Source organism: Ursus maritimus, unplaced genomic scaffold, assembly GCF_017311325.1.
Source record: "Ursus maritimus isolate PB19 unplaced genomic scaffold, ASM1731132v1 scaffold_8, whole genome shotgun sequence".
Classification (NCBI taxonomy): Eukaryota; Metazoa; Chordata; class Mammalia; order Carnivora; family Ursidae; genus Ursus; species Ursus maritimus.
This window is the reverse complement of record NW_024426996.1, coordinates 82,277,064-82,337,044: the sequence shown is the minus strand read 5'-3', so window position 1 is coordinate 82,337,044 and position 59,981 is coordinate 82,277,064. Positions and strand designations below refer to the sequence as shown.

The window sequence follows — 59,981 nt, the reverse complement described above, 5'->3', positions numbered from 1 at the left end:
ATGTGTCGAAAAGATCACTCTGGTTACTGGAGGAGAATGGGCTCTGTGCGGAAGAGGACAGGGAGACCCCTAACCCTAACCCTAACCCAACCATAACCCTAACAACCCGTAACACCAATCCTAACCACTAATACCAACCCCAATGAAATCATCACAAAATCAGCAAATACATTCCTACACCTGTCTTAAAATAGATGTAAGAAGCCTGATCAGAAAAATTGCAAAACCAAGAGCTCTTAAATATATTGTACATCATAAGTGTCTCTTCACAAACATCTCAAAGTTTGTTCAATATACTGAAAACAAGCAATGTTATACTCCGCAATAAATTTTTAAATAAAAACATGTGGTCATATTAATTGAAAAGGTTCTAACCAAAATCCAATGTCTGTTGCTGATATAAACACTCATGAAAACAGGAATAAGGGGTAATCTTTTTCAATAAATCTATAGCAAACACCATGCTCAAGTCTGAAGATTGACAGCTCTACTCCGAAATCGGGAACAAGGACAGGATGCTGGCTTTCACAGAAGGGTAGATACTGTGTGATTCCACCTGTATGAGGTGTCTAGAGACAGAAAGTTGAACGTGGCTGCAGGGCTGAGAGGAAAGGGGAATGGGGAGTTGGTGTTTCATGCATGCAGTCTCCCTCGGGGAGAAAGAAAAAGTTCTAGAGAATGATGTACCACCGTGTGAACTCAGCTAAGGCCAGACAACTGTGAACCTGAAAAGTTTTAAGTGGTAAATGTTACTATGTTTAGTCACAGTGAAAAAATGAAGGACCGATACGTGTCACCACGTGGATGGACACTGAAAACAGCCCCAGTGACATAAGCCACCCAGAAAAGGCCACCCAGATTGGAGCCATCTGTGCTCCTTAAATCCATCAGGGTTGTGCAAATATGGGAAAGTCTCAGGAGCAGTTCCGGAAGAAGAAAACTGGATCCGAATGGAGCAGGACATTTCAGACAGTGGGGCAGGTGGCGACAGTTCAAGTGGACCTGTGGTCTGGATTATAATATGGAAACCGCGGTGATTTCCTCGTTCAGGGCTACGTGGTGGTTCCGTGGGAGCGTGTCCCTGTTCGGGGTAAAACGCATTGAAGTATCCCGTGTGGTAAAGAAACAACAGCTGGGGAGTCTGAGTGTGGAGATAAAGCGTATTTGTGCTCTGGTGGAGATAAAGCGTATTTGTGCTCTGTGACAGGTTCACTGCACCTTGAAATCAACCCAGAGTCAAGTACTCTTACAAACAACCAGGTCAGCACCAGGTCACAGGAGCAGAGCCCACATCAAGCTTCCTGATGGAGGCCACGTCCTCCCAGACCCAGTTCACCCACCGCAGAGAGGCCACTCGCCAGTGTAGGAGGCCACAGGTTAGCAAGAGACTTGTGGGAGGATGACATCGGTGGCCCCTGTGTCTTGGGTGCAGGAGAAGCAGAGGGATCTGGAATTCGAATTTTCCACAATGCTCCACCAAAAAATGGTTAGAACTGTGAAAATGCATGAAAGGAAACCTCAGTACAGTGGACTGGGGACTCCAGAAGGGGCGCTGGGCGGGGGAGCCGACCACTCAGTGTCAGTTACAGGCCCCACAGCAGAGACTCATCAGTCACAGGCCCCAAAGGGGAAGACGTGGGTTTCACCTCCTCCCAGAAATCACCACCCCTGCAGCTCAGCCAGGGAGAAGCCTCCATCACCCCAAACCCATGCTTTTCTCCAGTGGACTTTCCTTCAGAACAACCCTCCCAACTCCCTCCTCCTCCTCCGTGAAATACTGAACAGGGAACAGCCCTGTCCTCGGACACCCCTGAGACACCGACGACAGACGTCGAGGGAGACGGACAGCCCTGCTCTCCGACACCTGGGAGACACCGCCGACAGACGTGGAGGGAGACGGACAGCCCTGCTCTTGGACACCTGGGAGACACCGACGACAGACATCAAGGGAGACTGACGGCCCTGTCCTCGGACACCCGTGAGACACCGACGACAGACATCGAGGGAGATGGACAGCCCTGCTCTCAGACACCCGGGAGACACCGACGACAGACGTCGAGGCAGATGGACAGCCCTGTCCTCGGACACCTGGGACACACCGACGACAGACGGACACCCGTGAGACACCGACGACAGACGTCGAAGGAGACGGACAGCCCTGCTCTCAGACACCCGGGACACACCGACGACAGACGGACACCCAGAGACACCGACGACAGACGGACACCCATGAGACACCGCCGACAGACGTCAAGGGAGACGGACAGCCCTGCTCTCAGACACCCGGGAGACACCGACGACAGACATCGAGGGAGACTGACGGCCCTGTCCTCAGACACCCGTGAGACACCAACGACAGACAGACACCCGTGAGACACCGACACCAGGTTTCTCACTGTTGGAGTGGGAAGTTACAAATCAGCAAAGGGAGAAGATCACAATAGTCATGTGGTGGTGGACCAGGTTGGAGGCATCAGTATAAACTCATTTTCAGCTTAATATGGATGCAGACAATTTCACAAAATGAGGTTATCATATGATTTCTCTTATCTATGGAACATGAGAACTAGGAAGATCGGCAGGGGAAGAAAGGGATAAAGAAAGGGGGGGTAGGGGCGCCTGGGTGGCACAGCGGTTAAGCGTCTGCCTTCGGCTCAGGGCGTGATCCCGGTGTTGTGGGATCGAGCCCCACATCAGGCTCCTCCGCTATGAGCCTGCTTCTTCCTCTCCCACTCCCCCTGCTTGTGTTCCCTCTCTCGCTGGCTGTCTGTATCTCTGTCGAATAAATAAATAAAATCTTAAAAAAAAAAGAAAGGGGGGGTAATCAGAAGGGGGAATGAAGCATGAGAGACTATGGACTATGAGAAACAAACTGAGGGCTTCAGAGGGGAGGGGGGGTGGGGGAATGGGATAGGCTGGTGATGGGTAGTAAGGAGGGCACGTATTGCATGGTGCACTGGGTGTTATACGCAACTAATGAATCATCCAACTTTACATCAAAAACCAAGGACGTACGGTATGGTGACTAACATAATATAATAAAAAAACATTTAAAAAAATAACACATCAATATTTGTTCATGAATTGTGACAATTCTGTGGAAGACTAGAAAGAAATTAAAGTCAAATAAAAGAAACTTATTGCACCAGACAGGAAACCTAGAGGAAATGGGTGATTTCTTAGTAAAAATACACCTTAACAAAAGGGACCCTAAAATAAGGAAAAAACAAGCAGACCAATTAGCCATCCAAGGCCCCTTCCTCCTGCTGGTTCTCTGCTCACTGTTCAAGGTTTTCCTCTCCCAGGACAGGGAAGGAACAGGGACAGAGGTGTTCTGGAGCTCCCCTGAGACCTGACCCCACTCAGTCTTCCTCTCCCCAGCCGTGCCCTGCCCAGTGAGGACACTGTGCACAGGGAGTCTCAGGGATTGTAGATTCTGATATGCCAGCTGGGACTTTTTGGCTTGAAAGGAACTGGACACACTGACTGAAGTAAAATAAATTAATATTTTTAAACGGTCAGGAAAAAATTATTACTCGTAAGAGGTTTGGACCTGGCAGGCCCAAGGGCTCACATTTTCACAGTGTGACCTGGACCCTCTCTAACCCTCCATCCTGCTAAGTGCTCTGGGGTGGCCCCATTCCCAGGCACACTCTCTCTCACTGCATCTGGGGCCTCCCCACAACTCCAGGCTGACACCCACTCACCATCCATTCTACTGGGAAGGATTTCTCTTTCCCTTGGGTTCCATGAAAAGTCATGGCTTTCAGTGTCTTTGGCCCAGCTTGGGTCACACTCTCATCGTTGAAGCCATTAGAGCACCCAGAGAACAGAGCATGGGGTTGGGTAGACTTGGATCACACGCCCATCTCTGAGGTGGGTGGAGAGTGGGGTCTGCCCTCTGGAACTGTTTGGATGGGAGGCAGGCGAGATGTGGTTCCCAAAGGCAAGCTGAGATGCTGGACTTGGACGTGAGAATGGATGCCAGGCTGGGAAAGCAGCAGATTCCACATCACTGGTGGCTGACTGCACGGCTGTGGGGTCTGAAGCCCAGGGAAGGAAGGGGTCACTTAGGGTCAGGGCTGCAGCTGCCCATCCAGTGCTCCTGCTGTTCTCCCACGATGACAACACACTCTTCCACTTGCTGAAAAAGCAACTTTGCTGTTGGTGGGAAACAAGACTCCTGCCCTGGGCACTGGGTCCTCATGTCTCAGAGACTGGAAGGCACACAGATCTCACTCATGTCCCTGGGAGGAGGGAGCCCTGGAGTGACACCTGCCCCCACATTAATCACCCATCTCCAAAGAACAAACTGGCTCATTTTCTAGTCTCTTCTCTCTCCTTTACAAAGAGAGAGACCAGATGTGTGGGTGGTGAGGAAATTAGTGCTCAGTGAAGCAGTGGGAGGCTCAAGGATTATCCCACAGCACAGAATCCATACTTGGCAGGCTGTTCAAAGGCCACAGACCCTGGGTCATGCATGCAGTCTCAGTGAGATACTGCCTGCTGGGACACACAGTTGTTCCTATATCCTTGATTCCTAACAAGTATGCATGTCAAATATTTGCATTATAACTGGAGGCCAAAAGACTGCAGGGCCAGTCTGCTGTATGGGTGCTGGGACCAGAGATACATTCTAGGTTTGGAAGGTTATTACCTCTCTTGGCAGGCAGACAGGCAGGCTATGAGGGAGAAGGTGCTTATCTCAACCACACAGATAGTGGCAATGGAAACATCCCAAGGGGCTGTCTACACTGTCCATGGACCTGTTAAATTGTCAGGAGCACAGTCAGCTTAATAATTGGCCATGGGGGTTGTCAAGACCCAGGCTGGCCTGAGCTGGAAGACCACAGATGCTTACCTGGATGATCAAAGGCCAAGGACTGTTCTGTCTGAGACCTGACTGTCTACTGCTGATCATTCAGATGGGATGAAGGATCCAGCTGGCGCCAGGAGAATGCCTCCAGCCCCCAAAAGGCTGCACATGGGGGCGGGTAGGCCACAGAAACCAAATCCGTATAAATCCACATATGTCTACTGAGTGCCCTTCTGGGTCAGGGCTGTACTAGAATCTGGAGCTTCCCAGGCAGAGTGGGGATAGCAGCACCCTTCCCAGATAGGAGAGTGGAAGGGCTCTGCATGATCTCTGAGACCTTCCAAAATCCTTGACTGGAGTTGAGTTGAAATAGTCAGATATTTCACTCCTCTTTTAGAGCTCAACACTGAGAGGCAAAAAAGCAATGTCCTAGCTCAACCTCTAATCCAAGTGTGACCACAGGTGAGTCCTGTCCATCCTAGAGGTTCACAGACATAGAGGAGACACAAAGTATCTGTGAGTTCAAGACCTGTTGGGCTCCATGCTGGTGGAGTCTACTTTAAAAAATCAATAGATAAAAATAAAAGAGCCTCTTCTATGGTTTTGCTATACTTTGCTGGTCTTGCATTACAATTCTCTGCCATTTCCTAATAAACCTACTTGGCTGGTAAAATAACTGACAGTTTTATTTTTAAAGTTAATACCTTATTTTGACTTATGTCTTTAAAAGCCTTCTCTTCAGGGGCGCCTGGGTGGCTCAGTCATTAAGTGTCTGCCTTTGGCTCAGGGCGTGATCCCGGCGTTCTGGGATCGAGCCCCACGTCAGGATCCTCTGCTGGGAGCCTGCTTCTTCCTCTCCCACTCCCCCTGCTTGTGTTCCCTCTCTCGCTGGCTGTCTCTATCTCTGTCAAATGTATAAATAAAATCTTTAAAAAATAAAAATAAATAAATAAATAAAAGCCCTCTCTTCAAATACAAATAAAAAGAAGTTGTGGTCCATATATACAATGGAATATTACTCAGCTATCAAAAAGAACAATTTCTCAACATTTGCTGCAACATGGACGGCACTGGAGGAGATAACGCTAAGTGAAATAAGTCAAGCAGAGAAAGAATTATCATATGATTTCTCTCATCTATGGAACATGAGAACTAGGAAGATCAGTAGGGGAAGAAAGGGATAAAGAAAGGGGGGGTAATCAGAAGGGGGAATGAAGCATGAGAGACTATGGACTATGAGAAACAAACTGAGGGCTTCAGAGGGGAGGGGGTGGGGGAATGGGATAGGCTGGTGATGGGTAGTAAGGAGGGCACGTATTGCATGGTGCACTGGGTGTTATACGCAACTAATGAATCATCGAACTTTACATCAGAAACCAGGGATGTACCGTATAGTGACTAACATAATAAAAAAAATTTTTTTTAATGATGGAAAAAAAAAGAACGTGAGGGTAAAAACTTATAATCGAATGGTGTGGAGATCGATAATAAAGCCTGATTTGTGTGCAAAATAAATAAATAAAAATATAAACAAACAAACAAATAAATAAATAAATAAAAGCCCTCTCTTCAAATACAATCACATTCTGAAGTACTGAGAGTTAGGATGTCAACATATGACTTTTCGGGAGGACAAAACTCAGCCCCTAACAAGGACCCTTGTAAGGGAGGACGTGCTCTTTGTTTTTCTTACAAGTCAACGAAGTGTGGAGATTCAGAGCACACGCCCTCAGACTGCTAGCTGCAAATCTTTGAGGCTTTTTAGCTGTGTCACTTTAGACACATTACTTCAACATTTCTTGGTCTGCAATAAAGAATAATGACTACTTTAAAGGATTCTTGAGACGATCAAATAAAATAACTTCAAGGGCGTGACCTAGTGCCTGGCAGGTGGTAACTAGATAAACCCCAGCTGTTGTGTAGCGGTTATTATTAAAACACTTATGGTGAGTGAGCACTGGGGAGAAGGTGGTAGAAACCTGCCCTCATCAGAGCTTGAGGTCGCTCAGGGGCACATTTAAGGCCTGTAGACACACCTTCAAGTCGGCCTCGGCCGTGGGAATGGGGCTTGGGTCTGTGCGACTTACGGAGCGAAGGCTCCGGCAAGGAGGGCGTGATCGCAGCTGGAGAGTCCCACAGCTTGATACCAGTGGAGCTGCGAGCAGGCGCCAGAGTCAACCCCCTCTACTTTCTACTGCAAGCTGTCAGCCCAGGGCTGGGGGGGGGGCGGCGGCGGGGGGGCGACCTCCACAGCTCAGCCCTTCCCACCAGCCACGCTTGAACTGCCGGTCCCCAGCACACACAGAGCCGGGGGAAGAGGCACCGGCCAGCAAAGGAGTCTGCACGGGGCCTCAGCAATGACCTGGGGTCCAATCTGCACGGGACGCCCTGATCCAGGAAGTCGGCCCGACCTCCTCCAGGTCACTTAGCGACGGAACAGCGGCGCAGGTTGAAGGCGCGCTCGGCACACACCTGCCCATGAGAGGTGAGGGCTCCGGGGGCGACGGCACCTGACTCAGCAGGCCGATATGAGGGGAAAGCTCCTAGCAGGGGGCATGGCACACGGTACGTTTCGCTACCTACGAAACACACCCAACAGGCCCGGCTGGAACGCGGGGGCGGGGCCTCGCAGGCCTGAGGGAATTCGCCAGAGCACGCGCCGGAAGTACTCGCAAGGGGTCCGGGGAGTGTGGACTCCCAGCACCCGCTTGCGCCCTCCCTTTTGCGTATTTCCGGCGCGACGGCGGGCGTGATGACACCCTGAGCCGGCGCCTGTTATGCGGGCCAGTTCACGCTTGTTCAGGGGCAGCTCCCGGAAGCAGCTCATGCCGGGCGAGGCTCCTGCTGGGGTCAGGGAACCGGGATCCTGGCCCAGCGGGTGGGCACGATGCGACTGGGCTCCGGGACCTTTGCCGCCTGCTGCGTGGTGATCGAGGTGCTCGGGGTCGCGCTCTTCCTTCGGGGATTCTTCCCGGCTCCGGTTCGTTCCTCTTCCAGGACGGAGCACCAAGCAGAGCCCCCAGCGCCCGAACCCTCGGCTGGTACGGACCCCTCCCCGGCCGTCTCTGCTCCCCGGGCCCCACTTTCGCCAGAGGACCCTCCTTACGAGCCTCGCCTCTCGGACTTCTCGAGGATCCCGAGTGCTCTCCTCTTCTCTTCAGGTCCCCACACCCAGGAAGCCTCTTTCTGTATCGCACAGCTTTGTGGCCCCCACCACTGCCAGCCACACTTCGCTCTCCTCCCTCGTGGCGGCAAAGAAAGCTCTCCGCACCCAGGCGCCCGCCTCTCCCGACGTCTGCTCATCCAGTCACACCCCCCGCCCCCTTCCCTGAACCGGCCAGCGCGTCACTCCCTTTTCTAGGCACCCTTTTCGCTCAGTAAGACACTACAGATAAGATTCCTGCTGACCGACCCCCGCGTTTTCTTCTATGACATTTTTCCAAGACCCCTTCCCCCCACCCCGCCCAGTAGCCCTCGCCTACCCAGCAGTACACACTAGGTAAAGGCTCTCCCGTTTTTGACCAGGTCCACACGATACCAGCCACTGACTGCGTAGACACAATTTGTAGACGCTTGCCCATCCCCTACCTGCTGCACTGTGTTTTGAATCAAGCTCCCTAAGTGTCAAATATCCAGGAATCTCACGAAGGGACTCGCCTTTCCCAGTACTCACCGTGCAAAGGGCAATTCATGGTTCATACTGGGGCTCCTTCTGCTTCCTTGTCATCCCCACACTACTGATATCAGGTCCTTTTCTTTGGGTTGAGATAGGTAGATATGACAGCATATATGCTGGAGAAGTAGGCCAGAAGTAGATTATAAGGTGCTTGGGTGCTAAATACAGTTTAAAATTCAATTTCCTTTTTCCTTTCAAACATTTTTAGGAGCCAGTTCCAACTGGACCAAGCTCCCACCACCTCTATTCAGAAAAGTTGTTATTATGCTGATAGATGGCTTGAGAGACGATTTTGTGTTTGGGTCAAAGGGTGTGAAATACATGCCCTACACAACTTACCTTGTGGAGAAAGGAGCATCCCACAGTTTTGTGGCTGAAGCAAAGCTGCCTACAGTTACTATGCCTCGAATCAAGGTAAACAGTTTGACTTGATGTGTCGTAAGTCGTGGTTTCGCTCTTCGGGAGGGTCCAAGGGGCTCCGTGCTCTTTCACTTGGAGTCCCAATTTTAACTTGGTGGAAATTAGTTTAGTGCTGTCCACCTGGCTGGGGCAATAAAATGCCGACAAAGCCTGACAAGATAGGATAGAACTGAGACCCATGATTTGTGTCTCTTGTCAAGTAGCCCAAAGTTCACACTTCGTGGAAAGCATAAAGTATTTAGAGCCAGATCATTCAGGTCAGCCTAATCCAAAAGATAGTGCCCTCCTTGCTAACCTGGTCTCTTTTCTAATCATCAGTGGGTCACTTACATTCCAGAAAGGAGCCTTTAGGCTTAATCTAGTTCAGTCTCTTGACTTTGTAGATAAGAAAGCAAACTCAGGGGGCGCCTGGGTGGCACAGTCGTTAAGCGTCTGCCTTCGGCTCAGGGCGTGATCCCGGCGTTACGGGATCGAGCCCCACGTCAGGCTCCTCCACTATGAGCCTGCTTCTTCCTCTCCCACTCCCCCTGCTTGTGTTCCCTCTCTTGCTGGCTGTCTCTATCTCTGTCAAATAAATAAAAATAAAATCTTAAAAAAAAAAAAAAAAAGAAAGCAAACTCAGATAAGTTAGATGACTTGTCCTCCACAGCTGTGGTATAAATAATGACCAAACCTGCATGATCTGGCCTCAACAGTTACCACTGTTTCTACTGTATAACTCACTTTGAGGTGTTCAGCCTAGTGAGTGTGGCTTTGGAGTGGATAGTGCTTTACCCGTAAACTATGTTAAAAAAAAAAAAAAAAAAAAGAAGAAGAAGAAGAGGAGGAGGAGTACAGCTATTATTGCTTGGCTTAAGAACTGTTTATTAAGCAACTACTATGTGTCAATACTGTAATGGGTATGCAGTTGGGGTAAAATAGTATCTGCCTTCATGGAGCTTTTAGTCACCTATGAGAAACATAACCATTCAACAAATGAGCAGACGAATTAATTTGCAGTTTTAAAATGTGATTAATGCATGATGAGAAAGAGCAGGATGTGATGCTCATTACCGGGCGGGGTGGGAAGGGGCTCAATTTAGACTGAGGGTCAGAAAAGCCTGCCTGAGGAAGTTACACTCAAGGTTAAACTGGAAGGATGAGTAAAGGGGAGGAGGCAGAAAGGGACAGAGGAGCTTAAAACTTTGTGAATATGTTGCTGGTATGGTAAAATAGTCTATGGCCGATCATGTGACATCTTATTATTTGGTGAGAAGGAGCCACTTTTGATTCAAAGTTTGAGGGCAGTATTTAGTAGGTGCTCAGTAATTGTTTACTGGATGAATAAAACAGTCTGGGATTGAAAGGGTTAATGCCGCACCTTTCATTGACTGACTTTCTGGAGTTTCCCACGCTCTGCAACTTTTGGATGTAGTATGTCCTTCACTCAGCAGCATCTTCTGTGTATCACACACTGTTTTAGATAAGAGGGATTCAGTGAAGACCAAGACAGCAAGTGTCCTATCTTTACGGAGCTTAATTTCTAATTGAGGGGACAGAAAATGTGTAAGTATATATATTAATAATCAAGGTAATTTCAGAAAGTGATAAGTGCTGTGGAAGGAATCAGGAAGGAGAATATGACGGTGATGAGCAGGGGGGAGTGGGGTACCTTTAGTCAAGAAGCTCAGGGATGGCCTCTCAAGAGTGCTCTTTCTGCTGAGACCAGTCATGTGAAAGCTAGAAGAGAGGCATCCAGGCTCCTCACCACCAGGAGCACTGATTTCTTTAGCTGCTCTATCAAGGGTGTGGAAGGAACCCATTCCTCCTTCATTCTGGTGAGGAATCTAAGTAGGATTATGAGAAAGCATGTAAGTGGGTGTGCAGGCTCCAGGCTGTGTCTAGACCTGCATGTCGACTACTGTGGTTCTTAGGGCCTCCCATTTCCAGTCCATTTGTGTCATTTCATGAAACCAGTGTTGTGCTTCATTTTGTTTATTTTGTTTTCAGGCCTTTGCAGGTTCTTGCTCCTCATTCGCCAGCAGGGAGGAGCTAGAACAGGAAGTAGATACTGGAGTTAGGGTTACACCGCTTTAGAATTTGGTAGGATTGGGTGGTGTTGGCTAAGGAGTGTATCCCCTACCTTGCCTCCTGTTAGGGAAGGGACGTAATTAATCTTGAGGTGTTGATGCAGTTGTCACGAAACACTGATGTTAGCGACTCAAGACTAATGCCCCTCATAGCACTTTCTCGTGTTAAGTAATTTGTGAATGATTTTCCTTTCTTCCGGAGTTTATAGTCACAGTAAGGAGCAGGTACTGACCAACTGACTGCAGTGAGCACCAGAGCACAGGCATTATGTCATGTGCTGTCACAACAGCCCCATAGCCTAGGCTCCATGAGGCAGGCACTGCCGTCTTCTCCACTTGCCAGATGAGGAAACAAGCTTGACCTGGTAAAACCACACAGCTGGCATCAGAAACCGAACCTAAGCCTATGTGTGTCTGGATCGAGAGCTCTGTTGGTCACTGATGAGTAGGGTGACCAGGCCACATCTTCTTCCAGTAGTCTCTGCAGAGCCCTCCTTCATTGTCAGAAGGCAAGAAACTACTGTTCCTAAGGCCACAACCACCACAGGATGACCTCCAAGGTGATGGCAGGCTTGGGCTCTCACTTAGACTTCCTAGGGCTCCCAGCTGCCTGCATGCTTCCTGGGGTGAAGGGACCAAGTGTTCCCTCGAAATGTCAGTGGGAACACAGCCTAGTGGGAGAAGGAGGCAAGTACCTTATAAAAGCCGCTGGGAAAAAGATGGACAGATTAGACCACATGGAAGCCAAAAACCATTATGTGGTGGAAGACACTATAAATCAAGTCGGCTGACAAATGTTAAACTGGAAAACTTACTTACAGTTGACATCACAAACAAGATGTTAAGCCCATGATGTGTAAAGAGCATCTGACCAAGGACAACAATCCAGTGGCAAAGGATATAAAGAAATCCACAAAGGAAGACATTGAAATGGCGAGTAAACACAGGAAAAGATTCTGTTCTAGTAATCAGGGCAAGGTGAACTAAAGCAATCTGTAAGCCCAGTTTCTGTCTATCACATTGTAGAAATATAAAGAGTGATGATGACCTCTTCTTCGTATGAAATGAGGTTAGACAGGTACTCTCAACACTGAGCCAGCCCCTGCACTGCTGCCACCCTAGTCCAGTCTGCTGTGGTCTCCAGCCAGGACTGTAAAAGTCTCCCAGCACCTCCTCGTGCCCAAGTCCTGTCCAAACAAACCAGGTCGTGGTGCTCCTCTTCAAACCCTGCCTCGAGGCTGCATGTTACTGTCCCTGTTTACCTCTTCACCCTCATCTGAGCTGCTTTCCCTCTTCCTGTGTCACTCATCCACATAGATCACACATACCCCAAGTGTGCTGCCCTCTTTTAGCCTTGGGGCTTTCACAGTTTGCTGTGTTCCCCCTGGAAAGCCCCACTGTACCTTCCTTCCCCTCCCCTAGACAACATGTCAGCCTTCAGGTCTCAGGTCAAATGGCACTTGCATTGCAAGCTTGTTAAAATACGTGTCCATTAAAATGGTCTCGGTCCAAATACTGGAGTACTTTGTAGCTGCTAAAAAAAAGAAGTGAAGTAGCTGTGTGTTTTCTGGGGAAAGAAGTTCAGGGTGTTATTAATGGAAAAATAAAAGCAAGTTGCAGAATTGTTTATATAGTTCATTACCATTGTATATTTGTGATTGTACACATACAGGAAAAAGTATGAGAGGGTACTTACCCAAAGTAACTGGTTACCTATAAGTAGTAAAATTTGGGGTGAAAGAGAGGCTCACGTTTTAAAAAAATAATTCATTGAGATAGAATTTTCACAGAGTGCAGGGCAGACATTTTTATGTGTACAGTGTGGTGAGATTTAACAAATGTGGTATACCCATGCAACCCCCAACTCAACTCTGATTCTGATCCCCCACCCAGGAGGGGTAGTCGTCGCTATCACTTTGTCGGTTTGTCAGTGAGTTACTTGCCTAAACTCATTCTGCAGAGTCTGTCTCCCCTGGAGTGAACAGTAACTGGTATTTGCTTATTTTCGTTTTAAATTGTTTTTATTTTTGAGCTGGTCTTCTGAAAGGTCAGCCCTGGGTCAACATAGTTCGTGGTTAGCCCGTGACTGGTCAGAGGTTGTGCCTGAACACGGTAGGCCTTCCACCCTCTCCAGGGGTCTGTGTGTGGTTCGTACTCACTGTTCAGGCACCTAATAAACCTGCCGTGTCACTTTGTGTGAGCAGGGTCTCCTGTTCAGCTGGAAGGAATGGGTAACTAGGCACTGTCTGATCTCTCCAGAGTGCACAGTCAGCCCTGTGTGTGCACTCAGCTCTGTTGGATCTTACAGAAATCTGCTGTTACCTGTCTCATTCCACAGACCCCATTTTAATTTTTTTTTTGTATTTTAATTTTTTTTGAGTAGTCTCCATGCCCAGCACAGAGCTCAAGGTGGACCTTGAACTTAGGACCCTGAGATCAAGAGTCAGACGCTTAACCAACTGAGCCACCTGGGCGCCACTAACCCAGATTCCTTTTTTTTTTTTTTAAGATTTTATTCATTTATTTGAGAGAGAGTGAGCGAGAGAGAGAGTACAAGCTGGGGGAGAGGCAGAGAGAGAGAGAGAAGCAGACTCCATGCTGAGCAGGGAGCCCGACGATGCAGGGCTCAATCCCAGGACCCCGAGATCATGACCTGAGCTGAAGGCAGACGCTTAACCAACTGAACCACCCAGGTTTCCCCCAGATCCCATTTTTAAATGTTGGGCTTGTCTCTTACCACAAACAGCATTGGTGCCTTAGGCAGCTGTGATGTTGGCCTTCCTTGTTTTCAACACACCCCTGGCATGGGACTTCTCTGTGCAGCTCCAGGTCAGATGGACCCCTCGAGGACCCCATGGCCACTACATCACATACATCACAAGGGTGGGGGAAGGGGAGCAGCCTATGTGAAAACACCACAGGTGCTTACAGCTCTTAGTGAGATGCAGTAGTTTGTCTTAGATAAGAACTTCTCAATTTGTATATCCTTGGTAAGTTTTCAAAGTCTTGAAATGGTTGTTTTGGGCAGTTCTATCCCATGTTATCATTGCTCTTGGGAGGAGGATTTGCCAAGCTCCTTTGGCATTCCAGAAATCAGGTTAATTCATATTTGCTTTTTTTGCTGTTAAGACCTGGCAAAATTATGCCTAATGGCATTATCCAGATTTCTGTTTATTTTCATTGCACGGGTAGGCTCCTGGGTGCCAGTGTCATGGGTTGTTGGGTAACTCCAGGTCACAGGAGACACATGACCCATTACTCTGGCCTCTTAGACTCTGTGCTAAAGCGAGGGGGTTGTTGACATAATTCTGTGTCAGAAAGGTATGGGGATGTGTCACACCCACTGTTTGCTCCCAGAAATTACAGTGCTGTGTGTGTGTGTGTGTGTGTGTGTGTGTGTGTGTGTGTTTGGAGCAGGCGTGTCCCACCAGCATCCCTGGGCCAGTTTTCTATGAGAATTTCGAAGAGTTCTTGCTTAGAGACTGCTTTCCTCCCAGGGTGTGTGAGAGGCTGCTCGTTCACATGGCATGGACATTAGAATTGCTGGGTTGTAAGATGAGTACACGGAGTTTGCTTGTCACGCAGAGCAGCTTTGAAGCTTAGGTGAGGACCTGGTGGGAAGCTGAGTATACAGGTTCATGTTTTCGGTGCATACCGTGCTTTGCCATTGTCTTCAGTTGCTATGACATACAGCTTTTCTGTCCACCACTGTCATCCAGCTGCCCACAGCCTCCTCCTTCATCCTCTCATTGGCTGAAATACAGCCAAGTCTTTGAGATCAGGTTTGCTAGTTTTCCAAGAATGTGTGCAGCTTGCCCCTCTGTCCTACCACTGACCCAGCTTCCAGGATTGGGGATGTCCTAGTTTTATGCTCTCCTCTTTCATCCATAATATGATCTTCGGCACTCCTTCCCATGCTGTGCTTTGGATTCCATAGTCTAATTTCTTGAATGTTTCCTCCTGCAGGCATTGATGACAGGGAGCCTCCCCGGCTTCATTGATGTTGTCAGGAACCTCAATTCCCCCGCACTGTTGGAAGACAACGTGATCACACAGGCAAAAGCAGCTGGGAAAAGAATGATCTTTTATGGAGACGAAACATGGGTGAAATTATTCCCAAAGCATTTTGTGGAGTATGATGGAACAACCTCATTTTTTGTGTCAGATTATACAGAGGTCAGTTTTTAAAATGAGAAGACTTTGTCATACTACACAGAGTCTGATACCCTGTCCGTGAGAGGCAAAATTGTTTTACAGGTGGCTTTTATTAGTAACTGGGAGAGGTATGGAGAGATGGTAGACGTTGTTCATTCACATAATCATTTACAACCCAGGGTCATAAACCCTGATGGAGGTGTGAGGAAAGTTCTCCTGGAACAGGTAAACACCTGTTGATGGGGTATGGAGGATCAGGAAGGGCTTCCCAGCAAGGAGCCATTTAAGCTGTTTTGAGAAGTGAGTGGGGACTTCCCAAGTGGACAGAATGGGGGTGGCAGCATCGGTACAGGGCAGAGCCTGAGGACTCCGTGGCTTCCTTGGGATCCTTGAGGCTACTGGTTCTCCTATTAGTGCAGCAGTGTCCCCAGTGGGGAGGTGGGAGGACAGATGGTCAGCTGGGTGGAGCCTGGTCCTGAAGGGCATTGCCTTGTGCTGGGAGTGCAGTGTCCAGCAAGGAAAAAGGGTGTGATTAGACCTCTAGTTAGAAATTTGACCCTGGAAGCAGAGGGAGGCCCCAGAGAGCAGAGACAAACCCACACCAGCTCAGTTTGCTAGGCCTGGTAGAGCATTTGCAGCCTTGCTTACATTAATACCCTTTGCTAAAGTTGACCTCTGTACATGCAGCAGTTACTGTCCAGGAGTGAGTTTCCCCATCCTCTGTCTCATCACTCAGAGACCCTTCCCTTTGTAGAGACTTTTCAGCAGGAGAGAGGTGGGCCAGCTGAATGGTCAGGGCTGACCAGGCTCAGAGCTGTATCTCTGTCCTCCCCAAACAGCCTTCTCATAGGACACACTTAAATGGTTTCAGCTTCACCCCACCAGTCACCTGAACTCTGGCACCTGTGGGACTTGGTCATCTGCTTAGTGTTAGTTAATTCCCAGTAGGGGTCCCACAGAACATTTTTGTTAGAACAATTCTCATTTAAATTACCTGTATGGTATGTTCTATCTGTACCTTAGAAACATGAGGACGATATTAGTGAAAGCTTCGTCTAATGCTAATATTTGTTTGACTTTTTTATGACAGATTTTTCTGTTTGTGTTTAGCGGTTTTTTTGGTCTTGTCGGACTCTGAGTCCTGTTACCTAAAACAAACACCTAGATTTTAAAAGGACTGTATCACTTTCCCTTGGAGAGTGTAGGTGAAGGGAAATAAGGAAGCCGTTCATACGTACTTTTTCCCCTTTGTAGGTGGATGATAATGTTACGAGACATTTGGATAAAGTATTACAAAGAGGGGATTGGGATGTGTTAATCCTCCACTACCTCGGGCTGGACCACATCGGCCACGTCTCTGGGCCCAGCAGCCCTCTGATCGGGCACAAACTCCGGGAGATGGACAGCATCCTGATGAAGATCCACACCTCGCTGCTGTCCGAGGTAAGGCTCGCTGGTGCGCCATGCAGCATGAGAGTGTCGCCGTGCCAGCGTCTCCTAGGAGATACCAGGTTCCTGAAGTGGGCTTGAGACCTAGGTGAACGCCACGCCCACCATCACTCAGTTCGCCTGTAAGCACAGAGCACAAGCTCAGCCTCCCAGCAGTTCTGACTATGTCCACCATTGACCATTCATCCCACTACTAGTTCCTGAACGCCTGTCCAGGCATCTGTAGAGCTTATACTGTAGACAGGAAGGACAGACGAGGGTAATCAACAAGTACATAAGTACACTAAGAAAACAGAGCAGGAGGTGGGAACGGCATCTGAGAGAGAAGCTGTAATTTGAAGCAGAATGGTGAAAGCAGCCGTCCTTCAGGATGTGTGAGATGGGAGCAGAGCCTTGAAGGGAGGGAGGGGCAGATACGCCCTCTGTGAAGTTGCATTCCAGGTGACGAAGTAGCAAGAGCTAGGCAGAGCCTGCCTGGGAACATCCAGGAGCAGCAGAGTCCCTTGGCTGGTTCCCAGGCTGAGAGCCAATCCCGTGTGACACGTAAGGAGACAGGCGTGACAAGGCATGTGCCTAGGCTGTCACAGCTCAGCAGTGGCAAAGACAGAAACCAGGCCCAAATCCTCTGCCTGAGAGGCCCTAAATATAACCCTCCTGTGCCCCATGACCTCCCTACGATTCCGTTTGTTTTATTTATGATATTTGTCTTTCACCCTTTGATCTAGCTGTAAGCTCGTAGGTTAAAAAAAAAGTCTAACTCATTTGTAAAGAGCTACTATTTATAAAGTAAAGGTAAAATCTACAGCTGTTTCCTTAACAAGGTCGTCTATTCTCCTCAGTCTGAATGCAATTGAAATATTTTTCCTTTGCCTTGTGGGAGAGAGAGACTCTTGTACCCAATTTGCTGGTGCTTTGTGGTGATCATGGCATGTCAGAAACAGGAGGTCATGGGGCCTCTTCCGTGGAGGAGCTTAACACCGCTCTGATGTTAATCAGTTCTGCATTTGAAAGAAAACCTGGTGAGGGTTTAGAAATGTATTTTAAACTGTATTTTATGTATCTGTTTTCTGTAGACTGATTTTAATTTTAAAAAATCATTTTTTGGAAGCTGTGCAAGTTTGAAATATCCTGAGCAATGTGAGGATGAAAATTAATAGGGTGAGGGGCAACCAGGATTTGGAATTTACATTTCTTGTCCTGATTCTTAAAATACAAATATTCTTTTTAGGAATTTTGTTGTATGAATGTCACTGCCTGGGTACCTGGAACTGTTAATGAAAATTACCAGTATCTTCAAGACATCTGAAAACATATGAACTGAAAGAAAGAAACATTAATAATTAATTTTTTTAAGATTGTATTTATTTATTTGAGAGAGAGACAGACACTGAAAGAAAGAGAGAGAACACGAGCAGGGGAGAGGGGCAGAGGGAGAGGGACAAGCAGGCTCACACTGAGCAGGGAGCCCCATGCGGGGCTCGATCCCAGGACTCCGGGATCACGACCTGAGCCAAAGGCAGACGCCCAACCAACTGAGCCACCCAGGTGCCCCAATAATTAAAATTTTTATAAACGATCCATCTTTTGAAACTCTTAGGAGTCATAGGATCAGTCGGAGCAGGACTAACCAGGGGCCTGTCAGCATTAAGACAGCCCAACTCTGCACCCCAAACATACACGGGCCGACTTGCCTCACAGCCGTGTGCCCTGTCTCTCCCTCACCGTGCACCGCCTCTGCCTCCTCACTTTACAGCACGCCCGCTTCGCTCACCGGCTGTCTCTGAGTTGGACACTCTCCGGGCTCCTTTCACGTGACCCTTCAGTACCATTGGGCATCTCTGACCCCTAGTTCTAGTAGCTCCCATTTGTCTGATTTTCTTCCCACCTCTTGCTTTGCTGTCTGGTCTTTGCTAGCTTAGCTCCTGGTCCTGGCATTCTTTCTGGACTTTCTCCCTAGTTTCATTCTACATTCACTCCTGAGATGATCTCGTCCACTCCCGTAGTTTTAAATGCCATGAATAGGCTCTACACTTGTCAGGTTGATCCCTGTAGCTGTTTCCTCTTTTCCGATCTCCAGACTGTCTGCTCAGCTACATGTCTGACTCCTCCACTTGGGTCTCCCAAAGGTCGAGCAACTACGACAGCTGCACGTCCCATCTGCCCTCTCGTATTCCCCTGCCAGCAGATGGCACCTTCAAGTGAGTCTTCCAGGTGGAAATGTGGGCGTCTGCCTTCACCCTCCTTCTCCCTTGCTCCCCACATTCTAGACCAACCCCAATCTCCCATACATAAAACCTTTCAGTAGCTGAACTTTGGATCAAGTAACAATCCTATGTGAGGCTTCTTTCCTACCTCGCAGCTTCATCCTGAACCATATTCACCATTAGTCGGTGTGTCCTGGCCTCTGCCGTTCGCACGGGTCCCCCAGGTGACAAGCTCTTCTCCATGTGCCCAACTCCATCATCGTCAGCCCTTTGGCCTGGTTGTCCACTCATCCCTGGTTTCAGCTGTCACTCGCTCATCCATGAAACTAAATTGCCCTCCCTCTGTTCGTCATTCATAGCAGTCCACGTGTGCTGCCCTGCTTCTTGGCTTAGATTGTAGTTACAGACTTGTGTGATCATGTAACAGCCACCTCCTCTCTGCACTTCACGCTACAGTCGGCAGGGCCAGATCTGTTTTGTTCTTTGGTACTTGCCTGCCTTGGGCCCAAACATTGCCTGGTATGTGATGGGTGCCAAAAAGGGTTGTCAAATGAATGAATCTCCCACTCGAGCAAGGATTGGTTGGGGAAGAATCTCCGTTGGTTTCCTTCAATCTTTTTGCAACACTTCCTCCTCTCGGACATCTGATCTCCTAGGATATAAGTCATTAGCTCTTGGGACCTGAGCCTTCCTATTCTAGGTGTCTTGCAGAAACCTGTCTTCCAGGGAGCGCACACACTACCAGTCAGAGCACCAGCCTTCTAGACCTGGCTTTCCCACACTGCATACCGAAGCTGGGTCCCGTGCGGCTCCCCTACTGAACGAGAGCCCCATGCCAGAAATGCCCTGTCCACTCATGCATCCAGCACAGGTGTGCCGCGTACCTGCGGTGGGCCAGGCACTGTGCTGGGCACTGTGGGCAGCCTCCACCCTCGGGGGTCTTGTGGTCTGTGGAGCAAAAGAGACAACTAAGCCGGTGGTTTTTCTTGTAGGGGTGTTAGGGTTGTTGTTGAACTAAAGTGCTAGTGTTCCACCTCCGAGATGGGTATTTAAGAATGTCCTCCGTGGGAGGCCTGACCGCGTCTTCAGTGCCGGGAACAGCCAGGGAGGCTGCGTGTGCAGGGCACTGACAGGGCTGTTCAGGTCACTGACCTCAGTGCGGACAGTGTCATTTGTGTACTTGTATCAGGAATGGTTGTGTTCAGTTGTCTCATTATGCTTATTTTATGAGCCAGGACTGCACTGCAAGTAGCTCGCTCAGAGTCAGTATTAATTTCAGGACAGTGTACCCCCACTTACCCCCCCTACCCCTAGCTGCCAGCAACCGCTAATCTTTTTTTCATCTCTGTAGATTTGCCTCTTCTGGACATTTCCTGTGAATGGACCTTGTAGTACATGGCCTTGTGTGACTGGCTGCTTTCACTTGGCGTGATGCTGTCAGGGTTCATCCAGGTAGTAGTGGCATCAGGACTTCATCCCTTTCCTTGGCTGGATTATGTTCCACATGATGGATAGACCACATCATGTATCCATCTGTTGATAGACATATGGGTTGTTTCCACTTTTCAGCTGTTACGAATAATGTTGCTGTGAACATTTTGGGAAGTTTTTCTGTGGACAGATTTTTTTTTTTTCCCTAAGATTTATTTATTTATTTTAGAGAGAGAGCAAGAGAGTATGTGCAAGCAGGGGGAGGGGCAGAGGGAGAGGGAGAAGCAGACTCCCCACTGAGCAGGGAGCCTGATGCAGGGCTCGATCCCAGGACCCTGAAGTCATGGCCTGAGCTAAAATCAAGAGTCAGACGCTTAAATGACTGAGCCACACAGGCGCCCCTGGACAGATGTTTTCCTGTGGTGTTGTTTTCTTTCTCCAGTACAGCTTTGCCCCACTTACCTTTTCTATGCTGTTACTGTCACATATGGTACTTTTTTTTTTTTAGATTTTATTCATTTATTTGAGAGAGAGAGCATGAGTGAGGGGAAGTGGCAGAGGCAGAGGGAGAAGCAGGCTCCTGCTGAGCAGGGAGCCTGATGTGGAACTCGATCCCAGGACCCTGGGATCATGACCTGAGCCTCGGGCAGACGCTTTAGCGACTGAGCCCCCCAAGCACTCCAAGTGCAGTACATTTCTGTGTTACAAACTGAGGACGTAACTATACGTATGCTTTATATAATGGCTTTTTAAATGTGTGCTTATGCTGCTTTATAATTGTGTAACTACTGATGATCTCTGCTTGTTTTATGGATCGAAATTAACATCTGGAGTCTCTTGTTTTCAGCCTGAAGAACCTCCTTTAGCATTTCTTATAATGCAGGTTTGCTAGCAATAAATAGTTTCTTTTTTGTTGTTTTTTGTTTTTAATCTGGGATGTCTTTAGTATGTCTTCATTTTTAAAAGGTAGTTTTGCTGGGTAGAAGACTCTGAGCTGACCGTCTTCTCTCTCTCAGTACTTTGGGTGTGCTGTCCCACTGCCTTCTGGCCTGCACGGCTTCTGATGAGACATCCTCAGTCTGACCGGGCTTCCCTTGTCTTTTCTGTCAGCACTTTTGTTATATATGTCTGTTTTGTGTTTATTCAACTTGGAGTTCGTTGAGCCTCTCGGATGGGTAGATTAATGGTTCTCATCAAATTTGGGAAAGTTTCTGTTTTTCAGATTGTATAATTTTATCAGTCTGCCTTTAAATTTGGTCATTCTTCTGCCAGTTCAAAATCTGCTGTTGTGCAACTATAGTGAATTTTTCATTTCGGTTATTATATTTCTCATCTTCACAGTTTCCATAGATTCTTTCCTTTATAATTTCTGTCTCTTTGTTGATAATCTCTATTCGATGACACATTGTCATCAGACCTTCCTTTACTTGTCTATGTGTAGTTTCCTGTAGCTCTTTGAACGTGTTTGTGGTGGCTGCTTGAAAGTCTGTCTGTTACCTCTAGCATCTGCGCCCTTTACTGGAAGGTTCTGTTCTTTTTTCTTCTGAGTCGTACTTTCCTATTTCTTTGCATGATTGCTCATAGTTTTCAGCGAAAACTGACCATTTCAAATAATACACTGTAGCAACTCTGGATGCTGACCCCGCCCCCACCCCCACCCTCGGGCTGTTCCCTTGTTTATTTGCTGAAAGGCATGGCTAGACCACTTCAGTGAATTCTCTCTCCTGCAGCATGGAGTCTGCTGTGGCTCCCGTGCTGGCACAGCCGCCCTGGTGACAGCGGTCCCACTGACGCCCTGTGCCTGTCTCTCTCTGTGGTAGCTGTACTAGGTTATTGCCTCTGTTGCTGTCACACCCAGCTGTCAGGCTCCACTTGTTGCCAGCTGATTGCCTTATTTTTGACAACCTATAATAAATGTGCTCCACGATCTGATCTTGTATTTGAGCCCCTTTGCGGGCTTATTTTCGAGGCTATTCTCTGAGATGGTTCTGACCCTCTCTGTGAGCGCCCAGCTGGCCTGTGGTTTAGCTTGTGGCTATCATGAAGCTACCAGCCTCCTCTCAGCTGCCCACCTCCAAGATCTCCATTGTTTTCAAGAGCATTCCTAGGCTTGAATTCACCACCTTCTGTTTCAGACAAAGTCAGTTCTTTTGTGGGGAGCTTTGCTCTGTTCTGTGGCCTGCCCTGGGCAAAATCTCTGAGCCATGGTTTCTAGTTACGGGCAGTGACAGCAGTCCCTTTCTCTTGGGGGCTCTGTGTAGTAGCCTCTGATCTTTTCCACTAGCCTCTTCTGGGGGCAGCCTCTACCCTGCAAGCAGACTGGGGTAGAAATTCTGTATGGGGCTGGGCAGAAAAAGGGAGCTCCCAGCCACTCAGCTAGGATTGAGCCTCTACCCCATATAGCTGAGGAGGATGGGCAATGCTGGCAGGTTGTTACTCCCCAGGAGAGCTCAGAGACCCCACAGGGACCCAGGGGTGAGGGAGCCCCGTGTTCTTTGCTCTGTCCTCTCAGAGTGGAGTCTGTCCCGTGGAGCTACAGGGGGTAGGGAGTGAGTCATGGTTCCTCAGGTGCCTCACACTCCCCTGCTCTTACCAAGCTTAGGAGATTTTCTTGAACAAAGATTTCTTCATTTGCTGTATGTCCCTAGATGGTTTCCAGAAGCTATAAATTCTTGTGGTGGTTTTTATAATTTTTACCAGCTATGCTTGTTTTCCTGGCAAGCAGATCCACAGAGCTCCTCATGCCACCTTCCTGATAGGTCTTTGAAGGCTTATTTTTATCCTACAGATTCATGTAAATGTTTGTTGCTTATTCTAATAAAAATAAATCTTGAGGTGTTAAAAAATAAGCAGTTCTGAGTTGTGTACCATGTGATTTCATACACCCCCAGCCTGCTACTGCCCACCCCCAGAGTTCTGACCTCATGCCTCTGCTCGACCTCCACACAGGGGAGAGCAGGTATATTTTATTGTCTTCCTCCTGCTAACAGGATGTAAGCTCCGTGAAGGGCAGGGACTTTGCCTGTTCTTTCATATTCTATTCCTCAAGCCCAGAATAGTGGCCTACAGTGGCCGTCTCATCAGTATTTGTTGATTGAATGTGTGAAAGGTGGCTTAGCTGTACAGAGCACATTGCTGGGGCCAGTGGAGAGGAGACAGGTGCAAGAAGGCCTGGGTGCTGGATGGAGAGAATGGTTTTCTGAAATTCTTTTCCTTCTTCTACAGGGTAAAACCCACTGTGTAATGTGGCCTCCCTTGTATTAGTGTTAACAGAATTACAGTTCTCAAAATACTGCTGGCAAGAGCCAGTCACGCTAACCAGTAGAGCAAAGTCAAGAGGCCAAAAATAGACCCCAGTAGATCTGGGCATTTGGTGACAAAAGGTGGCATTTCACATTAATGTAGAAAAGAGAAGGCATTCCAGAAGTGATGGGAAAATCTATCTCATTCTTTGAACCTAGGTAAATCCCAGATCAAAACATTTAAATGCCTCTAAAGACTCCTTATTATGTAAATTTTCAGACATACGAAAGTAGTCAAAACAGTGTATTAAACCCCCAAGCCCACCACCCAGTTTCAGTGGTTATGGGCCAGTTATGGCCAATCTTTTTTTCTTTTTTTTTTTTTTTTAAGATTTTTATGTATTTGAGAGAGAGTGTGTGAGAGAGTGAGCATGATTGGGGTGAGGGGCAGAGGGAGAAGCAGACTCCCCACCGAGCAGGACCAGGCTCGATCCCAATCCCAGAATTCTGGGATCATGACCTGAGCTGAAGGCAGACGCTCAATGGACTGAGCCACCCAGGTGCCCCTGTTATAGCCATTCTCACGTCTTCTCTCCTCTCGCCTGTTTTCCTCTCCTGTTTTACTTGAAAGCAGGTCTCTAGAAGTTATGTGCTTTTCTTACTTTCTTACCATAGTCTCGATACTGTTAGCACATTTAAAATATGGTATTCCTTCCTTTATTCATCAAATGGTCAGTGTTCAAATTTCCAATGTCTGTCTCCCTCTTTAGTTGTTTGAGTTAAGATACCAGTAAGATCCACGCACTGAGGTTGGTGTGTCTCTTTACGTCTCTTCTGTCTGTGGGTCCCCACTCCATCCTATTCTATTTTACAACAATTTGTTTGTTGGGAAAACCTGGTTATTTGTCCTGGGGAGTCTTCCTCTGCACTGTCTGTTGACATGTCCTCTGTTCCTCTGTGAATCCTCTCTGACCAGGAGACACATTCAGATCCCATTGATTTAGTTGGTTTTCGTAAGGCTGTCTCCAGCAGCATCTGACTCTTTGCTGCGTAGTGAAGCTGGTAGCCATTGATGACCAGCTAGGGCCAGTAACTCACCGGAGGTTGGAGACAGTGATATTCAATTGTCTAATTCTTTTTTTCATTAACTAGCCAGAATAATTCTATAAGGAGAATCTTCCCCAATCTACTTTTTGTTACCTAGCAGTACCATTTTTGTAACAGAGATAGGAGTGAAGATGGGTTATTCTTCCCACTTGATTTCCAGTTTCAAATCAATGAATTAGTTCACTGTGAGTTCACTAGCGTGCTTCAACTGTGACCAATTAGGGGTTGTGTTGTTGGTGTTCAGTAGCGTTGTGAACTCATGGGTTTAAGCATAGTTTGTTTCAATTCAGTATAAATATTTTTCTTTTCAATGTTCAGATTGTCCCATCTTTAACTAGTAGGAGCCTCTGATTCAGATTAGCTTCTGAGTCCTTCCAGCCTTAAGGTCTCAGGCAGCAACAGAGCCTTTAGTATCTCTGAGGACTCTGTTGCTGCCTGCTCTGAAAAGTTGTTCCAGCCTCTCGTGCACAGTTCCTCGCCTAGACCTGGAATCAGCTGCTTTTCCAGGATTCCCTCGTTCCTTTCAGTGGAAAGGGATCTTTGAGGACCACCATCTCAGAGCGAGCGGTACTCATGGATACTTGTGTAGTTACCATTTCTGGACAAAGCAAGGAAGTCTTTTTAAGATAAAATTGTCTTGAGTTTGTATTGATACTTGCAATCCACATTCTCTGCTGTGAAATGAAATTCTTAGATCTTACATCTCTTCTCTCTTCCTCCCAAGCTTAGAATCCTGGTTGTCAGCAGCCCCGGATATGAGTATCACATAATGGTCTACAGTAGTCTCAGAGTAACACCAGCACCACCACCTTTATCAGTGCCAAAAAGCAGTTTAAGGGGGCTTTTTGTTTTGGGTTTGGTTTCAGATCAAAGCACTTCATATAGGAAAATACTAGAAGAAAACACATGATAATACCGGAGTAGAAGTTTCTTTCTAAGTATAACCCAGAGCCATCAGTGGAGGGTTAGTCAAGAAAAGATTAATATATTTGACCAAATTAAAAAGAAAAATTCTATACAACCAGAAAGTACCATAATCAAAGTAAAACCTCTACAAACCCACAGTAGAGTGTCTAAGTTACTCCCAGCAAGCACCAGCTCTCCTGGGTAGACTTCCCTGGTGGCCCCCTCAGTTCCCCTCAGACCTGTATTGTAGTAGTGCAGGGGGGGCGGGGTGCCGGGGTGTGGCTGGGTATTGTCTTTACAGATGAGAAAAGTCTGACAAAGTCAAGTTCTTGTCCAAGGCATCAGCTGGATAGTGGCAAAGCAGGAGTGTGAGCCCAGTGTCCTGCTGTGGTACCCATTCTCCTTGCAAGGGTTAGTAGGAAGGCTAGCCGTTGCTTGGACTTAAAGCCCTTCAATTGCTCAGGCCATCGGTAGGCAGATGTCTTGTTTGTTAGAGCTGGTTATAGGACTCGGCCCAGCTGAATCCAGCCTCATTCTACTCTTCCCAGTTAGAGGTGCCTTCTACTCAGGAGCCGCGGAGATGTCTGTGTCCATTTCTCAGCGCTGTGTAGACCTGTCAGAACCCACGGCGGTAGGGCCGCCAGAGATCCCACCGTCACCCTGGTTCAGGAGCTTGACTGTTGACCTCACCAAAGTGACCAACCCTCAGCATCTGCAGAGCTACCTGCTTCTTCCGTGCCCACCCCCAGCTCGGAACCTCGGGCAGTATTGAGGTTCTCGTGCCGGTATCTCTCCCACAGATTGTATGCTACTTCGGGGAAGTCCCCGTGCCCACACAGAATGCGCGTTTAGTAAATTTGTCGACACAAACACCAGTGAGGTGATTTCCCTATGAATGTACATGGAATGCTTTGAAGATACGGGTAATTTGTCATAGCAGGTCGAGGGAATGACTGCCACCGTACATGTTTGAGAGCCTGTCACTTAAACCATTTTCTTTTCTCTAGGTGATATCAGACGTCCAAAGCATGTTCAACAGACTGACTTGGCTGCAACCCTAGCAATAGGGCTTGGTTTGCCAATCCCAGCGAACAGTGTCGGCAGCCTCCTGTTCCCCACCGTGGAAGGGAGACCGGTGAGAGAACAACTGAGGTTTTTACATTTAAATGCAGTGCAGCTCAGCAAATTGTTGCAGGAGAATGCGCCATCATACAAAAAAGGTAACTCAGTTAAGAGACTATGTTTCCACTGCACCTGGTGTTTTCCTGTGTTCATGGTGTGCAGGTCTCAGTCTTTGACTGTACTTCTGTTTTCTTAGAACCCTGATGGTCACCGTTAGCGACACCCACAGATACAATTACCTACATCAAGCTCTTTCATAAATAAATGTATTCGTTCAACAAATATGGAATTTTTTCACTAAGTTCCTGTTTGGCTGAGGAGATGCAAGGGCTCTGCCCTCATGGAGCTTGGCTTCCAGAGGTAGAGAAGTAGCAGCAGCTGTAAGATGGCGACGAATGCCTCAGAAGGAGGGTGTACTGGGGAAGGGACGGGGAACGCGGTGGGGGGAGGGCTGTCAGGGCAGAGGCCTGGCCTCTGAGACTCAGAGGGAGCGTTTGGCAGATGCAGGAGCCTACGGCGGGGACGTGTCTGCACATTCAAAGGATGACCAGGGGACAGAGTGGCTGGAGCAGGGCGAACTGGAGTAAGGCAGAAGGAGACGAGGTCAGAGGGATCGGGAGGCCTTTTAGGCCTTGGAGGGGCTCTTCTGTCACGAGCTAGGTGGGGAGCTCACGCAGCCTTCCGTGCAGTCTGAAATCTTTGAGCTACATTTTCAGAGGCTCTCTCGGGTGCCCGTGTGGAGGGTTCTACCTTGTGTTGTAGGAGAGTTTGAAGGCTGCTGCAGTGCCCTAGTAAGGGGAGGGGAGGGCCCAGGCAGTGGCGGTGCTATATCCAGGACAGACGGCTGTGTTCCAGATATATTTTGAAGGCAGTGCAAGCAGGATTTGCTGATGCACTGGATAGAAGGTGCAGGTGAACCAGAGGCATAAGGAACAACTTGACATGCTCAGCAGAGCAATGGAAGAATGTAGTGACCATTACTGAAGTGGGAGAGTGGGGTGCTTGTGGGGTGAGGGGGTTGGTGTTGAGGAAGCCAGGTAAAGAAAGAATTTTAGGAAGTAAGGAGTGAGCAGCCAAGTCGAATGCTGCTCAAGGTAGGATAAAATGAGAAACTGAGACTTGACCATTCATCTGGCAGGTGATGTTACCAATGACTTTGTCAGGAGTGGTGCACATAGAGGGCCGGGCTGGAGTCGGGCAGGGAAGGAAGTGGGGCGTGGAAATGGCTGTTGTGTGAGGTGGACCGAGGCCAACACAGGGTATGTTGTTTATATTTTTAAGTTGGGAGAAACTCAGGGGTATTTATATGCTGGTAAGAATGATCCAGAACAAGAGAGCACATCTCCCCAGGACTATTTTTTCAAACAATTTATCTGACCATCAAGGTGCCTCAAGGACAACATGTTTGGGGCTGGGACTGGGGCTGGTTTGGTTGTTTGGAGTTGACTAGGTCAACGCCTAGTTTGAGGCAGCAATTAATGTGATGTTGGCAACTTTTCCTACTTGAGAAAGTGGAGTACTAGTTAGTAGAGTGAATGCCCGTAAGTTTGCACTGAGATGTAGGCTGGCCTTGACTTGCCTGTGGAAAACCAGCAAGGACTGGGGGGCCGGGTGTCCTAAATGGTGGGAGAACTTCGGGGGCCAGCCCCTTGTCCGTGAGGTGGCCCCAGTGAGCAACAGTGTGAAAAGTGAGGCCAGCCCTGGTGCACATTTCAGTCCAGAGGAGAGACAACAGTTACTTTGCTTGTTTTCAAAAGTAACTTGTGAGTTTGGTAGGTTTTGCAAATTTATTATTGGTAATATGTGTCCCAGAGTGGGGGTTGTTTACTTATTTCAGGAGGAACAGGTGGGGAGAATTAAGCACTGCAGTGGGTATGGCCAGAAAGAAGCCCATGAGATGAACGTAGGTCAGTCCCTGGCATGAGAAAACATTCATGGGGCCTTATACTCCTAGAATGCCCTTTGTCTATGCCATCAGTGATCCTATTTCCCGAGACAAAACTCGGTACGTGTCTGACAGTGAAGTCGATTTCAAGGCCTCCCCTGACATCCAGCCCAATCTGATACAACTCACCCATCGCTCCCTGACTTTCATTCCAGTGGGACAGACTTTCTCACCTCGGGACCTTTGCATGTGCTACTCCCATAGACTGGATGCTCTTCCCCAGTTATCACCTGGTGGATTTCTGGGCCACCTTCCACTTCAGCTTCAGTGCCAGACCTTATTGTTGCCAACCCTCAATTCCAGATTTTAGTCAGTTCCTTCAGTGTTACCAAAAGTCTCCCATATTCCCCTACTTTCCTCCATAGCATTTGTGAAAAATTGTGACCCCAACTAGATGACAGGCCCAAGCAGGCAGGAACTGTACCTGGTTGCATGTAGCATGTCGTCAATGCTCAGTAAATACTTGTTTGGACACATACACAGGTGCTCACTTCCCTATGATTCTATGTGGTGAGGTATAGACCTGCTGCCCCTATGTCTCTGTGATTCTGGATATAGACATGGGTGCCCCTATGTCTCTAGGACTGCAGGGTGGTGGGGTCTAACAATTAAGCTTTCCATCCTAGATCCAGACTAATTGAGTTTAGATCCCAGCTATCACCTGCCAGCCCATGAGCTCTGGAGTGGGCATGGTCGTCATCCCTATCTCAGGTCATGGGGGAAGAAGAGGCGTTGAGGGGCTTGGAGTCATGCAGGCCACCAGCACTTGGTCACCTGTTATCTGCAGCACCGGCAGGGCTTCGGGCATTTGGGCTGTGCTCAGGGTTATACAGCAACCCTAACCCTAATCCTGGAATAGCTCTGCTGGAGGTCAGGAGAGCACAGGAAATACCATGGAGTCTCGGAAAGGAAGTTCTTGCTTTGCAGACTAGTTGAGTCACCAGTAAGTCTGGTCTTTCTCCAGACCAGTAAGTCTGGTCCAGCTCCCTGATGCTGAGCTGCCTGCCACTGCCATCCCAGAGTGGACGGCAGCATTTGGGGCTGGGCTTCAGTTCAGGAGCTGTTCTGCCAGCCCTGGCTGTGTGTCGGGATAGGTCTTCTAGCTCGGCATCGTGGCAGGAGGGGTCAGGACATGTGAAGAAGGGAAGTAGGTCAAAGATGGGTGCTGTCAGTCAAAAGTGGGAAGTGGATGTGATGGAAGAAGCGTCAGGCCACTGCCTGCCCAGTCCTCACAATGTGTGAGCATTGGAAAGATTTGTAACACCAAGGGCCTGTTAATGTAATGCCTTTCTGGGTTGTTTTTGGTTTTGTTTTTTAAAGGTTTTATTTATTTGTCAGAGAGAGAGAGAGCACAAGCAGAGAGAGGGAGAAGCAGGCTTCCCGCTGAGCAGGGAGCCCGATGTGGGGCTCGATCCCAGGACCCTGGGATCATGACCTGAGTGGAGGCAGACACTTAACTGAGTAAGCCACCCAGGCATCCCTGGGGTGTTTCTGTATTGCACTTTAAAGAAGAAGAAAAGCTTGGAGAGAGACTGAGAGAGAAGGGGGAGGAAGAGGCAAGGCCAGGTGTGGGAGGGAGAGAAAGGGCGCAGAGCAGTGGGCAGACACTTCTTCCATGTTGTGTGCTGCTTTGTGCTTTGGGGTGTAGTGGGCTGGCCAGCAGGCAGGCTATCCAAGGATTCGTGAGCATCATTGGCTGTTAGTTTTACTGAGGGTGCTGCTGGCCACCCCCCAAGGGATAGGTCATCTTCATTAGGTAGCGGGCTTTATGCTCACACCACGTGCTGTGAATAACTGAATACTTTGAAATGATAAATGTGCGTGAATGTCTGTGATCTGTCCTCCTGTCTTGATCTTGTCCTCTTCTTGTTAGAGCCTGGATTTGAGCAGTTTAAAATGTCAGAGAGGTTGCATGGGAACTGGATCAGACTGTACTTGGAGGAAAATAACTCAGAAGTCCTTTTCAACCTGGGAGCCAAGGTTCGCAGGCAGTACTTGGATGCACTGAGGACCCTGAGCCTGTCCCTGAGCAGACAAGTGGCCCAGTACGACATCTACTCGATGCTGGTGGGGACTGTCATGGTTTTGGAGGTACGGTGCTCGTGTGGAGTTATGGCGCAGCTGTTAAACTGATTTGGTAACTCAGCCAGAATATTGTAGTTTAAAGCATATAAAATACTGTTTTTTTCTAAAAATGGGAAAATACCAGTTTCCTTGTTTGTTGAACTCTTTCATCGTGTGTCTTCATGCCCAAAGTACCATCAGGCGTCAGCTTTCTGTGCTCCACACTGCTGCACGCATACGTTCTTGGCAGCTCATCAGAAATCATGTTTCTCTTCTGTTTCCAACATTTGAACAGCTGGCACGAGGTCAGGAGTTCTCTCTGAGCCCAGCAGTCGTGGACACTGCTGCTCTTTTCCTGTTCCAGGTTCTAGCCCTGCTCCTGCTCAGCATCCCACAAGCTCTGAACAACAAGGCTGAACTGGAGGTTCCTCTGTGGTCGCCTGTGTTTTCTCTACTGTTTTATTTGACGTTCCTGGTTCTTTCTGCTCTTCACGTCATTGTGTGCACCTCGGCCGAGAGTTCCTGCTATTTCTGTGGCCTCTCGTGGCTGACGGCAGGCGGAGTGATGGTGTTGATCTCTGCACTGCTCTGTGCAGTCATGTCTGCTCTGGCCGAGATGTTTGCCGGTGGAAAATTCCTGAGCAAGGTAAGGCTCGTTCCTACACATACGACCCTGGCTTTCTGGGTAGGCCATTTTCTCTTATTTCAGCTGATCTTTCATTCATCAGACACTGGCTGCTAAACCCCAGGTGTGTATCAGGCGGAGTCAAGGAGCCAAGGAGAGGAGCCCACACTTCAGAGGGGCTGACGTCTGAGCATCCTGACTTCAGACACTCAGACCTGTGTTGTCAGGTCATGTGCCTTGTTTCTTTATGGGAAAGACAGGGTCCCTGTGACTGTAATCACGGGACTGTACAGAGCTGTTGGTCACAGATGAATAGGCAGTTGGCTGATGGGGCAGTGTGTGAATAGACATCTCTCCCAAAGTGTTTGAGCTGCAGCCAAGGGAAGAACGTTTCAGAGAGAAGAGTCTACTCGTTGGACCTTCTGGGACGGCAGCAGGAGCCCGGGACCTTGTCCTCACGCGGCCTTCTTTGAGAGTCCATCCTGCCTTTTCTTTTCAAGACTGATGTTTTCCTTTAGATTGCTTAGAATCTTGGGCCTCTGACTCCTTTATTCATAGGTAGGCCAGTGAAGCAGAGATGGACAGTCACAATTGGTCCATGGTGCCTGGAGCCCAAGGGACTCAGGGAAGTAACTCCAGCTCCCCCACCCCCCAGTGCAGCTGCCGCACCTCAGGGCCATCTGATGCCCTTCCCTGCGTGTGTGTGTGTGAGGAACTTACGGGTTGTTGTTTATGGCTCGTTTCTGTTCCCCATGAGAGTATAGGTTTCCCTAGAGCCATTTGATTCCCCAGGGCCTAAACAGATTCATGGTATCTTTCTTTCTTATATAAGCTGCACACGATAAATAGAGTAAATATTATTAAATAATTATCAAATGACAGTCATTAAATTCTCATCTTTAATTTTAAATGCTTTCAGTTAGTATATTTACAGGATAGGACTGTGATGCCAACTTTGTTGTTTCAATACAATTGATCATTTCAAGGAAAACCGTCTGGATTTCTGGAAAATTCATGATGAAATTAGATGTCTGCTTTGGTGGAATATATCCTGGGGTTCTTTGGTTTCAAATAGCAGGAACTGACTGTGGACCACCCCTGCAGACCTCAGGCTCCCAGGGAAGGGGTGAGGATTCAAGGAGGACTGGGTTCAGGAGCTGGTAGGTGAGCTCTCTGAGCTGCAGCCCTGCCCGGATGGTGTGGGTCACTCAGCTTAGGACTTGCAGTCCAGGGTGACAACTGCCAGTGCTGTTTCTGTGCCCCTGGCCGTGCCCCAGGAGAATAGGCAGTCCCATCAGAGCAGGAAATGGGTGTGGGGCGTGAGGGGCTAGCAAGTACCTGTCACAGTAGGTTAAGTGCATGTGGTGGGATTTGTGTAATTTTTATACTTTTCCCCTCACAAAATGCACTTTCCTTTTCCAGAATCCAGCTCATCCAAAGGCACAATGGTCGGAGTTAGATGTTCTTATCTTATTGGGGACCATGGGCCACATGCTGAGTCTGGGTGCAAGCAGCTTCATCGAGGAGGAGCACCAGACCTGGTATTTCCTCGTTAACACCCTGTGTCTGGCTCTGTGTCACGAAATCTACAGAAACTGCTTTCTAAGGGATGACTGTGAGCCCCAGCCGTGCTCACACGTGGAGGAGGGATTCGTCAGCACTGCAGCAGCATTACGGGACAGGAGCACGTGTTGTAACGTGTTAGAGCCCCACAGAGTGTCTAAGAACCCCACTGCCCTTGACACGCTCAGAGGCTATGAGAAGTGGATGGTGTTAGCAAGCCCATGGGTGATACTTACCTGCTGTCGGCTGCTGCGGTCCCTAAACCAGACGGGTGTGCAGTGGGCCCACCGGCCTGACTTGGGGCATTGGCTCGCCAGGTAAGAGCATGAGCTGTGGCCTTAGGCCAGACCTTGCGTGGTTGACTGGCCACACACAGAGTCTTCTTTTTCAAAATGTAGGCCTATTTTTCATATTCAGAATAGAAATGATATTTGGAAATATAGAAATATGGAAAAATAGACCGTAAGCCATGAATTAGTTTTGAAAGATGGATTTATTTGGGTTTTGTTTTTTTAATTGCTGAATCACTGTAATTGTTTATGTTTATGAAAACCTTTGAGTTTTAAAATGCCAACTGCAGGGGTATTTGGGTGCAGAGGTGCCTGGGTGGCTCAGTCGTTAAGCATCTGCTTTCGGCTCAGGTCATGATCCCAGGGTCCTGGGATCAAGCCCCGCATCGGGCTCCCTGCTCAGTGGGAAGCCTGCTTCTCCGTCTCCCACTCCCCCTGTTTGTGTTCCCTCTCTCGCTGCCTCTTTCTGTCAAATAAATAAATAAAATCTTTAAAAATAAATAAGTAGATAAAATGCCAACTGCAGCAAGGATGTAGTTTTGTCACTTGCTGCCTCCTCCCTGACAATGTGGGCTGGGGCAGGGCCACACTCCCTCTGGCCACCCACTCCTCTCTCCCCACCTGAAGCCAAAAGTATAGCAGATGGGGAGGATCAAAGTAAAGAGAGGGAACTGGGACAGAAGAGGTCAAGATTTGGCTGTATCAGGGCACCTGGGTGGTGCAGTCAAGTAAGTGTCTGACTCTTGATCGGCTCAGGTCATGGTCTCAGGGTCGGGAGATTGAGCCTCATGTCTAGCTCCATACCTAGCATGGAGTCTGCTTGAGATTCTTTCTCTCCCTCTGCCTCTACCTGCTCCAACCCCATGCAGTCTCTCTCTCTCTCTCTGTCTCTCTCAAAAAATGTGGCTATATTATATATATATATATATTTTTTTTTAAGATTATTTATTTATTTGAAAGAGAGAGCGTGTGCACACAAGCAGGGGAGCGGCAGAGGGAGAAGCAGGCTCCCCGCTGAGCAGAGAGCCCGACATGGGGCACCATCCCAGGACCCCAGGATCATGACCTGAGCCAAAGACAGACGCTTAAGCGACTGAGCCACCCACGTGCCCCTATGTTATACATTTTAATTGTCTGTCAACGAAGACTTAGAAAACTAAAGTAGAAGGAAGGAACAGAATGCACATTTGTTTCCTGTTGCTGTGAAGGACTTGCATGAAAATTACCAGGAGGGGGGCTCAGGACAGTACTGGACATGCTCCTAAAGGAGGGAATGTCAACAGAAAGAGAAGGGACATGATTGCCCTCCTGGGGATCAGGGAGCTTCGGGTCAAACAACAAGGTGTGGTTTTACTCATAGTCAGGTAGACACACAGGAGGAATTGATAGAACCTAGTCCTGGTAAGCAGCAGAGGACCCCTGACCACATGCTGCCATGGTCCTTTGGGAAGATACCTGGAACTATCCATCAAAAGCTATAAAAATCATTCCTCTGGTCAGATAATTCTGGTGGGAAACTTCTCCCAGGTGTTAACTCTGTTAGCAAATGCCTGCCAGCCACAGGGACCACAGGCAGCTTTTTTCACATCCCTGCTGTGTGCCTGCTCGTTTCATTTTCACAGCAAGCCTGCAGAGAGCTTGCTGGCCTGTCCTACTCAGGAGAGGAAGCAGAAGGGAGCTGAGGCACCTGTCCAAGCATGTGAGATTGGGGGAGCCCTGGGACAGCCCAGTGGCCTCACTTCTTATTTTTCTGGGGAGTTGAAGCAGTGCAGGAGAAAGTGCTAATTCCCACCCTGGATGCCTCGCCCCCTGCTCCTCAGTCCGGACCCTCCTCCAGCACACTGGGGGGACGGGACTCTTCCCTGCAGGATGCCCCCCTGCATCACGAGTCTTCCCTGTGCTGCTGAGTTAGTCCTGTCAGTTGGTGAGGAGGCAACAGTACGGCCCCATTTCTCCTTCATAGCAGAGCTTCTGGGGAGCCATGTAAACTCACCTTTCTTATTGCTGTTTTTCAGTTGTTACAATTAACAATCCAGGAGAGTGCACAGAACACAGTTTAAAGGGCAACGGTGAATGCACACCCAGGTGACTGCCTCCCAGAGCAAGGACAAGGGCAGGGCCAGGTCCCAGCATGACCCCTGTCACCACCTGCCGTCCCTGGGCCCACGTCTTGACACCGGCCACATGTTTCCTCTGAGTCTTTTCCAAGTAGTTTTTCCACTGATGTGTGCTCGCCTTAGCAAGGTAGTCAGTCACCCACTTAACAGTTCCAAGTGTCTGGGCTTTGTGAGCACGAGCACAGAAGAGCACCCTGCCTTCCAGCGCAGCACTCCCCGATACAGCAGGGTGGGGGGCCAGGGCCAGGGGGGGCCGCTCTGCCGCGACAGCTTCGTGCTCCAAGCGGAGATGCTCAGCCCCTCCGTGAAGTCTCNCCCCCCGGGGGGGGGCAGACACTCTCAAGTGAGTCAGTCTGTGCCAATGAGTGAATGAGAGGGGTTCACGCCACAACGTGCTTTGTCTCCCTGAGCGGGTGTACCCTGCTAAATCCGGTGTGCCCAGAGTCTCTTCACCTCTGGGGGGGACAGTGGAGCTGCCATGGGAGCCAGTGGATACAGTGGATAGTGTTTTCTGCAGATCGCTGTGCTGGTCAGTGCAGGCCTGGCGGTGGGGGCCGTCTGTGAATGGAAACCAGAGTTTGGGGTAGCCGTCCTTCATCTGTTACATTTTAAGAACCTTTGAATTTAAATCACCAATGATTTTCTTCTTTTTGCTTTTCAGAAAAATCAGCTATTTTTAATACAGTTCTTAGAAGGCCACTTGATGCAGCTGCGTGACATCAGCAGTTAACTTGTTAGTAATTTGGGGGCTTTTCCATTTCATTGCAGCTCTGATCACAAAGCTGAACTCTCTGTTCTGGCTGCCCTTTCGCTTATCGTGATTTTCGCCCTGGTTCAGAGGAGGTGCTCCCTGACATCCAAAGTAGCCATGGCACTTGGCTTGCTGGGCGTCTATTGCTACCGGGCAGCCATTGGAAATGTCCTGTTCCCATGGCAGCGAGACAGCAAAGACATTTCAAAGTAAGTGCACTGGCAAATCGATTTCATGTTTTATGTACTAAAGCAGGCCATGCAGTCTTGAGAAAGTTGGAGTTGGCTCCTGCAAATTGTGATCTCAGCAGTTCTTAGAGCCTGACAAGGAATGCCTCAGCGAACTGATTCTCTTAGCCTCTTTGCTTTGGTAGGAGAGAGATAGATAATGCAGTAAGGTCACTGAGCTTTCTTTTTTAAAACAAGGGATTCTCGAAAAATAAGAAATTTAAAGGATTCACTTTTGTTCAGTCAGGAAACAGTAACAGGAATCACAAAGAGTGGATGCTTCCTAGCAGTTGGGAAACAAAGCACACCAGAAAAATCAGCTTTCCCATAATTTACGGCGAACTCCGGGGGTGGGGAGGGGCCCCTGGTGCTGACTGAGTCATGAAGGCCACTTTTTGTCACAAACTGGCAGGTTGTCTTTTTTTAATGGTGATGTGGGGTGGGGTGAGAACCTTGAGTGTGTCCAGCCCTCTGAGCCGGGCGCCCTCTTACAGAATGTACCTCGGGAATCCAAGCCAGAGACGAGGCCTGAAGGCAGGACACAGGCAGGCTCTCTGACTACTGATTTATAGGCGCACGTAGTACAGAGGAAGGTAACTGGCCAGCAACAGTGGGACGAGCCTCTGAGTGATGTGAAAGCTCTGTGCTGAACTAGTGTGTTTGCATGCAAGATACGAAGATGGGGACCAGCAGGCTGTAAAACTGTTATGTGATCCCAGCGTATGAAGTATGTACGTATTTTTATGTTTGTATGAAAGACTAAAATAGGTAATTGGTTGCGATTATATTTAGGACATGAAATCACAGGTGGCTTGTGATCTTTTCATGCATTTTTTTATTGCTTTTCTAATCAGAGAAAGAAAAGTAAATGTCATCTTCTCTGAAAAGGTCAAGGTGTAAGCTGAGGGCTGTGGCCAGGCTGTGTGGGTGCCTAGGAGCCATGGGGCACACTGGAAGCAGGACCTGCCAACGGTAGGGGCAGTTGAGGTGATGCCAAGAGCCTGGCTGAGGTGACAGCAGGGTGGCAGGGCTTCTCCTGAGGCAGCAAGGTCAGGTAGGGGGAAGATGGTGAGGAGACCCATCTCAAAGGCTGTCCACTTTGGAGTCTGAGACCCTGGGCAGATATCAAGGCTGGGCGTCATGTTGGAGGGTGTTCAAGTGTGAAACATGAATAAAGTCCTCATTTCCTCTCAGATCAGTGCACCTAATTTCATCATCACTCATCTCCAGACTTGGGCCACTTGCCTTTGAGGGATGCCACAGCGTGTCCTTTGTTGTTGTCCAGAGCATAGGCCAATGCACTGCTTGGCTCACATTCTTCCTGGAAAAGGCTTCCATTCCCCACCCCATCTGTCCTGGTTCTAGACCCCTCTCACTTCTGCATCTGCACTAGTACTAGAGCCATTTGGTTCTAGCTCCCTCTGCTTCTAGCTCTACCCCAATTCTAGAGCCATTCAGGTTCTTTTTTTTTTCTTGGATTATTGGTCTGCTCTTTTTTTTTATAATAATATTTTTATTATATTATGTTAGTCACCATAGAGTACATCCCTAGTTTTTGATGTAGAGTTCCATGATGCGTCCATATATACAATGGAATATTACTCAGCTATCAAAAAGAACGATTTCTCAACATTTGCTGCAATAGAGCCATCCAGGTTCTAGATGGCCCTAACAACTGCTTCTCCCTGTTCCGTCTGTAGCTCTCCAGCAATATTCTGAAATCTTCCTTTAACTTCCGACTTTCTTCGCCACTCTGATGCCCAGGCTTGGCTGGAGTAGAAGCCCAGATTGCCATGGTCCTAGATGTGTGGGAATGGCACTGAATGGTTTAGAGCAAGGAGGTGGACCCCTTGAAGGCATCCACTGGTGCTCTCTTTCCTGTTCACCACCCAGACTACCCCAGCATTCTCCCACTCTGATGACTCGGGGCCTTGGCTGACTTCTTCTTTAACCCTTGTGGGTCAGTCATCAGCTCTCCGTTTAACACATGCCTTGGCAACGGGGTTGCACCTGACCCCAGCTCCTTGACCAGTGCATGACCCTGTGGCAAGTGTCTACACAAGATGGAGGCACACAGCAGACAGTGGTCTGTTTGAATTAAACTATGCTTTAAAAAAAGGAATTTTTTTTAACTGCATTAACGTTCCTAAGAAAATCTGAGATAGGAAAATTCAGTTTTTCAGAACAGATACATTATTATGGTAATGATTTCACTTAAAAATTTTATCTACTTAGCATTACTTTAAATGATCAGCTTTTCTTGTATATATAAAATGTTTGATTTATGAAATTTATTTAAAATATGTTTTAGGGATACGTGTGTTTCATAAGATCAAATTTTTTGGTAGAGCGTCATAAATTATACCCTTTACAAATAATTGGAAACGAAGTGCTAAAATAATTCTCTCTTTTTTTTAAGATTTTATTTATTTGAGAGAGTTAGGGGGAGAGAGCAAAGGCAGGGGGAGGGGCAGAGGGAGAGGGAGAGGGAGAAGCAGGAAGCCCGACGATGCAGGACTTGATCCCAGGACCCTGAGATCATGACCTGAGCTAAAGGCAGACGCTTCACTGACTGAGCCCCCCAGCCGCCCCTAAAATATTTCTTAATAATCCTTAATACTTGTTGTGTGCCACACACCTCACCTGTGTTCTCTTGTTTAACTCCCAGGGCACTTTATGAAGTGTAGGTACCATTTCTCTTCATTCTCGGAATGACAAAGTGAGTGTCAGAATCCTTAACTAACTTCCCCCAACAGCAGAGCTAGTAAGCGGAAGAGCCCAGACTAACCTGTGGCCCGCCCTTCACCAGGCCCCACAGTGTGCACTGCACTGTTGTGTCTGTGTGAGTGCTTGGTTGCAAACATGTCCAAATGTATCTTAACATTATGAACTTAGGGACATTTCTGACAGAGCTGGACCTTCTCTCATTGCAGCGGTCTTTTAGATTCCCCGTGACACAGGTGGACAGGTTTTCTGGCATCCTGCAGGTGATGGCTCTGGTCTTGTACCAGGCCATCCTTGGGCCAAATGAGCGAGATCTCCCAGAAGCCAGTTCCATCAGAGAAGTGCACAGGGGGAGGACAGGCCTGCCAGCCTCTGTGCAAGGGGGGTTCTGGGGAGGCTGATATGCAGAAGCAGACACCCCCACTTCCACAGAGTTACCCAGGTAGGCGGACGCTGTGGCTGGTTTAGTCCGCTAAGGAGACACGTGGTTTTCATGGGAAGAATATGTATGAGTTTTTTGAGCTGGTGCTAACCAATGAAACTTGTTTTGCTTTTTTTTAGGGGTGTTATTGAAGCTCGTTTTGTTCATGTCTTTGTCCTTGGCATTCTGTTCACGGGCACCAAAGACTTGCTTAAATCTCAAGTCATTGCTGCAGACTTCACAATCAAGACTGTGGGTTTATGGGAGATATATAGTGGATTAGTTCTTCTGGCTGCTTTGCTTTTTAGACCACATAATCTGCCAGTCTTGGTGTTCAGCCTCCTGATTCAGACTATAATGACTAAATTCATCTGGAAGCCTCTGAGGCATGATGCAGCTGAGATCACTATAATGCATTACTGGTTCGGTCAAGCATTCTTCTATTTCCAGGTAGGTTTTCATCGTTATCGTGGGTAGAAGTCTATTAACTTTTTATATGTCATTTATCTTTTTTCTTTGAGAAAAGTTTACCATAAGTTGGGAAGTTAAAAAGGTTATTCAGTAAAGGAACCTTCGCTGTGGTGTGGGGAATGATGCTTAAATCCTGTGCATATTTGACAGGATAAAATACACTTAGTTATTGAAGACTGACACCCTCGGTATGGATCCAGGAGTGCTTAAAGCCCGCGTATGGTTGCGTACCAGATCTGTTCACCATGACCCGTTAGGGACACACATCACAGTTCCGTTGCTTTACCTGACGAGGTGATGACTGAACTCTCTCTGCCCGTTCCCCTGGCCATCAGTGCCAGGTGCTGTTGGGTGTCCTCACTTGGTCCTCAGTCCCCTGGGGCCCCGTGGTCATCATGTCTTCTCTCCAGTGTTAAAGGGCCCACCAGAGGCAAGTCTAAGCCGCCTCCAGGATGGATCTCAGTATTTGCCTACACGCTTGGAGCGGCACCTGGACAGGTGGACAGAGGGACCAGCCCCTGGTCTCGGAGGGACTCAGTTCCATCCCAGCCTTCCCGCATCTCTGCCCTGGTTCAAGGAGCCCCACCCTCAATCTAGTGGCTGCCTCTAGTACCCTCGAGGGTGGGCACAGCTCCCCACACTCCGCTGCCGGCTCCATACCCTCTGGCGGAGGATCTGTCCACAAGCCCCTGAGCATCTCTGTCGTGTTTTCCCATCTTTGCAGTGAGGATCTCTACTGTCTCTGTGCACCGGGTCCCCCCTCCTCATTCAGTCCCTGGGGACTCTGTGTGTCCCAGCAGGTGGGCCTGGGGCTTCTTCCCTGCCCTTCCTACTTCTCCCCTGCTTTGCTGGCACTCCTGGCCTCACCCAAGAGCAGCCCCCCTCATCACTCTCTGTCTGTTCCTGGAAGCCCAGAGAGGGGTAGGGAGGAAAGTTCTAGAAATCCAAAGTCCTGGAGGATGTGACCTGACCCTCAGACCCTCCTTACCGTCCATCTCCCTTGGAGGTCCCCCGTACTTCTCTGTCCAGCCCTGCATGTGGGTGGCTGTAGCCCCGACACCGGTGTCCAGCATCTCTAAGCCAGATGGCCTCTTGCAGGCACCCGCTGTGCCCTAGTCTCATCTATGAAATGGGTTACTCAACAGCTGATCTCCTCCTCGGCTGCTGTGAGGGTCAAGTCGTGACGAACAGGAGGTAGGTACCCTGTGTAGTAGCTCTCTGTGCGTGCTCAGGACCTGGCGGGAAGGCATGACTGGGGTCTGTAGGACCTGGAGAGTGACGCTTCTCCCTGGAGTCGCTGCCCATTCCAGGAGGTGTAGGTGACTAAGGACCACACTGATGACGACCAGCACGCAGCACCTGGAGAAGTGCCGGTCAGCTATGCCCCATGCAGGCTGGCCTCTGCTGAGCCTCACGGTCTTTCAGCTGTGTGTGTCTCCATGGTGTCCAGCAGCCCCATTTCAAAGGCCACAGCTTTTCTCACCTATCAGAAGAAATATAAAAGGTCACCAACCTTGTGGACGTGAGGGAAAGCAGTTTGCCCAGGAATTCCAGAATGCCAGCTGGAAGGAATAGAGGACGAAGGGGGCAGTTGTAAACACTGCACCGTGAGCCGCAGAAGAGAGAGGTGTGGGCCTGGAGTTGGCCTCTGCGTGAGATTTGCTCTGCCTTGTTGGTAGGACACATCTGTGTTAGGGTTCTTTCACGCTTGGCCATTCAATGTAACTGATGTATTGCTGTAGAAGGACTTTAAGCTTTGCTGAGCATTCCAGAAATTTCTTGACGGCCTGCCTGTCTCACAGTCCTCTCTTTGAAAGTCATGCACAGGCCTCTTCCTGGTGGTGGCCTCTGTCCAGGAGTTCTATGTCTCTGACCACGAGTGCCTTGGTGGGGAATGGAACACCATCACCATGGAAAATCGCCACACCCCTCTCCCTTGTCCAGGCTCCCGTGCACCGTGCCGGACAGCAAGCATGTCCAATGAGCACAGAACGCTCCTGCCACAGGGGTACATGGATAGCCAGGGCTGTGTGTGGGAGTGATCCTGGCATATCTGCAGATATGGCCTGGTGCTTGTGGACTGGTCGGATGGCACAGGTGGCAAGAGTCTCGCGGGCTCCCTCTTAGCCCAGAAGGAGAAGGTGGCTGCTGGTTAGGCACCCTGGCCTGCACTGAGGTCTTGGTGTCCGGAAGACTGATGGAGCCACGGTCATGCCGTGAGTGAGGAGACCGCCTCACGTTCCGTCTGCTCCTCTGTGCACATAGCCACATTCCACGGGGAGGTGACAAGGCATCTGCGATGGCGCACGGTGCTGGTACTTGGCTGTGGGATGCACAGGTCCAGTAGCACTGGTGCCCCTGCAGCACTGTGGTCTGTGCTGGGGGTCCGTCGGCATGCAAAATCAGCACAGACCCTGGTGCATCAGGCAGTCACCAACAGCAGTGCTGGCCTCCCTCGTCTCAACCCTCCACATAGCCCTTCCCTCCTGGTCAGGTGTCCTGGGAAAAGCCCTGCGGGCTTGCTGCCCCTCCTTCCTGCCCTCAGCTCAGGGACTTCTGATAGCACAGGGGTCGGGAGTGTGGTGCCCAGCTGGCCTCCTCTGGGGGTCTCTGCCTCAGTTTCCCACCAGTTCCCTGAGAGTCACAGTGGCACTTCCTCGGGACCCTTGAGGGTTAAATGAGTTAGTGCAGGTAAAGCCCCAGAGCAGGCAGTCTGTGCCTCGGCTGCCCTAACAGCATCGCACCTGACCCTCTCTGTACACGACTGAGGCAGCTTCAGTGGGATCTCCAGTGACTTCTCAGTGTCCGAACCGTGTGTCTGTCATCGTCATGCCTCCCCTTGCTGCGGCACTTGGGACCCTTGTTCTTCCTCCTCTCAGCAGCTCCGGGGTCTCCTCAGTCTGTAGCGAGGGGCTTCTAGGTAGGAATTACGTCATCGGGAGAGAGGCCGCCACGGGCAGAGTGGGTGAAGGGGAAGCTGCACACTGGAGGTTGCTGTCAGGGGAGGGGCCCGCTGTAAGAGCGTGGTGAGGACAGGAGTAAATGCATGTCTTTGAGATCTATGGGAGGTCTGCCAGCGCGACCCGGCGGCCACCTGCACTGACGCAGCAAAGGAGGAGGCGGTGGGGATCCACCGTTAGATTCCTGAAGCCATAAACACCCAGCTGGAGTTGTGTCCTGGGCCATTGATAAGTGGTTCTAGGAGGGGCCTTAGCTGGACTGGGACAGACCAATGTCAAACTTACAAATGTCCTCAAGTGGCTGAGGAAAGGACACCAGCAGTGATAAAGACTGAAAGTGGAGAGAGGAGCTGAATCTTAGGCGTTGTTTCCCTTGGATGCAAACCCCACCCTCCTGTGCAGGATGGTCCATGCATTACCCTCAGGGCTGGGCGGTGACCCACTAGGTCTCGGGTCGGACGCGTCAGCCAGACACCTAGCAGCCAAGCCCTCCCAGTGACCAGCGTGCCCTGTTCTGCCTAACAGCAGTGTCCGCGCATTGAAGGAGCCATGTGGCAACACCACCCCCAGCCTCCCCTGGGCCACTTTGCCTCCCAAGGCCAGGTGCAGCCCTCAGTCAGGTCCCTGCACAGGGAGGTCGGTGTGTTCGTCTCAGGTAGAGAGAGCTGAGAAGAGTTTGGAATTTGCATAGTTGATCAGATATTTGTTGAGTTTCTCAAAGGTAGAAGGTGGTTCACTTGCTCCTCTCCATCTGGAAGCGAGGTGGGAAAGGAGTGGGCAGACATCTGGGGCTCCCGTGTGTCCATGTCGCCGTGACCGCACGCGGCTTTCTGCGGTTGCTGGTGGCCGTGTCAGCGCTGCTTCTCCCTGTGTTCCAGGGAAACTCCAACAACATAGCCACAGTGGACATCTCAGCGGGCTTCGTGGGCCTGGACACCTACATGGAGGTCCCAGCTGTGTTCCTGACAGCGTTCGCCACGTTCGCGGGGCCTGTGCTGTGGGCCAGCCACTTAGTGAGCTTCCTGAGCTCAGAAACCAGCAGGTGAAGCCCCTTTTTTGTCTTTCAGCACAAACTCTGATGGCAGGGTGACAGTTTGAAGAGAGCGCGTTGCTCCAGATGCAGGGTTCCAGACCCCAAGGACTAAAGGTCTTCCTCAGTTTTCTGTTCCCTAAATAAGAGTGGAGAGTCCACAGCATGTGGGCCAGAGGCCGATGCAACTGCAGGTCTGTGGCCACCCTGTGTCAGGATGGCTGGGGGGGCTGGGGGTTATCCAGCTGCAGCTGCTATCTTCCAGCTCATACCAGGATGTGGTGTCCAGGGGCACAGGAAGGAAAATCCCTTCTTGGTTTCTCTGCTTGCTGGTGGGGCGGGCAGGGAGGGGCCCTCCTTTTGGGGCATGAAGACAAGACATGCTGGCTCTCACCTCCAGGGTCCCTGCTGCAGAGAGGAGCCTGCGCAGGCCTGAAGGGCTTCACACTCGGTGGCCGTGCCCTCCTCTGCCGCTGAGAGGCCCCCTCAGGCTGCACATGGTCCCCCAGACCAGTGGGGCAGCCCACCCCACCCCCCTGCCCATCGTGCTCCTTGGTGCTTTCTTATTTGTTTATGCATTGGTCCTCCCAGAAAGGGGGCTTCCTAATGCGGGGACTCATGGTCTCTGTGCACCACAGTAACCCCAGTGCCTGGGTCCAGCCTGGCAGAGTGTGGCTTGAGTGGTATGTGGTCACTTTCCTTCTGTAAAATGGGGCGATGCTGTTGCCTCCTGGGTTGTGGGGCCTGCATGAGGAGTCCCACAGGGGCTGCAGGTCGTGTGAGCAGCCATGCAGTGTCTGTCAGGGCTCCCCCAGTGCCCCGCTCCCAGAAGCACCTTTGCATTTCTTAAGCTACTCAGTTGACATAATCCACAGGCATGCCCCCCCCCCCCCCCCGCCAGATGCCAGCATCTTGCTCGGGTGCTGGACCAGCCTCCACATGCTGAGTGGGCCATGGCACATGCAGGGCACAGCCAGTTAGGGAGACCCCAGAAGGACACTGTTCCTGCCAGATGTCCCACTGTGTCTCCAGTCTTCCAGGGGGGTGTCATCTAGGGGAGGTCAAGGCTTCCTGTCCCTGTCACTTCTCTGGCCCCCACTTCTCTGCCCCCTATTAAAAATGCAGCCCTTGTTGTGGTGACTGTTGACCCCATGTTTGAACCTCCCTGGACATGTTCAGGCCCCACCTCTCAGGATAGCACTTGGGGGGCCCCACATAGTTCATGGGATTCCTCTCATCCTCGCCCCAGACCAGCTCCTGGGACCCAAGCCTCAGTGACCCTTGACTTGTGCCCCCAAGTTCCTGTCCACAAGCCACCATCTTCTGCCATTCCACAGTTACATAAGGGGTGAAGGGGAGTGTAGGTGTGAGTGGGGTGACACTCTCAAGTCAAAGTTTGGAGCAAGAAAGCTAGTAAAGGCTTCAGCTGTAGAGCACAGGCTTCCTGCTTTAGTCTTCTGGCCTTCCCTCTGAACTGCCATGGCTGACACTCGGCTTCTGAAACGTGGGCGTCTCTCTTCTCCAGCTGGTATTCCTGAGGACAAGGGAGATGCCTTCAAGTCACCGTGTCTTCCTCAGGCACACACTTTGGGACCGTCTAGGATAGACTCCTCTTAGAGTCACTGCTGGTCTGGTGGTCAGCACTTGCAAGCCAAGGTGCTGCTGGCTGGAGCAGAGGGATGTTCAGGCTCTCATTCTGTCTGTGAACCCACGTGGGCTACAAGACCACCACTGAGCTCTTGGTCCTCTCTCCAGTAGGCTCCTTGATGTCTCTGTGACTGGGGTTAGGTCGGGTTGGGAGGCCTCAGTCCTCATCCGTGCCATGATGTGCTGGGTTGGCCTTGGAGAGCTTATCTGCCGCAGCGCTTGTGGCTCTGCTAAGCGCACCGTATCTGGCTCTGCTAAGCGCGCCGTATCTGCAGCCTACAGATCAGCTGAATGGGTTAGAGCCGGGGAGGCTGAGGCCAGACGGTGAGAGCCTGGGCTTCTACGAAGAACAGCGTCCTTGGTGCTGAAATCACAATTTGATTTTCCTGGCACTTTTCATCTGTGTCTATTGGGGAGGGGAAAAAAGACAAAGCATTTTTTAATAAGCTAAAAGCATTTTAACTGGCTGGGAAGTATTATATGATGTTTTCCCTAATTAAGGAATGTTTCTCTTTTATTTTAGAAAAGGGTTTTCTTTTTCAAAAGCTTAAAACATCAAGTTTTACTCGTTGGTTTTGGGCGGGGGGTTTCAAAGTCAGGACAGCTACAGCCAGATAAAAATGGTAGAAAAAGAAAATATTTCTAATGGCTCAAAAATTGGGCCCTGGGTGGTCCATGTCCCTTGGCTTCAGGACCTGGCTTCGGGTCTGGAGCCTGGTGGCATGGACAGCCATGGTGAGCCAGGCTGCAAGGCCTTCATCCATTCCCCTACAGTGCACCTTGTTCTGTGCTGAGGCTGTGGGAATGGTGACCCTACTGGGTGTTGCTATGGAAGGAAGAAACCAGAGTCTTCTAAATAGGTAATGTTTACTTTGTGTGAAATTGAAATGCCAGGAGGGGCAGGGTCCTGGGAGCTCCATCTCCCTCACTGTCTGGTTAGCAGGCTCTTGGCTGAGCACAGACTCCATGACAACCCTCAGGAGAAGGGTAGCAGAGCCATGAAGCTTTTCCCAAGAGTTTCCCTCACCAGGTATTGGTGCAGTGGCCCTTGAGGGAGTTAATGAAGTAATGTCCCAGCCCAGCTCCCTTGAGGTCCTCTGCCTGATGGACTGGATCTTGAGTGGGATCCAAGGTACAGGTGCAAGGGTCTCCCAGAGGAGCTCATGGTCTGGTGGCGGTAGAAGAGAGGTGAGTTCCATGCTGAGCATGTCACAGAGATGAGGTCAGAATGCTAAGCCCCTGAGTCTGCTGGTGTTGGTCAGGATGGCCTCCTAGAGAAGAGCATGTGGGTAGAAGTAATCACAACCTGTCAAGGGAGCAGGAGAGGAGCACATGCACAGGGACGAGGCCACAGGATGGTGTGCAAGTGGAAGCAAGCGGAGTATGTACCCTGCCGGGGGGCGATGCAACAGCCAAAGAACCCACAGGAAGAAAGGATGGGCACCAAAGCCCAAGATGGGGAGCCAGTTAGGGCAAGGTGAGGGCACAGTGGGGAGCAAGAGCTGTGAGCATGAGGGGCCAGGCATCCTTTGGCCCAAGTGGCTCTTGGCACCTTTTCCTTGACATTGAGCACACCGAGGGGATCTGAGTGGAACCAGGTAGTGGCGCTGAGTCACTAGGCCTAAGGAGCCCCTTTTTGGAGCACACGTGTGCACACACCCATGCACACACACTCCTTCGCCTCAGGGTCTTTGCTCCCCCTACACAGAAGTCCTCATTGCTCACCCTTCATGTCCAGACCCTTCCCGGTGTGAGCATGGTGCCCTAGGCCCCCCTGAGCACACAGACCATCTACTCTGGTGGGTGTGCTCGCTCCCCAGCTGGGACTCCAGTAACTCCAGGTCCACGTGCCCATAGGCAGGTGTGCTGATGTGAGTCCTGCACGGTAAGGATGGCTGCGTGTGTAATGGGGTCGTGCTTCAGGAGAGGTGGGCAGCAGTGACGTGTGGCGTGTGCCAGCCCCGGAAAGGCCACCCACACTCATCTCCGTGTCTGACTGGAGGCATCAGAACTGGAGCTTGGCTTTAACCAGAGCCTGGAAAGCCTGGCCTCTGAGGATTGGTGAGGTGAGGTGAGTGAATGATGGAACTTGTCATTTTGGAATAAGCACAGTCTCCGGAAGTTGTCTTCAAGAATAGGTTAGATTTAGGTGACGATCGTGTTGATGGTTTGAAAAGAAGGGGAGGACACGCGCGTGCATTGAGGGCTTGCGTGTGTTTGAGAACGCTCTTCATTGCTGGTACTTTGCTCAGCACTCTCAGCCAGTGTCCCCAGACCAGACCCACCAGATGCTCCGCAGGGCAGCACGAAGCAGAGGTCAAAACGTGCATCTCCTGCTGTGTGATTTCCTTTTCACTCTATTTCATAACACGTGTGCTGTGTTACATGGTAGTACATGCACATGATTTTTAAACATAACTGTGGAAAATTGGGGGATGCACTTTTCACAAATATTTTGCAGGTTGAGGCACTGGAGAGTGACAAGGCAGCCACCTGCAGGTGTTGTCCCTCCGGTGGGCTCCTGCCCACCAGACTGACCAGATCGGGTGGGGGTGTCCCAGGAACAAGAGCTACCATGGTCATTTTCAAAATGAAAATATTGATTACATGTATGTTCATGCCTTGTACGATGCAAAAGTGGTGTATACTGATACACGTCCCTCTTTGTTAACAGCGGCTCTGCGCTGAGTCATGCTTGCTTCTGCTACGCACTGATATGTTCTTTCCCCGTCTCTGCATATATCGTTTTGGTGACATCGCTGCGCTACCATTTATTTATATGGAGTGTGTTTTCTCCGAAACTGCTTTATGAGGGAATGCACATCCTCATCACGGCCGCCGTCTGTGTGTTCTTCACAGCCATGGATCAAACCAACACGCAGTCGTAGACACGGGGAAGACCATGTATTTGTAAAGTCCACTATTCACTTCATGCATTTGGGTAATGAAAAAAATCTGTCTAAATGCAAGAACATTCTAGAGAAAATTGTGAATGCTACCAAGTTGATGAATAGCTTCAGTGTCTCTCACTGCTGTACTTGAATGTAGATTAAATAGTTGTTTAAAAGTCACTTTAAAATATTTAGTTTGAATATGAATCATACTCCCCTGTTGACAATCACTCCGTAAAGTTCTGAACTTTTAATTTCCTCTGGATAAGAGTTCAGTCAAGTATGTGTGTTCAAACTGATGAACAAAAAGGTCTCGGGTTTATCGTGGTGTTTGTGGACTTCAGAGAGCCCGGGAACTCTGGGAGAAGAGTTACCTGCTACCGGGGTTTACCTTGCAGAGTCCAGACCCCTTAATGACCCTAGAAACCACTGGAGGTCCCAACGAAAGTTAGCGTGTGTTACGTCTTCAACGTTAAGATGTTTCAAAAACTATTCATTGAAAGTAAAGACAGAAACTCATTCCATCTTAACACAGAATATTTTTAAGAAACATAACTTTCCAAAACAAGAGTACGTGCTGAGGAGAGTTGCATTGTTTCACGTTTTGCACGTCTCTTTGGCTGGGTTAGATTCTGCGTTCCGTCTGCTGTCATGTGTGTTTGAAGTAGTCACACAGATACATAGTTGGGAAAGGGAAGGATATTTTTTTATTTAAATTCAATTAATTAGCAGTGTGTTATTAGTTTCAGAGGTGAGTGATTAATCAGTCTCACATAACACCCAGAGCTCATTACATCACGTGCCCTCCTTCATGCCCACCACCCAGTTACCCATCCCCCCCTCCCCTCCAGCAGCCCTCCGTTTGTTTCCTATGGTTAGGAGTCTCTTATGTTTGTCTCCGTCTCTGATGAAAGGGAAGAGTATTTTAAAATCCTTCTTCTAATCACCATGGGTGTTCTTTTTGAGACGACACTAAAGCAGGACAAACGATGTTTCCTTAATGGTTAATTGGAGAAAAAACAAGTGTGTGCAAAGTAGGTGAAGCCCTGTCTGTACCTGAGGGTGACAGGATCACCTGGTTGACAAGTTCCCTGTCTGTGTAAGATGTCGCTGGGGGGAGCTGGGTGCACTGTACGTGGATCTTTCTGTATGATTTTTGCAACTTGTTAGATATAAACTATTTGAAAATAAAAGTTATTTTAAAAAGGAAAAGATGAGTTGCAACGTGGAATCTGAAACCGTGTCAGTGCACTCGGTGTGCTGCCTGATTAGGCTTCACCGCTCTGTACTGCTTCCCAAATGGGTCTGTTCCCCAGGCTGGGTTCTGTAGTATCACGTGAAAATAACACTTCCCTGAGTCACGTAAGTCTTCCGGACGGTGACACCGTACAATGTTCAGTACCAGAAACCACTTGTTACGTTGCCAGCAGTCTCCTCAGAAAAGTCTTCCAGCCTTGGAAGTTCACAGTGGCAGACGCCAGGTTTTCCAAAACTCTTTAACTTATATAATGATCTGATATTTGTATATATTGCAGAATGGTCACCACTATCAATCTCGTTAACATCCGTCACCACACACAGTTACAATTTTTTCTTGTGATAAGAACTGCTGTCTTTGAGATGTATAATACAGCACCTTAAACTGGAGTCACCGTGCTGCACATTATATCCCCAGGACTTATTTTGTAACGGCAAGTTTATACCTTTTCACTCCCATCACCCATTTCACCCACCCTCCACCCCTGCCTCTGGCAGCCACCCATCCGTTTTCTTTCTTTTTTTTAAGGGAAATATTTTGGTTTTATTTTAAAATAATTTTTTAGTAATAATTTTTTATTATGTTAGTCACCATACAGTACATCCCCGGTTTCCGATGTAAGGCTCGATGATTCATTAGCTGCGTATAACACCCAGTGCACCATGCAATACGTGCCCTCCTTACTACCCATCACCGGCCTATCCCAATCCCCCACCCCCCTCCCCTCTGTAGCCCTCAGTTTGTTTCTCGGAGTCCATAGTCTCTCATGTTTCATTCCCCCTTCTGATTACCCCCCCTTTCTTTATCCCTTTCTTCCCCTACCGATCTTCCTACTTCTTATGTTCCATAGATGAGAGAACCCGTATGATAATTGTCTTCCTCACCCATCTGTTTTCTGTATCGATGAGTTTGGTTTTTTGTTTGTCTAGATTCCACATGTAAGTGCAATCCTACAGTATTTGTCTTTCTCTGACTTATTTCACTTCACATAATGCCCTCAGGATCCATCTGTGTTGTCACAAGTGGCAAGAGTTTCTTCTTTTGTGTGTCTGAGTAATTGTGTGTGTGTGTGTGTGTGTGTGTGTGTGATGTTTTCTTTATCCATTCATCCATCAGTGGACACTTAGTTTGTCTTCATATCTTGGCTATTGTAAATAAGGCTATGAAAGCAGGGGTGCAGATATCTTTTTGAATTAGTGTTTTTGTTTTCCTCAGGTAAATACCCAGAAGTGCAATTGGTGTATTATATGGTAGTTCTATTTAACTTTTTGGGGAACCTCCATATCATTTCCACAGTGGCCACACCAATTTACATTCCCACCAACAGAGTTCCCTTTCTCCACATCCTCACCAACACCATTGTTATTTCTTGTCATTTCGACGAGAGAGTGTTTCTTAATGTACAGATATTTAATATTTACATATACTTAAGATTTTTTATCACTTTCTAAAATTGTTTTTTCTAGTATAGGACATCTCCCACTTAATCCATTCTGAAAATCCATTGTTTCATGCTAAAGCACTAACTGGGGATCTGTTTTCCATTATTTTAAATCGAAAACTATGAAAATGCAATTCATGTCATACCCAAGCCCCCAACTAGTTCCCTAAAATGTAACTACATATAGGAAAATGTCTACATGTAAGTACCGTGCTATCATGTTAGGGAGCAAAATGCTTAAAACTGGCTCCTAGCTACCAAATAGTTAATACGGTTATTAACTGGTGTCTTTTTTCCTAGCTTTTTAAAATAGAAATTTAGAATCATTTTAAGTCATTTTTCCTCTCCCATATAAGCATTTAAAGCTATAAATTTCCCTCTTATTTTCACTATATTTACAAATTTTCATATGCTGCATTTTTATTATCATTCAGTTTGAAATATTTCCTGCTTCACTTTTATGGCCTAGCAGTTGGCTCATCTTCATGAACAGTCCATGTGCAATAGGGGGGAAAAAAAAGTAAATTCAGCAATTGTTCGATGTGATGTCCTAGAACTATTAGGTCAAAGTACTTGTCAATCAGACCTTCTGCATCCTTACTGATTTGTTTTCTACTTATTCTTTCAATTGCCAAGAGGATAGCTAAAATTTCTAACTATAATTGTGGATTTATGTGCTTCTCTCTTATATCTGTTAGTTTGTGCTTCATGTATTTTGCATTTCTATACACCAATAATGAAGTAGCAAAAAGCAAATTAAGAAAAAAATTCCATTTCCGATTGCACCAAAAGAGGATAAAATACCTACAAGTAAATTTAACCAGGGAGGTGAAAAACCTATACCCTAAGAACTATAAGACATTGAAAAGGCAACACAAACAAACAGAAAGATATACCATACTCATGGATCAAAGTAATATTGTTTAAAATGTCCATATTACCCCCCCAATTCTACAGATTTAGTGCAGTTCCTAACAAAATACCAATTGTATTTTTCACAGAACTAGAACAAATATTCCTCAGATTTGTATAGGACCACAAAAGACCTTAAATCACGAAAGCAATTTTAAGAAAGAACAAAGCTGGAGATATCACAATCCCAGATTTCCAGATATATTATGAAGCTATAATAATCAGAAGAGTATGGTACTGGCACAAAAATAGACATATAGACCAATGGAACAGGATGGAGAGGCCAGAAATAAACTCAAGTTTATATGATCAATTAATCTATCACAAAGGAGGCAAGAATATACAATGGTGAAAAGACATCTATTGTCTCTTCAATAGATGGTGTTGGGAAAACCAGACAGCTACATACAAAAGAATGAAACAGGACCACTTTCTTACACCATACACAAAAATAAATCCCAAAAGGATTAAAAACCTAAATGTGAGACCTAAAACCATAAAACTCCCAGAGGAGAACATAGGCAGTAATTTCTTTATCGGCTGTAGCAGCATTTCTCTGGATATATCTTCTCAGGCAAAAGAAACTAAAGCAAAAATAAACTATGGGGACTGCACCAAACTAAAAAGCTTTTGCAGAGTGAAGGAAACCATCAACAAACAAAAAGGCAAGCTACTGAATGGGAGAAGATATTTGCAAATGATGTATCTGTTAAGGGATTAATATCCAAAATATATAAAGAACTCTTACAACTCAATACCCAAAAAAAAAACATTTTATTTTATTATTTTTAAAGATTTGTTTATTTGAGAGAGTGTGTGTGTGTGTGCACGGGGTGGGGGAGGGGACAGAGTGCAGAGCCTGACACAGGCTCAATCTCATGACCCTGAGATCACAACCAGAACTGAAATTAAGAGTCAGACGCCTAACCAACTGTGCCACACAAGTGCCCCCCCCCAAAAAAAATATTTAAAAATGAGCAATGGTCCTGAACAAACATTTTTGCAAAGCAGAAATACAGATGGCCAACAAACACATGAAAAGATGCTCAACATCGCTAATCACGGGGAAATGCAAATCAAAACTACAATGAGATGTCACCTCACACCAGTCAGAATGGTTAAAATAAAGGCAAGAGAGGTGCCTGGGTGGCTCAGTCATTAAGCGTCTGCCTTTGGCTCAGGGCATGATCCCAGGGTCCTGGGATCAAGCCCCGCATCAGGCTCCCTCCTCTGCTGGGAGCCTGCTTCTTCCTCTCCCACTCCCCCTGCTTGTGTACCCTCTCTCACTGGCTGTCTCTCTCTCTCTGTCAAATAAATAAATAAAATCTTTTTTTAAAAAAAATAAAGGCAAGAAATAGCACGTGTTGGTGAGAATGTGGAGAAAAGAGAAAACTCTCATGCACTATTGCTGGAATTGATAACTGATGCAACCACTATGGAAAATATGGAGTTCCCTCAAAAAATTAAAAACAGAAATACCATACAATCCAATAATTCCATTCCTGGGAATTTACCCAAAGAAAATGAGAAACTAATCCAAAAAAGTTATATGCACCCCTATGTTTATTGCAGCATTATTTGCAATAGCCAAGATATGGAAGCAACCTAAATGTTCATTGAGAGGTGAATGGATAAAGAAGATGCGGTATATATATATATAGATATAGATAGATAGATAGATAGAGATAGATAGATAGATAGATAGATAGATATACATTAAAATATTACTCAGCCATAAAAAGAATAAAATTCTGTTACTTATGACCTAGAGGGTACTAAGTGAAATGTGCTAGCAGAGAAAGACAAATACCATATGATTTCACTTACATGTGGAATCTAAAAAATAAAACAACAACAACAAAAACAGAAACGGACTCATAAATACAGAGAACAAACTGGTTGCCAGGGTGGGGTGTGTAGAGACAGGCTAAACACGTGAAGGAGATTAAGAGTACAATCTCCCAGTTATAAAATAAATGAGTCAAGGGGGTGAAAAATACAGCATAGGGAATATAGTCAATAATATTATAATAACATTGTCTGGTGACAGATGGTGACTACGCTTACCGTGGTGACCACTGTGTAATGTAGAGAAGTGTTGAATCAGTATGTTGTACATCTGAAGCTGATACAACATTGTATGTCAACTATGCCTCAAAATAAACTTTTTAAAAATATTTTTAAACCTGTTATTAGACACATGTACATTGATATTTGTTATGTCTTCCTGGTATATTTACTTTATATCATTATGAAATCTACTTTTTTACCTCTGGTAATGCTAAAGTCTATTTTATCTCATTAATACTGCCACTTCAACTTTTTTTGATTGGTGTTTGCATATAACTTCTCCACCCTTTTGATTGCAACCTACTGTGTCTGTATTTAAAGTGTATTAAGACTCCTGTAAACTCAAAACTTAGGTCCTGTTCTTTTATCCAGTCTAACAGTCTCTGCCTTTTAATTGGAATATTTAGTCCATTTACACTTAATGTAATTATTTGTAGTGTTGGATTTAGAGCTGTGACTTCTCTATTTCACTTTTTGTCACTGTCATTTATTTATTTCTTGCCTTTAGATTAATTTAATACCTTTTAGTATTATATTTTATTTTCACCATTGTCTTTTATTTTAAAAAAAATGACTGACATTATCTTTTAGAATAATTTTAGATATACAGAAAAATTCATTGGGAAGTTCAGAGAGTTCTCATATTACAGTTCCCCCACACATAGTTTCTTCTAATAACATCTTGATTTAGTGAGGTACACTTGTTAAAATTGGTGAGCCAATGTTGATACATTATTATTAGCTAAAGTCTATAGTTTACATTAGGGTTCATTCTTTGTCTTGAATATTTTATTAATTCTGATAAAGTGTAATGACATGTATCCACCATTATATTATTATATAGAATAATTTTACTGCCCTAAAAAATCCCCCGTGCTCCATAGATTCATCCCTCCCTCCCCCAAAACCCTTGGAAACCACTGATCTTTGTTCTTTTCCAGAATGTCATACAGTTGGAATCGTACTGTATATATGTAGCCTTTTTTTAAACATTTTATTTACCTATTAGATAGAGAGCACGAGCAGAGGGGAGGGGCAGAGAGAAGAAGGAGAAGAAGGCTGTCCACTGAGCAGGGAACCCCATGCAGGAATCAATTCCAGGACCCTGGGATCATGACCTGAGCTGGAGGCAGACACTTAACCGACTGAGCCACGCAGGTGCCCTGTAATGTAGCGTTTTCAGACAGACTGCCTTCTTCACTTAGCAATATGCATTTAGTTTCTCTGTATCTTCTCATGGTTTAGCTCATTTCTTTTTTTTTAATAAAGATGATCCATGTGCCAGGAGGATAAGATGACTGCCCGTCTGTTTGCCTGGCCCTGTCTTGGTTTGTCTTATTCATTCATTCATTCATTCATTCATTTTTTAGAGAGAGGGACAGAGGAGAGGCAGAGGGAGAGGGAGAATCTTAAGCAGACTCCACACCCAGCGCAGAGCCCAATGTGGGGACTCCATCTCACAACCCTGAGATCATGACCTGAGCTGAAATCAAGAGTCAGATGCTTAACTGACTGAGCCACGCAGAAGCCCCTAGTTCATTTCTTTTCAGTACTAATGAATATTCCATTGCCTGGAAGTATGACAGTTTATTTATCCGTTCACCTATTGAAAGAGCTCGTGGTTGCTTCCAGGTTTTGGCAATTATGAATAAAGCTGCTATAAACATCTGTGATTGACCAGTGTCACTTAACAAGAATTCAGCCCCACTTCCTGCCCATGAAGATCTTGGGACATGGTGTGCAGCTACATGCGGGAATCTAAGAGGAGCAAGGGGAGATCCCCAATATTGACTTACAGAGACCCACAGAGTCCACGTCAGGAGGGGAGAGGGACTTGGGAAGGGGGGCCTATATGAAAAGAAAGCCTGGATTACTTGCCATGTTTGAACACATGGAGATAATGCTTTCACTTTTGTCAAAAGTTGGGGATGGCTTGGCCACAGGTTCATGGAAAACATCAGTCAGTTGTTAATTTCAAGGAAAACAAGAAAGACTGCCGTCATGGAACACTGTACACTTCCCCTGGGGACAACGTCTCTGAGCTTAATAAAGTAGAATACTAACTTGGCAAAAGAAGAAAAAAAAAAAGCCTAAACTCTACTGGCGGTGTGGGGAGAAAATGTTGTGTGCCGAGTTGGGGTGTAAGTTCAGTAGTAAGAAATCAGTAATCATGCCCAAAATTGAAATAATTAGTAAAATTTTAGTGTAAATCATTGTTTTCTATAAATACAGAGGCATGTTACCAAAGAGAGTGGTTGCTCATGGGGCCACGTGGAAATATCGAGTAGGAGGGCAAAAAAACAGTACAGCTGACTGAAACTAGATGCGCTATTAGCTTGATCTAAAATTGAAATATATATATGAGTGTAATTGACCACAATAACAGATTAATCCAGAAAAAAAAATGACCGTGATGATGAGAAAGACTGTGATGGAAGTCAGTACCCTTTATACAAAAACAAAACAATGACAGCAACAAAAAACCTCTTAGCAAGCTACAAATAGAAGAAAACAACCTTAATGTACTTAAAAGTATCTGCCAAGATCCCAGGTGAGGCCCATCCTTAGTGACTTCAGTCCTGTCATCCCCACCGCTACTCAAGTTTGTGTGGGAGATCTCAGAAAGAACACTTGGGCCAGAAAACATGGAGAGGGCTTGGAGAGCAAGAAGCAAAACCATCGGTAGTCACAGATGATATTGGAAATAGACAAGTTTTGGAACTGAGAAGAGATGTTCGCAGTGTTGCTGGGAGCAAGATCGGCACGCCAGGTCAGCAATTGTCTTTAAGCCAAACAAGTAGAAAATGTAGTTTTCAAACAGACAGCATTGGCAATAACCACAAAACTTGAAATGCATCTCATGGAAACTCTGACAAAAGTCATGCAAGGTATTTACAGAGAAAAATACCAAACTTTAGTAACAGATGCAAAGGAAGAGTCAAATAAGCGAAGAGATCTAGTCAAAGGTGGGATGACAGGTTCACAATTGTCAGGGTGGCGTTGCACCCAAATTAACATCCAGACCCAACACAGTTTTGGTCCACACCCTGGCAAGGCTCTGCATGCCTCCTGACCGTCTCCTCTGTGGAAAAGTCCCAGAACAACACAGAAGACACTGAACAAGCAGATACAGACACCTCCCCAGCAATAGTGGAAATGCAAGTGAGAACAGTGAGATACCATTTCCCAACGAACAGGAAGGCAAAGTGAGGGGGTGCTGAGGGAGGGGGCCAGTGCGTTTACCGCTGGGGCCCCTGTAACCCTAGGAGCCCCTGTCTCCACAGTGCACGGTGCAGAGCACCCACATGTCCCACCGTCACACCCAGGTGTGGGACCCACAGAAACAACAGGACAGGGAAAGGGTTCTTGTTGCTGCGTGGATTATGAAAGTGAAAAGGGAAGTAATCCAAGAGTGTCTCGGTAGGAGACCGCTAAGGAACCTGTGGTTTACCTACACAACGGAGCACAACACGTCAGAGGAAACACGCCAGAGGTACAGGGAGCACCACGAATCAGTTTCAAAAACGTAACGCAGAATGAAAACAGCGTATTGCATGAAGATTAAATATAATACAATACCATTATGTCGAGTGTAAAAACATGCAAAACCAGGGCTGTATAATGGTGCATGGACACACACTTCTGTGGTGGAAGCACAAAAATATCCCCGGGAACGATCCGTAACCAAGCTGAGATGAAGGGCAGCCCGAAGTTACGAGGAGGAAGCTCTGGCTGCCCCGGTAATACTTCATAGATTGAAAAATAAAAGAGAGGGGCGCCTGGGTGGCTCCGTGGGTGAAGTGTCTGCCTTGGGCTCAGGTCATGATCCCAGGGTTCTGGGATCGAGTCCCACATCGGGCTCCCTGCTCAACGAGGAGCCTGCTTCTCCCTCCGCCTGCCGCTCTCCCCCTGCTCGCTCACTCTGTCTTTGACAAATAAAGAAAATCTTAGAATAAATAAATAAATAAAAGAGAAATGTGGGAAATAACATTTTAACCTATTAAAAAAAATTCTAAGATTTTATTTATTTATTTGACAGAGAAAGAGAGACCACCAGTGAGAGAGGGAACACAAGCAGGGGGAGTGGGAGAGGGAGAAGCAGGCTCATAGCGGAGGAGCCTGATGTGGGGCTCGATCCCAGAACGCCGGGATCACGCCCTGAGCCAAAGGCAGACGCTTAACGACTGCGCCACCCAGGCGCCCCTAAACTATTAAAATCTTAAAATTTGGGGGTTTTGTTTTGATGGCAATGCAAAGTGAATCCAAATGGTGGATATGTGTGTGTTATTTCTATGCAATACTTCATGTTTAACATTTTCCCTAATCAAAATAAAAGAAGCGCGTAAGAGAAGAGGCTATTCTAAGACCAGCGGGCAGTCACTCTCCACATGCAGCTGTTTAGCATTCGAAATGCAGCTGGTCCAAACTAAGATGTGCTCTATGTGTAAAATACAACGAGATTTCTGGACTTAGTGTGGAAAAAAAAAAAAAAGAATGTAAAATCTCTTTACCCTCTAGTTCTCCCAAGACTGAGCACACGCACTTCAATCAGGGCGAGTGGCAGGTTAGGGAGTGTGGGGTGCCCTCTGGAATTCGGCATCTGGCCCAGTTGACGGTTGTTTAATGAAACACCGAATAAGCTGAGTTAGGAGAATGCCGGGTTGGAGAGCTTGGAGATGGGTGTGTGCAGGGCATGTGGACAGGGTTCCGCAGAAGGTGAGGGCGGCTGGAACAGGGCAGGGGTCCCAGGCACCAGGAAAGACTGAGTTCAGAAGGCAGCTCCCACACTGGCTCCATCCTGGGCAGAAGTGAGTTCCCGAAGTCTCAGTTTTCCCACCTGTAAAGTCATTGTTTCCAGGATTAAAGGGGCAGAGAACCTAAAGCACCTGGCCCATGCCACGTGCTCCAGACAAGTTAGCCATTAATCAGGTGATGCCGTGCCACTGACAAAGATGACGGTGTGTACTCCAGCTTCCCTCAGAATCCCAGGGGCTGGCCTGCAGGCTTCAGAAACCCTTGTTGGATGGGCAAGTGAGGATGAGGCCTCTGGCAGCTGATAGGGCCTTCTTTCCCCAGCCTCAGGAATGGATGGGGTTGGGGGAGAGGTGAGGGAGGCCAGTGAGCTCATGGCTGGGGATGGCTTCACAGTGCAGAACTGAAGTAATGCATTTAGGGAAAATAACCCAAGTTACACAGAAAATGCAAGAGGGACTCTCATGGACATGCCCACTGGGACAAGTGTAGGAATGCAGAGCAGACACTGTCCTGCAGGTGAATTCAAGGGAGGTCCCAGAAAATGTGATGTCCCAGCTGAGCCAGGACAAGGGGTCACAGGGTCAGGGGGACGGGGAAGGGCGTTCTCACAGAACGAGAACCCGTGAACCAAGGCTGGAGGTGAGAGAGTAGGCAGAAAGGAAGCTCATAAGATAAATAGAACAGAGGCTGACCCAAGGTCCTGCAAGTTCCCTGCGGTAGAGAGGCCTAGAGGAATCCCTGTCAAAGAGAGAAAGTCACTTTCTGTATAGCCTGGGCCCTCAAGCCTTTATCTCCCAGCTGGACTGGTAGCCGCCCCCACCTCCCCGGCACTGAGGCCACTCCTGCCCCAACCCTGCATGGAGAGCAGAATGACATATGCCTGTCTGGATTTGCAAAATAATGCAGTTATTGTGGCTGTTATCTCAAAATATTTGCAAATAGACCACATATAACTTATTTTCAGAAAGCTTTTCTCTTGGGCAATTAATTTAATATTTCAGCTTTTTTAGACTATTCATCAGGATGATCTGTTCAGGTCCTTAAATACCCATGGTCTGATGAGGGCTCCAACAGCTTCATTCTCGCACAGCGTGTCCTGGGCAAGGAGTGCTGGTCCTCTGAGGTCCTCAGCAGATAGCCCCGCACAGAAAGGCTTAAATGTTTCCTGCAGGAGAAAATGAGCAAACCATAAACCCCAACTGAGCTCTGCACTGAGTTCAGT

At 48.0% G+C, this 59,981-nt stretch overlaps 1 protein-coding gene across 3 annotated transcripts; it reads left to right on the top strand.

The window, feature by feature from the left end:
• The first annotated feature begins 6,774 nt into the window (after positions 1 to 6,774).
• PIGG (phosphatidylinositol glycan anchor biosynthesis class G) lies at positions 6,775 to 49,533 on the top strand. 3 transcript variants are annotated; one of them, XM_040625231.1, is made up of 13 exons: positions 7,523 to 7,857; positions 8,701 to 8,906; positions 14,948 to 15,157; positions 16,391 to 16,579; positions 17,463 to 17,604; positions 26,483 to 26,695; positions 30,416 to 30,633; positions 30,971 to 31,252; positions 32,654 to 33,111; positions 35,970 to 36,161; positions 39,633 to 39,774; positions 43,634 to 43,797; positions 48,107 to 49,533. In XM_040625231.1, the coding sequence occupies exons 1-13, from the start codon at positions 7,704 to 7,706 to the stop codon at positions 48,318 to 48,320; spliced, it is 2,784 nt and encodes a 927-aa protein (XP_040481165.1). In that variant the 5' UTR covers positions 7,523 to 7,703; the 3' UTR covers positions 48,321 to 49,533. The 3 variants fall into 3 exon arrangements, with proteins under 3 accessions (XP_040481166.1, XP_040481165.1, XP_040481164.1); XM_040625230.1 differs by having other exon boundaries at positions 7,529 to 7,857; positions 39,465 to 39,774; XM_040625232.1 differs by lacking the exons at positions 32,654 to 33,111; positions 35,970 to 36,161; positions 39,633 to 39,774; positions 43,634 to 43,797; positions 48,107 to 49,533 and adding an exon at positions 31,335 to 31,467 and having other exon boundaries at positions 6,775 to 7,857.
• The last annotated feature ends 10,448 nt before the right edge of the window (positions 49,534 to 59,981 follow it).

What these genes read in the sequence shown, in the direction of transcription:
- PIGG (XM_040625230.1), top strand. Translation starts at nt 7,704, where the DNA reads ATGCGACTGGGCTCCGGGACCTTTGCCGCCTGCTGCGTGGTGATCGAG. An exon ending in GGACTGTCATGGTTTTGGAG is followed by an intron (nt 30,634 to 30,970) that starts GTACGGTGCTCG and finishes TTCCTGTTCCAG; the next exon opens with GTTCTAGCCCTGCTCCTGCT. An exon ending in TTGGGGCATTGGCTCGCCAG is followed by an intron (nt 33,112 to 35,969) that starts GTAAGAGCATGA and finishes ATTTCATTGCAG; the next exon opens with CTCTGATCACAAAGCTGAAC.